Source organism: Microchirus variegatus (genome assembly GCF_963457635.1).
Source record: "Microchirus variegatus genome assembly, chromosome: 21".
NCBI classification, from domain to species: Eukaryota; Metazoa; Chordata; class Actinopteri; order Pleuronectiformes; family Soleidae; genus Microchirus; species Microchirus variegatus.
In genome coordinates this window covers 9,909,587-9,981,675 of record NC_139822.1, presented here as the reverse complement: position 1 = coordinate 9,981,675, position 72,089 = coordinate 9,909,587, and the positions used below count along the sequence as shown (strand labels likewise).

General features: G+C 41.1%; 1 protein-coding gene across 1 annotated transcript; it reads right to left on the bottom strand.

Annotated features, from left to right (window-relative positions):
- Positions 1 to 25,990: 25,990 nt before the first annotated feature.
- efr3a (EFR3 homolog A) lies at positions 25,991 to 63,627 on the bottom strand. Its single transcript, XM_083908244.1, has 23 exons — positions 63,411 to 63,627; positions 50,002 to 50,078; positions 48,530 to 48,657; positions 47,560 to 47,710; positions 45,375 to 45,496; positions 44,903 to 45,052; positions 44,463 to 44,603; positions 40,319 to 40,397; positions 40,099 to 40,234; positions 38,452 to 38,619; positions 38,101 to 38,215; positions 36,656 to 36,707; positions 35,000 to 35,172; positions 34,786 to 34,861; positions 33,068 to 33,229; positions 31,939 to 32,070; positions 31,794 to 31,861; positions 30,912 to 31,039; positions 29,217 to 29,302; positions 29,082 to 29,130; positions 28,242 to 28,345; positions 28,075 to 28,124; positions 25,991 to 27,862 (listed from the first exon to the last, which is right to left on the bottom strand). The coding sequence occupies exons 1-23, from the start codon at positions 63,418 to 63,420 to the stop codon at positions 27,757 to 27,759; spliced, it is 2,463 nt and encodes an 820-aa protein (XP_083764370.1). The 5' UTR covers positions 63,421 to 63,627; the 3' UTR covers positions 25,991 to 27,756.
- Between the last annotated feature and the right edge of the window lie 8,462 nt (positions 63,628 to 72,089).

Sequence of the window (72,089 nt, the reverse complement as noted above, 5' to 3'; positions counted from 1 at the left end):
AAACCTGGGCTAAAGTCAGACTTAAACCTCAAGTTAGCTGCATAACTAGAGTTTAAACTGTTACCATGGTGATGAAACCTGGTAAACCTGGGCTAAAGTCAGACTTAAACCTCAAGTTAGCTGCATTACTAGAGTTTAAACTGTTACCATGGTGATGAAACCTGGTAAACCTGGGCTAAAGTCAGACTTAAACCTCAGGTTAGCTGCATAACTAGAGTTTAAACTGTTACCATGGTGATGAAACCTGGTAAACCTGGGCTAAATTCAGACTTAAACCTCAAGTTAGCTGGATAATTAGAGTTCAACTTGAAGGTAGTTAAACTGAGAGTTAAACCTCAAGTTTGCTGGATAACTAGAGTTAAACTTGAAGGTAGTTAACCAGAGAGCTAAAACTGAAGTTAGCTGGATTACTAGAGTTTAACCTGAAGGTAGTTAACCAGAGAGTTAAACCTCAAGTTAGCTGGATAACTAGAGTTTATCTTGAATGTAGTTAACCAGAGAGTTAAACCTCAAGTTAGCTGGATAACTAGAGTTTAACCTGAAGGTAGTTAACCAGAGAGTGAAACCTCAAGTTAGCTGGATAACTAGAGTTTATCTTGAATGTAGTAACCAGAGAGTAAGACAAGTTAGCTGGATAACTTCCTCTGACGTTACCTCGTGAAAACAACCCTCTGCAGGTCATTTCATCCACTTCCTGTGTGTCACGTGACATAAGCATCATGTGATCACCTGACCCCTCCCCCCTCCCCCCACTGATCCACAGCAGCACCTGTTCCACACAAAAGCCCCCCCCCCCCCTCCTCCTGCAGTCTGTTATTAAACCCGTCATTGATGTGAGGACCTGGAGGATCAGGTGAGTCCAGGTGAGACCAGGTCGAGCCCCGGGTCACAGATCCAGGTCCTGGAGGACAAAGACTCTCAGTATGAGGAGGCCTCCTCCTCCTCCTCCTCCTCTTCCTCCTCCTCCTCCTCCTCCACAGCCTCGAATACCTGCACAGGAACCAGATCAGGATAATCTGCTGCTCAGGTGTCACCTGAGAAACCCAGGAAGTCCACTTCCCCTTCCTCCTCCTCCTCCTTCATCCTCCTCCTCCTCCTCTTCATCTTCATCAGGGAGGAGCAACAAACGCTGAGTTTATTCTGAGACATCAACAGAAGACGATGACACGTGTTTGAGTCTGAAGAAGAAACATCTTCTTCTTCACACAGAAGGTAAAACGTTGTGTTTTTAATTCTAACGTACGTCATGTTTTCACTGTTTGACCGTGTCGTTTTGACAGTTGTTGTTATTTAAAATGTGCAGATTATTTCAGTTTAAGCTGCCATATGCACTAAATATTCTCAACTAAAATACTTAATTCAGCCTCAAACTGGGACATTTATACTACATTTGCATGTTTTATTTGACTCATTCGTGTATTCAAGGTTTAATTTGAGCATCATTTGCATTAAAATACATGAAATAAATTGTCCAGAAGTTTAGATAAACACACTTTATTTGTTTAAATGTGTATATTTGTGTTTAATGTTTATTTAAAATTTAGTTATATAGTACATTTATAAAACTATATTTTATATAGTTATGTATCTTTATGTAAAAGAATAAAACACAATATTGACTATATGTTATAGTAGAAGTTTAAAGGCACAGAAATAGAATTAAACTCATGTTTAAAGTTTGAAAAGTACGGATTATTATACGAGGACACGTGTTTTAATCTGATTAAGATGACGCACACTCACTGGTTTCTTCTCTGAACTCAGGTACGAGTCATGTTTCTCACCTGGATTTTCATCCTCTCTGCTGCCCCCACTGGTGAGTTGCATGTGTGGAAATGAAATCCTCTTTTTATGTAGTTCACCAATCAGAAATAAGAAATGAAACGATTACATGGATGTTACAGGTGAGGTTTTTTTGAAGTGTGGTTGTCTGAGGTGCTGTTAGCGCCATCAGGGAAAATGGATCATTTCCTGATTTTCAAAAATTCATTTAAATTATTCCTTAGAGATTTGCAAATATTTTCAACAGATCCTTTTTCAGGGCGATGCCGACTATTATGATGCTAAATTTCAAGTCATTCTGAGATACTTTATTAAATGCTTTTTTCCCCCCCTGATGATTGTTTTGTGTTTCATGTTAAATTCTCAGCTCTTTGTGGAAGCTCCTCCCTCTTCTGCCCGAACCCAGACGCCGGCGACCAGAACACAGATTTCCTGACGGGTGAGAAACATAATGATGTAATAATAACTAAATTAAATCAACATCAGTTTAAGTCGATGATATCTTAAGAACACATTTCACTGTTACACAGATTTTTCCAACTGGAAACTGAAGTTTGTAAACCACTCACTCTCCCACACCTAAGTCCATAGAGTAAACCAGTGATTTTAACATCACAGCACACAGGAGTTCACAGGAGTTGTTGATCCACTGCTGCCTCCATCACTGAGTTCAAACGTAAAATTTTGTAAAATTCGGCTTTCAAAATTCTTCATTTTCATTTGGTGTAGTGACACAAAGTGACCACACGAGGCAGCAGAGGACCAGCAGCTCCTGTGTCCCCGTGAGCTAAAATCACTGATTTTCTCTATGGACTTTGGTTTGGGAGAGTGAGTGATTTACAAACGTCTGTGTCGCAGTGAAGATGATGTTCTTAAAGACGTCGTAGCCTTAAAGTGATGTAGCATTAGCATCTTCAGCAGCATTAGCATCCTCAGCAGCATTAGCATCTTTAGCGTCTGTGTGTGTTTTCCTGTGTCCGTCCTCCACCTGCTCTTTCTCTCCCTGACACTTTCTTCTTGTTGACATGATGCTGATGCTGTTGCTGATGCTGATGCTGTGATGTTCTGGGACACGGTGCCTCTGCTGGTTATCAGCGCGGCGGGATCGCGTGGCCTGTGGCGAGCTGCGGCCCGAGTCATTTTCCACACCGCACGCTTCGCTGGCCTCGGCCGACAGGATTATCTGTGATTTAATCTGTGATTGAATCAGTCTGCTCTAGTGTATGTTTGTGTGTGTGTGCGTGTGTGTGTGTGTGTGTGTGTGTGTGTTTCCACAGACTGCCTGGGCCTTCGCTTCACCTGGCTCCACGCTCTCTTCGATAACTTCCCGTCGTTGCTGAGCTTCGCGCTGAGGCTTCACTGTGAGACGGGTCTTTGTCCGAGAGACCTGGACGATCACGGCTGCTCCTGCAGATTTGTGGCTGCTGGACGTCCTGTGGATCCTCTGGACGTGTGAGTTCAGAGCATAGAAACACAAGTCTACGACGTCTACGTCACATGTTCACGTTCTACCCATAGAGAAAACCAGTGATTTTAGCTCACAGGGACACAGGAGCTGCTGGTCCTCTGCTGCCTCGTGTGGTCACTTTGTGTCACTGATTTAAGTCTAAATTAATTATTTTAAAAGCCGAATGTGACAAAATCAGTCATTGTAAGTTAGTGATGGAGGCAGCAGTGGATCAACAACTGTGAACTCCTGTGTGCTGTGATGTTAAAATCACTGGTTTACTCTATGGACTTTGGTGTGAGTTTACAAATGAGACTTTGACCAGTCACAGAGCAGTTTAGAGAGAAAGTTTGCCCTCTAGTGGTTGTTCTACCAAGTCTATGATATCGTAAGAACGCGTTCACGTCTTTATCTTCACTGTCAGACGGACTTTTCCTTGTGTAAACTGACGTTTGCAAACCCCTCACTCTCCCACACCAAAGTCCATAGAGAAAACCAGTGATTTTAACATCACAGCACACAGGAGTTCACAGGAGTTGTTGATCCACTGCTGCCTCCATCACTAACTTACAATGACTGATTTGGTAAAATTCGGCTTTTAAAATAATGTATTTAGACTTAACTCAGTGACACAAAGTGACCACACCAGGCAGCAGTAGATATGGTGTAGATTTTACACCATTTTCACACCATTTTCACTCAATTTCACACCATTTTCACAATTTTTACTCAATTTTACATAATTTTCACTCAATTTTACACCATTTTCAATCAATTTCACACAATTTTCACTCAATTTTACACCAGTTCACTCAATTTCACACTATTTTCACAATTTTCACTCAATTTTATACCATTTTCACTCAATTTCACACCATTTTCACAATTTTTACTCAATTTTACACCATTTTCACTCAATTTCACACCATTTTCAAAATTTTTACTTAATTTTACACAATTTTCACTCAATTTTACACCATTTTCAATCAATTTCACACAATTTTCACTCAATTTTACACCATTTCACTAAATTTTACACCATTTCACTCAATTTCACACTATTTTCACAATTTTCACTCAATTTTATACCATTTTCACACCATATTTATGTCTGATTTTAATCAATTCGGCTTTCAAAATATTTAATTTAGACTTATTTAAGTGACACAAAGTGACCACACGAGGCAGCAGAGGACCAGCAGCTCCTGTGTCCCTGTGAGCTAAAATCACTGGTTTTCTCTATGGACTTTGGTGTGGGAGAGTGAGTGGTTTACAAAGCAGCACTTGATCAAACGTGTCGACTGAAGCTGAACACAAAGACTCACAAAACTCAACGGAGCACAAAGATTGTTGATGATCACAGAGAGAAGATTGAAAACAAACCATCGTCTCCACTGAGATACTTTTCATTATTGGTTAATAAGATAAGAGAGAGACGTGTGTGTGTGTGTGTGTGTGTGTGTGTGTGTGTGTGTGTGTGTGAGCGCAATAACACATCATTTTATCGTCATCATCATAACTTTATTTACAGAGTGAACAGATTAATTAGAAACAAAACAGTAATAAAAGTACAATCATCTCAGTAATAAAAGTAAATTAAAATCAACACAGCAACTGAAAAAGATTTAGACGTGAGAAATGATGTCTGAGCTTTCATTTTAGACGTTATTCCTACAAAATAAAATACACATGTTTACGTTATCTTTCATTTTAGACGTTATTCCTACAAAATAAAATACACGTTTTTATGTTATCTTTCATTTTAGTCTTTATTCCTACAAAATAAAATACACGTTTACGTTATCTTTAATTTTCGTCGTTATTCCTACAAAATAAAATACACATTTTTACGTTATCTTTAATTTTCGTCGTTATTCCTACAAAATAAAACACGTTTACTGACATGGACAGCCTCAGTGTTGACATTTGACCTGACATCCGTCTCTGGTTTCCTGTCCACTTCAGCTGCTGCGACGCTCACAGACTGTGTTACCAGAACGCTGCCCCCTGCAGGCAGACGCTGACACTTCTCCCAGAGAACTTCACCTGTTCATCGACAAACAGCAGCTGTGGTGAGAGCAGCTGTTCTTCTGTGTGTGTGTGTCTGTCTGTGTGTGTGTCTGTGTGATTTGAATAAGACGTTACAAACAGTTGAGATATTTGTGTTTTTATTGTGTTGTCGTTTTGTTATTGTGTTGTTGTGTCATTGTTGTTGTGTCATTGTTGTCGTTGTTGTGTTATTGTGGTGTTGTTGTTATTGTCATTGTTATTGTTGTTCTGCTGTTGTCATTGTTGTGTTGTTGTTTTATTGTGTTGTTGTGTTATTGTTGTCGTTGTGTTGTTGTTTTATTGTATTGTTGTGTTGTTTTTGTTGTGTGTCTCTGGCAGATGTTGTAGAGCCGTGTCAGCAGTCGTCGTGTTGTGTTGTTGTTGTTGTTGTTGTGTGTCTCTGGCAGATGTTGTCCAGCTGTGTCAGCAGTGGTTGTGTTAGTGTGTTGTTGTTGTTGTGTTATTGTGTTGTTGTTGTGTGTCTCTGGCAGATGTTGTCGAGCCGTGTCAGCAGTGGTTGTGTGAGTGTGTTGTTGTTGTGTTGTTGTTGTGTGTCTCTGGCAGATGTTGTCGAACCGTGTCAGCAGTGGTTGTGTGAGTGTGTTGTTGTTGTGTTATTGTGTTGTTGTTGTGTGTCTGGCAGATGTTGTCGAGCCGTGTCAGCAGTCGTTGTGTTATTGTGTTGTTGTTGTGTGTCTCTGGCAGATGTTGTCGAGCCGTGTCAGCAGTCGTTGTGTGAGTGCGATCGAGCGGCCGTCGACTGCTTCAGCCTCAGCTCGCTGCATCACAACTCAACACTGAGGGGCGCCACTGAGTCGCTCTGCTCTGCCGCCAATCAAACAGGTAACTGTGGAGGAGGGGGGGAGGAGGGGGAGGACCGTAATGAACCAAACCTTTATTTTCACTGTTGTTTTTTTCTCAGATTTGCTCAACGTCACCGTGGAGACAGAGGAAGCTTTTAGAGAAACAGGTGAGTGAGTGACTTCATCACCTGTACACACACACACACACACACCTAACGAAGTCAGTGGTGTTTCTCTTTTCCAGATTTTCTCTGGGCCCTGAACGCCTCTGTGAACTTAAGCTCCACCCTCTTGACGACAGGTAAACACTTCAAAGTGATCACGGTCAAGTGGGAGGGATGTTTAAAGGGTTTCACATTTATATTCTTTCAAAATAAAATACACGTTTTTAAAGCGTAACTAGACCGGAAGTTCCTATTATCGCTGTTTTTTTTGGTGTGTATCTGTGTCATTACCTTGTTTATGAAGCCTGACGGTTCGAAACAAACAGTTCAGCCATTGCTGAGAACGTTGTGTTTTATTGTAATCTCGGGGCTCAACGAGATCACTGAAAATCCCGTACTAGTTACGTAAACAGTGGTTCTCCAGAACAACCGATCGTCCTGCTCCGGGCACTAGTCCGGGCACATCCGGTTGCGTACATTGAACCGCAGAAGAAGAATAACGTCCGTTGTGGAGGTGTTTCACGAGCAACAGTGTCTTCTGACTCTGGGTCTGACTCCGGTTTAAAGTCATAAAGGGACGTCGTGACGAAGCTTTTTTTAAACACTGTTAAAACAATGTTTTGATAATGAGTAGCAATGCATCCACCGCTCCAGAGAGGGAGCTGCGCTTCTGAGAGCTGACGTGATAGATTACGTCACTTCCAGATACCTGGCCAATCACAACACGGGTGTGAAGGCTCTACGCTGGCTGGTCAATCACAACACACTCTGTCTTCTCGGGCGAGATTTATGGCTGAAATAGCGCGACTGACAAGCGCTTCGAAAAGGACAGATTTCAATCGGCTCGTTTACATCAACTAGGAGGATTTTGACCATAAAAACAACTTAATATATGTAAGTAGACCTCCATAACTCACATATATGTGCAACAGGACCACTCTATGTGACCTTTAAGTTATTTTTCATTTTAGTAGTTATTCTTTCAAAAATAAAATACACCTTTTTTTTATCTTTCATTTTAGTAGTTATTCCTTCAAAATAAAATACACACTTTTATGTTATCTTTCATTTTAGCAGTTATTCCTACAAAATAAAATAGACATTTTTAAGTTATTTTTAATTTTAGTAGTTACTCCTACAAAATAAAATACACATTTTTAAGTTATCTTTCATTTTAGTAGTTATTCCTACAAAATAAAATACATGTTTTTATGTTATCTTTCATATGAGTAGTTATTCCTACAAGATAAAATAGACAATTTTTTTTATGTTTTTCGGATATCGTAGACTTAGGGATAAGTATATTAGCTGGTGCCAGCAGGGGGCGCTACCTGATTGGTCTGAGCTGTAACTGTGTGTCTGCTCTGCAGAAATGAACCTGTCAGTGAGCAGCAGAGTGGATAATCAGACTGACACCACAGGGATGGACCACAACCTCTACACTCCGACACCGGGCCGACCCCCCCTGCTGGCACCTGCTGGTACTCTCCTCTAATTGGCTCACAGGTCACAGATTTAACACAGGAACCAGCAGAGGGCGACACCTGGGGAGGGGGGGGGGGTGAAAGGTCACACACACACTCATAAATCTTCACCTGGACATGATCCACACTGTAAAAAGTGTGGGTCATGTCCAATAAGAGAAGGATAACTGATGATCTCTGTAAACCATTCACTCACTCACTCACTCACTCACTCACTCACTCACTCACTCACTCACTCACTCACTCACTCACTCACTCACTCACTCACACCAAACCTCCACACAATTTTCACTCAATTTCACACCATTTTCACTCAATTTTACACAATTTTTAACCAATTTTACACAATTTCTACTAAATTTCACACAATTTTCACTAAATTTCACACTATTTTCAATCAATTTCACACAATTTTCACTCAATTTTACACCATTTATACTAAATTTCACACAATTTTCACTCAATTTCACACCATTTTCACTCAATTTTACACCATTTCTACTCAATTTCACACCATTTTCACTCAATTTCACACTATTTTCAATCAATTTCAGACTATTTTCACTTAATTTTACACCATTTCACACAGTTTTCACTCAAATTTACACCATTTAACTAAATTTTATACCATTTTCACACCATTTTCATGTCTGATTTTATCAATTCGGCTTTCAAAATATTTAATTTAGTCACTCCTGTTTCCCTGTGAGATAAAATCACTGATTTTCTCTCTGGACTTTGGTGCGGGAGAGTGAGCAGTTTACAAACGTCAATTTCCTGTTGTTAAAGTCTGTCTAACAGTGGAGATAAAGACGTAGACATAGACGTAGATACAGAAAAACATTTAGAGATAATAATAAACACATATTGTGACATAATAATGATGAATATTTACATCATTTAATGATTGAATGATTTTTTTAAACCTTAATCTCAGTCGCTATCAATAAAAAAACAACACTTTTCTTTTTTTTTTTAACTTATTTTTTATTTAGAGTTTAGTCAACAACAGTGCAGCACATACACTTTCTTCCTGCTCAATCCAGCTGTAAGCCACATTTATAAACATTACAACCGAGTTATAAGTTATAAACAGTTAAGACAAACAAAAACAGAGTAATATCCTTTCCGGATTGCCTATAAGAATAAAAACAACACTTCTGTCGTGTGATTTCAGAATTTGAGTTAGAAGACGGTGAAGGAGCTGCAGAGGAGGAGGAGGAGGAGGAGCAGGAGGAGACGACGACACACAGGAGTTTCCTCTTTGGAGGTAGAAACGATGACATGAACCTGCTGATGTAGCTGCTGCTGCAGCGTTCAGTCCATAATGACAGTGAAAACACAGTTTATTTTTAATATTTCAATGATGCGCTCGCGTTTACATTTGACGTCATCATGGCGTCAGAAGAAGGTGAAGAAATGGACGTTTGAAGATTAGAATGAAAACAAACGCTGACGTCAGAGTTTTAAAGTCACAGTTCAGGTGTTTTGTCTCTCACCATCAGTGATGTCACAAGACAAGCCAGCAGCTCCGCCCCCAGCTCCGCCCCCAGAGTCATCAGAGGAAGAGGATGATGAAGATGAAGAAGAAGATGATGATGATGAAGCTTCAGATGAGCTCGGTGAGTTTAAACTAACAAACACGTCACCAAATAATTTCAGTTTTTAATGTAGTGCTGTAGATTTCCCTGAATTTCACACAAATTTCACTCAATTTTACACCATTTTCACTCAATTTCACACATTTCACTCAATTTTACACAAATTTCACTCAATTTTACACAATTTGTATAAATTTTTCACCATTTTCACTCAATTTTACACCATTTTCACAGAATTTTACAGAAATTGCACTCAATTTTACACAAATTTCACTCAATTTTACACAAATTTCACTCAATTTTACACAAATTCACTAAATTTTTTACCATTTTCACTCAATTTTAAATAAATTTCACTCACATTCATCAAATTTCATTCACATTCACATTATTCTGACGTTTCTTTAACGTTAAAGGTTCAGTTCACACGACGACATCAGCGTCGTCCAACCAGGAGACAGGAAGCTCTCTAGCTCCGCCCACAGGTGAGTGAGTGACACAGTTATAGAGAGTGTTGTATTTGTCTCTCCTCTCACTCTGTCATCTGTGAACCAGTGACGACAACAACGACGACAACGGCGGCGAGAACAAGCTCCGCCTCTGCTCCTGAAGGTTCACGGGAGGAGGACGCGACGCCGCCACCTGCTGTTCCTCTGGTGTTGTTGAATCCGGGTAAATAAAAGCACAAGTGAATGAACGTCCCATCATCACGTCTGAGTGACATTAATTAAAGGTTTGAAAATTAGCATTTGATGCAGAAAACATCAGAAACACTTGAATCTGCAGGAACTTTTATTTTGAAATCTGTTCACGTCTCTTTAACCACAGACTAACGGAAGCTGAGACTTTTATTTTGAAATCTGTTCACGTCTCTTTAACTACAGACTAACAGAAGCTGATACTTTTATTTTCAAATCTGTTCACATCTCTTTAACCACACTCCAACAGAAGCTGAGAATTTTATTTTGAAATCTGTTCACGTCTCTTTAACCACAGATCAACGGAAGCTGAGACTTTTATTTTGAAAGTGTTCAATGTTGTGTTTTAGTGTGAACAGACGCTGAGACTTTTATTTTGAAATCTGTTCATGTCTCTTTAACCACATACCAACAGAAGCTGAGACTTTTATTTTGAAATCTGTTCACGTCTCTTTAACCACATTCCAACAGAAGCTGGGACTTTTATTTTGAAATCTGTTCACGTCTCTTTATCCACACACCAACGGAAGCGGAGACTTTTATTTTGAAATCTGTTTACGTCTCTTTAACCACAGATCAACGGAAGCTGAGACTTTTATTTTGAAAGTGTTCAATGTTGTGTTTTAGTGTGAACAGACGCTGAGACTTTTATTTTGAAATATGTTTACTTCTCTTTAACCACACACAAACAGGAGCTGAGACTTTTATTTTGAAATCTGTTTACTTCTCTTTAACCACACACAAACAGGAGCTGAGACTTTTATTTTGAAATCTGTTCACGTCTCTTTAACCACACACCAACAGAAGCGGAGACTTTTATTTTGAAATCTGTTTACGTCTCTTTAACCACAGATCAACGGAAGCTGAGACTTTTTTTTTGAAATCTGTTTACTTCTCTTTAACCACACACAAACAGGAGCTGAGAATTTTATTTTGAAAGCTTTCAATGTTGTGTTTTAATGTGAACACAGAAGCTAAGACTTTTATTTTGAAAATGTTATTTTCCGATAATGGGTCGTAATCTTTTATTTTCGGTTTTGCACGTTACCTACGTAGTTTCTCTAACGGCGGCGACGCTCACGACGTCGTCGTCTCTGGCGAGGCCCGTCGCCGTGACGACTCGAGGACGACCTCTGACCTCGGCCAAACCTCACTCTGACGTCATCGCGACCTCCAGAACCACAACAACGCGGGAACTCGTCAGAACTCCCGCGTTAACCGTGAAGGAGGAGGAGTCTGAGGAGGGGGAGGAGTCTCAGGAGAAGACGGACAAACCTCCGCGTGTGGGCGGAGCTACGACTGACAGCTCGCAGGAAAAAGACGGTAAATTAAAAATCTGAAAAACTCGTAATAAATCAACAGAATTAAACATGCAGCGCCCTCTGGTGGCACTTTTTCGCAGGTGAACATTGACAACAATGACTTTAACTTTTCTTTGTTTGTTTGTTTGTCGGCAGAAAGGGGCGTGGCTCAGAAAAGAACCGCCCCCTTCTTCGCTCTCTCTCTTCTAGAATCCGTCGGTTTGACGGATTTTCCGCTTCAGCCCGACGCCAAAGGTTTGACTCCGCCTCTCTTTATATTTACCACGTTAACGTTGTTTTTAACGTGCGTTTTTAACTCGTGGCTCTGCCCCCCTCTCCCCTCGTCAGAGTGCAGTCACTCGTTCACCGTGTACGGCAGTGATGGGCGAGCGAGGCGGGAGCTAGCGGCGCTAGGCGAGATGCTACACTGTGCGACGGGACGATGTCCGCACGAGTACGAGATGTACGGCTGCTACTGCGGTCAAGAGGGCAAAGGTCAACCTGTGGATCAGCTGGACAGGTTAGCGTCGAGAGTCACGGAACACGAACAAACGAGACTTTAACAGAAATTTACGTTTGGTTTAAAGTTACAGTACGTAAGACTGTTATACTGTGAAAACTGTTTTCACATAATTTTACATCAATTTAACACCAATTTCACTCATTTTTACACCGATTTCAATCAATTTTACACTAATTTCACTCAATTTTACACTCATTTCACTCAATTTTACACCGATTTCACAAATTTTTTCACTAAATTCACTCAATTTAACACTTTGAACTCAATTTAAAAAAAAATTTCAGTCAATTTCACTCAATTTTAACATTTCACTCAATTTCACAAAAATTTACACCGTCTTCACTCAATTTTACACCGATTTCACTCAATTTTACACCGATTTCACTCAATTTTTCACCAAATTCACTCAATTTTACACCATTTTCACTCAATTTTACAGCTTTTTCACAAAATTTCACACCAATTTCAGTCAATTTCACACCATTTTAACATTTCACACCAGTTTCACTCAATTTTACACATATTTCACTCAATTTTACACTAAATTCCCTCAATTTAACATTGTTTTAACTTCATTTTACAAAATTTTTCACCCATTTCACTAAATTGTTCACCAAATTCACTCAATTTCACTCCGTTTTAACTGAATTTCACACCCATTTCACTCAATTTTACACTAATTTCACTCAATTTCACAACATTTTACACCGTCTTCACTCAATTTTACACCGATTTCACTCAATTTTACACCGATTTCACTAAATTTTTCACCAAATTCACTCAATTTTACACCATTTTCACTCAATTTTACAGCTTTTTCACAAAATGTCACACCAATTTCAGTCAATTTTACACCATTTTAACATTTCACACCAGTTTCACTCAATTTTACACTAATTTCACTCAATTTCACAACATTTTACACCGTCTTCACTCAATTTTACACCGATTTCACTCAATTTTACACCGATTTCACTAAATTTTTCACCAAATTCACTCAATTTTACACCATTTTCACTCAATTTTACAGCTTTTTCACAAAATGTCACACCAATTTCAGTCAATTTTACACCATTTTAACATTTCACACCAGTTTCACTCAATTTTACACATATTTCACTCAATTTTACACTAAATTCCCTCAATTTAACATTGTTTTAACTTCATTTCACTAAATTGTTCACCCATTTCACTAAATTGTTCACCAAATTCACTCAATTTCACTCCGTTTTAACTGAATTTCACACCCATTTCACTCAATTTTACACCAATTTAACACTGTTTTCACACCAATTCCACTCATTTTGACTAAATTTCACACACTTTTTACTCCACTCAACACCGTTTTCACACCGCGTGACTGATTCTCAGTGTGAACCGTGCGAAAACAGCGTGAATGTGTGTGTTTCCAGGTGTTGTTTCTTCCATCACTGCTGTCTGAAGCAGATCACGTCTCTGGGCTGCAGATCGGACAGGAAGCTCAACGCTCACGTTTCCTGCGACAACGGAAAACCTCGATGTGAGTCACGCTAACGTTAGCGACACAACAACCACAACAGAGACGCTACATTCACGTTTTAGATACGTTGTTAGTAACTGTTTGTTAACCTGTGGTTAGGTTAGTAACTGTTAGTTAGTTAAGTTAGTAACCGGTGGTCTTGTCGTCCTCAGGCCGCGGCGTGACTTTGTGCGACAAACTTCAGTGCGTGTGCGACAGAAGCACGGCCGAGTGTTTGTCATCGTCTCACTTCAACCACAGCGTGACGTCGCATCGGTGCAGCGGCGCCGCGCCCAGCTGTCGCCACGGCAACAAACCAACAAACCCAGGGCTCTCACAGACGTCGAGCGAGGAGAGCGAGGAGACGCCGGGAGGAAGATCTGATGACCACAGGTGAGCGCCCCCTGCTGCTGAGCGAAGGAGTCTACAACATCTACGTCACACGACCGCGTCTTTATCTTCACTGTTAGACGGACTTTAACAACAGGAAACTGAAGTTTGTAAACCACTCACTCTCCCACACCAAAGCCCATAGAGAAAACCAGTGATTTGAGCTCACAGGGACACAGGAGCTGTGAGTGACTTTTTTGTCAAATTTTGGACCAAACATTTTTTTTTGCAAATATTTTGAAATTTTGGACAACCTAGTATTGTATGACTTTTTGTCAAATTTTGGACCTAAACATTTTTTTCAGAAAAATTGTCACATTTTGGATGACAAAGTATAATTTGATGTTTTTGTCAAATTTTGAACCAATTTTTTTTTTTGACATTTTGGACGACACAGTATAGCATGATGTTTCTGTCAAATTTTGAACCCAATTTTTTTTCAATTTTTTTTTCACATTTTGGACGACATCGTATAGTTTGACATTTTTGTCAAATTTTGGACCAAAACATTTTTTTCACAAAAATGTTAAAATTTTGGACGACATAGTATAGTATGACAATATCTTTTGGTGTGGGAGAGTGAGTGGTTTACAAACTTCAGTTTACACAAGGAAAAGTGATGTAGATATCGTAATAGTAGTAGTAGATATCGTAAAAAGTGTTTTTTTTAACTCTTATAATAACCTTATATATAACCTTGAATTATGTGTGTGTGTGTGTGTGTGTGCAGTGATGAAAACTCTGAGGTCAAACATGATGAGGAGTCGACTCCTCCTCCTCCTCCTCCTCCTCCTGTTGCCGTCGACTCGACTCCTCCTCCTCCTCCTGATTCTGGCTCCAGTGAGGAGAACACAGAGCCACTGACACTCAGCGGGAATCCAACCCTCAACCCCAGGCCCGGTCCACCTCAGAGCCAAGGACTCCAACCACCAGGGGGCGTGGAGGAGAAGGAAGAGGAAGTAGAAGAGGAAGAAGAAGAGGAGGAAGAAGAAGAGGGAGAGGGAGAAGGAAACTAGGAGGAAACTCATCATGACAAATACTTTGGAATTCTGTAAAATCTGTGTTTGACAGAAGTTTAAAACATTTAAAAAAATGTGATGTTTACAGATTTGAGAGTTGGTCACGTGATTATAACTGTTTATGTGTGTAACGTTTTTTTGGTCCAAAACTTGACAAAAACGTCATACTATACTATGTAGTACTTCATACTATACTATGTCTCCAAAATGTGACCATTTTTGGAGAAAAAAAATTTGGTCCAAAATTTGACAAAAACGTCATACTATACTATGTAGTACTTCATACTATACTATGTCGTCCATAATGTGACCATTTTTGGAGAAAAAAAATTGGTCCAAAATTCATATCACATAGTAGTTGGAGGCCATTTCAACGTAACCCCTGATGAATGGCTGGATAGGTGGCCTTCAAAATTCTCTAGGGAATATAGAAACTCAATTATGGAAAATGTTGCTAATAATAACAAATGAATAGATATCTGGAGAACCTTGCACAAAGATGTTCAACAATTTACCTGCACAAACCTAATGGTCAAAGTAAATCTCGTATTGATTATTGGTTGGTGTCACATTCTATTTCTCAATATGTTACAGAAACAACAATCTCTAATGGTCCTTTAAGTGATCACTGTACTATTAATGTGAGACTAAAACATAGAGACTAGAATAATACATTTAAAGATTATTGGAAATTTAATTCCCAGTTGCTAAGAAATGTGGAAAACTGTAACTCTATTAAAACATTCATTTTGGATATCAAAAATGATGGAGCTATTAGCACATCAATATCCAAGTGGGAATTTCTAAAATGTAGCATTAGAAAATCTTCAATTGCATTTGCTAAAAAACTAAACAAGCAAAAGAGAGAAGAAGAAACAAATGTGGTTAAAGAACTTATGATGTTTGTTCATACTCTGCTCGTTTTACACCTCCAAAAAAAGTTGTGTCAATCAATAAATAAGCACTAGCTCATTTTTTATGTTGCGAGTACAATGAAATGTATTTTTCCTGATTCTGGTTTATTTATTTAAATAAACACTGTGTGGAAAAATCCAGAAATAGACAATAAGAGTATAAACTGAGCACATATTTCTTTGTAATGTATGATCAATTCTTTAAATAGGTCTCTTTAAAGTATTTAAATGAGATGAATATGAACAATAATAACATGAATCTCAAATGCTCTCCTGTTTTTTTTACTTTTACACAACTGTCTTTCTGTGGAGCCTAAATTCCATCTTTTTTTATGTCAAATTTCTCCATAAAAAGTGATCAAAGTCCAGCAGAGACAGCGTTAATGTGGGTTTTGCAGTGTTGAATTAAAACCATTTGTAATCGATGTTTAAATGTGACTTTGTGTTTGTTTATTTCTCATTTCTCAGATGAACATCACTGTAAACTGACCACATACATTTCAAAAGCTGTATTTTGGAAGCAGCGGAATAAAAAGTCTTATACTTTCTACACAGTGAATGAACTATTTAAACAATAACATATACATTTTAAATATAGTGATAGGAGGTAGAGTTTATATTGTTGTTTACAAGTAGTTTTAGTATGAAAGACAAAAACGACTGTTTTAAAAAGAGAAGCACGCGAGGTCACGTGGAGCAGAGACCACGCCCCCCAGCGGCCAGGTATCACAGGTGACGTAAATGAGCAGGTGATTAGGCCAACCACTGACACCTGTGTGTGTGTGTGTGTGTGTGTGTGTGTGTGTGTGTGTGTGTGTGTGTGTGTGTGTGTGTGTGTGTGTGTGTATATAAGTCAACTCCTTCAAATGCTTCATTCTCCGCTGAACCTCAGTGAATCATCACTTGAGCAGCTGAGCCTGAACTGAAGGTGAAGTAAAAACGCTCAGTTGATCCTTTTGTCTTTAATCTTGTTCACGTTTGAACGCGTTGTTTCTTTCTAACGTGTCTTTGTTTTTTTTTAACAGACTCTGCGGCTGAAATACTGCTCATCCACCCGCCGTGATGTCTGTTCGGTGAGTGCCACAAACCAAACCCCGTTCAACTTTCTGCCATTTTTGTGAACTAACGCTTTAATAAGTGACTCTCTTTCCAAAACCCTTGTATCTAGGACTTGTTCCGGCTCCGTTGGATCAAGCTGAACAATTCGTCTCATTGACATTTGCGAAAGATTCCCACCTTTCACTAAACTTTTGTTTTCATCCATTTGTAGGTTCCAGCGGTAACACCGAGACACACGAAGGAGGTGTGTAGATAATGACTTTTGATAGAAAACTAGTGGAATTCCTTTTTTTCCCCGTTAACTTGCATCATTATTAATCACCAGGTGAAAGAAGACGCCATGACTCACGGCCTGCAGACCGGCCGCTTCTTACAAAGTACATCCATTGAAGTCCATGCAGCCAGAGGTACGAGCTGCAAGACTGATTTTTTTATTTTTATTTTTAAATGTTATATTCCCCCTTGCTCGCGTTTTTGTTTTTACGTGCATTTCTTTTTCAGGATTCTGGCCTGTGTGCGACTTCCTGCAGCAGTGGAAGCTTTTGTCCACAATCTGCCAGAGAAGCAGGTTAATCCCCATCCACTATCTGTTCTGTTTCGCCACAAGATGGCGCCAGAGGGTGGACTTTAATCTTGTGATTTCCTTTTATTGGACTTTTCCAAATGTGCTTGACCCTTTCGTCTTTATTTCAGACTCTGGGGATGATGTCTGAAGGAGTCATGCAGGAAGTCAACCCCTTCAAGTAATCTGCACAGGTACATTTCATGGAAACTGTTTGCAGTTGTGTTGAATAAACATATGCTCAAAGGCATTTAAACAAAGTTACTTGTTTGATTTGAGGTGAAGCATTTTGCTTTTATTTAATCTGGACTCTATTTTTTCCACTCACTACCATAGTGCTTCCTGTTGGCCACATTCATGCAACAAGCTGCTAATTTGTAAGATGTTGAGCTTTGAATACTTCTCATGTTGGTGACATCTGGAGATGTTTTTTAAATTTCTTCCATCCTCTCCTGCTTAATTTGGAGTAAATTCTCTCACGCTGTAGTCTTCTCTTCACTACTATAGTCCTTGTGTCCTTCCTGTTAGCCACATTCCAAAAAAGCTATCGGACTCATTATGAAAACTTGTTCTAATGTTGTAGGCTAATGTCATTTTTAAATGTCTTCCATTGTCCCCTTGCTTAAACCTAGAGTAACTGACTAAAAGTTTGGTTTAAATTGCCTTGATGTGTATCAAGCTTTAGTTTTGCATCTCCTTGATGCCCATGTCTAACTTTCAGTGCTTTAGATATTGTCCTCAAGTAGGAGTGACTTGTGTCCTTCCTGTTACCCACAATCCAAAAAGGCTTTAGGATTCATGCAACAAGCTGCTAATTTGGAAGACCTTGATCTTTAAATACTTGTGCTAATGTCAAATTTGTTTGAATGCAGATGAATTGGGTTTAAATGACCCTAATATTTCTTGGTGTACTGCTAAGCAAGGGTCCATTTGTCATTTATGTCCAACTTGGTGTCTTGTCTTCTGCAGGATATCTATTGTCTTCAGTAGATAATTAGAAAACTAGTGGAATTCCATTAACTTGCATCATTATTCATCACCAGGTGAAGTAAAAAGCCATCACACACGACCTGAATCAGCCTCTTCACTTCCTGTTCTTCTTATTCCGCTTCTGCCCAGAGTCGGCATCACTTCCTGTTCAGAGTCACTTGGACAAGGAACAGAAGCTCCATCCTGAGTCTCTGCAGCAGACTTGCATCAGGTCATTTTTTTTTTTGTAACCACATCCTCAAATGTGCTCACTTGCTCACAGCAATTGTAGCAAATGGGGATAATGGCATCTTAAACTTAGTCCCTGCACCATTTTCTATAGAGAAATGTTGTTTTTTAACATCATGGCACACATGCATTAAGCCAGTGCTGCCTTGACTAGTGACTTAAATGTTTGTGATTCCATTAACCATTTAATGTTCTTTAAATTTCACATTCTCCTCTTGCTCTTTATTCTTATAAACTTGTATTTTTTTTTTTCAGGATTCCTGACTTCCTGCAGCAGTGGAAGCTTGGACAATCTGCTAGAGAAGCAGGTAAATCTCCAGCGTCACTGTTTGACCACAAGATGGCGCCAGAGGACAGATTATAATCTGCAGTTTTCCTTTATTGACCTCTTCCAAATGTGCTTGACCCTTTTTTCTTGTCTTTACTTCAGACTCTGGGAATGTTTGAAGGTGTAATGCAGGATGTGAACCACCTCAGGTACACTTCACAGAAACTGTTTGCAGTTGTGTTTAATAAACATTTGCTCAAAGGCATTTAAACAAAGTTACTTGTTGCATTTTGCTTTTATTCAATCTGGCATTGGTTTTTTCACTCTCATAGTCCTTCCTGTTGGCCACAAATGCAATTCATACAAGCTGCTAATTTGGAAGATGCTAACATCTGAAGATGTCATTTATAAACTTCCTTCTTTGTCCCCTTGCTTAATTTGGAGTAAGTGACTAAAAGTTGGGTTTACATTGCTTTAGTGTCACAGCTCCTTGACTCATGTCTAACTTTAACTGATTTAGAAATTGCCCATGTCCCCAAGTTAGAGTGACTTATGTTGCGTCTTTTAACCACTATAGTCGTGTCCTTCCTGTTACCCACAATCCAAAAGGGCTGTTAGATTTGAGTCATTCATGCAACAAGCTGCAAGACCTTGATCTTTAAATGCTAACACCAACACCTGAAGATGTCATTTTTAAAGGTCTTCCATTGTGCCCTTACTAAATTGGGAGTATCTGACTAAAAGTTTGGTTTAAATGACCTAGATGTGTTTTGTAGTGTTAGTGACTTATGTTGCGTCTTCACTGCTATAGTCCACGTGTCCTTCCTGTTAGCCACAATCCAAATGATTGTGAATACCCAGCCTTATGTTGACTGTCATTGTGTCTCACATGGACAATCTTTATTAGTGTTCTGCTAAACAAGGGTCCATTTGTCTATGTGTAACTTGGTGTCTTGTGTTCTGCAGGATGCTGTTGAGATGATGCTCCACTTGGCTGAGAAACCAGAAGCTCCTTGAAGAGACAACTGCACCATCATGTGAGTATGTTGTCTTGCAGCATGTCACCACTTCTGTGGTGTTTGTGTTGAACTTGTTGTGCTTTGTCTTCCAGAATGAAGATGGACTCTTGCAAGAACTTCAGTTTTGTCTATTTGCTGCCATTTGGAAGAAGAGTGTTCAAGAATCCCTTGAGCGCTCAATGTCCAGAGAGAAACATGCGTTTAGATAGTGCAATGCAGGGATTGTTGTGTTTCAAAATAAAAACTTGAACTACACTTTGTTTCAAATTGTTTTTTCAAAAATATTCCAAGCATACTTTTTTTTTCATGTGTATCTTTATTATAAGGAACAGAAGAAGTAAAACAAATTTACTAAGTACATTCAATGAACCAGTTAACACTGGAGCTAAGGACAAAACATAACAAAGTACAACCAGAGAAGCTGCTGAATGAAGTAAAGTTAAACACATTAAAACATGGAGAAAAATTACTAAGTATAAAAAAAAAAATGTATTAGGTATAAATGTAGAAAAAATGACTAAGTATAAAAAAAAAATGTATTAAGTATAAATGTAGAAAAAATGACTAAGTATAAAAAAAAATGTATTAAGTATAAATGTAGAAAAAATGACTAAGTATAAAAAAAATGTATTAAGTATAAATGTAGAGTGACACAAGCTGCACAGAGAATAATTATAACAAACAAGACTATCAGAGGAGCTGCTGAACTAAGTTAGACATTAACAAGATTAAATCTAGAGTTAAAGTCAAATAATCTGACAAAGTATAAACAAAATAAAATGCTAAGTTAACAGCTAACAATTGTCACAGAAACATGTTCAGCAGCTCTGTCAGTAATCAGTGACACAACTGCAGAGACAGTGGAGACTTGCACTTATCATTAAAGAAGTTCTCTTCAGTGATAAGTTTAAGACTCAAACACTGTCTCTGCAGTTGTGTCACTGATCACTGACAGAGCTGCTGAACATGTCTCTGTGAAAATGTACAAGTGTTAGTTTGCAGTTAACTTTGAGTATTTTCTTTGGCTGAGAGAGAGAGAGGTGGTCTTCACCTGCTGAGACACACTGACATTATGGTTTAGACTGGATGGGCAATGTAATTGTGTGGTTATTTTGAATTAATCTGAGTTGGAAAAATAAATTGGTCTAAAAATAGATCCTAAAGGGACTTGATTAGATCGTTTAATAAATAGACAGTACACTTTATTTAATGCTGTAACTTTACATTTACAGTTTACTGTTAAATTACTCAATGATTATTGATTGAAATCTTAACATAAGTCACTGAAGAAATGATAATATTTAGTTTTGGTCTAATAATCAGTTAAAGTAAATCTATTTTTATGGTGAGCATGGGATTAAAGTAGCTTTTTTTTTTAAACGAATTTTTGATTATTTTTCTATGCAAGATTGTATAATTACATAATTATTTTATGCATTTCCAAAATTGTACTCCTTTAACAACCCAATATTATATTCGTTTTACATTTATTTTGTGAACACTGGGTTTATTTATATTGTAGAAACTGCACGAAAAAAGCAGCACGGTTTTCAAAAGACGACATTATTATGTTTGATTGTTGTAAAATTATATATAAAAAAACGTGATGGAAACATAGTACAATTAAGATTTTTTTTATTTGGACACATTGTACAAAGTGACAATTCAGTTATTTAAAATATAAAGATACTATACAGAAAGATTAGTTTAATCATTTTATTTGGCAGGTTGAGCAGGAGAATTCAAAGTCTCTAGTGACAAAGACGATCAATTAGTTTGAGCTATTAATAAAAACAGGAATTTAAAGTTTATTTGAGGAGATTGTGAGAGTAATATCTTTAATGCAGTTTAAGACTTAATAATTCTAGTCATTCTATTGACAGGTCACTGATAAAATTAGAGCAAGTAAATATTAAAAGACATTTGTTGGTTTTTTTCCCCACAGAAGGTTTATTTTAAAAGTGGACAATATTAGCTGTTATTTAGACAAATCAGGATTCATATGAGAAGACACTGATCTGTTATCTTACTAAAATGGATTAAAATGATCATCACGTTATATTTAAGAGCTTAAATTACATTTTAATCAAGTGAGAAGTAGCTAATTTTCTCATAGACTTACATTACATTTGAATCGAGTTAATTTTCAGAATTATCAGAATATGTCTACGTAATACAGTCTGTTTTTTGTTTGTTTTTAAATAGAATTAATCAATATAAATGGGTAGAAACTACATTGATATGATGTCTCAGCGTGGTAGAAGAAGCCGCTCACCGAGTCTTCATGGCGGCTCGTCTTCTTCATCCAGCGTGGCTTCTCCAGCAGAACATCCGGGAACTCTTGGCTTTGGCCGACACGAAACGACAGCTTCCTAAACAAAACGGTCACGGTCAGCGTCATAGTATAAAGTATGTCTTCAACATTAAAAACAATCATTTTTCAGCAGCAGTTACCACCACATGTTTGTCACCGCTGCTCCTCGTCCTTCCGGGTGTCTCCTCCTGCACCTGCGTGCGCGGAAGTTCTGAATGACAAACAGGAAGTGGAAGATTCCAAAAATAGTTGTATCTAAACTGCCATCCGGTGGACAAATGTGATAGTATTGCTACTCAAAAGTTGACACTGCCCTCCGGTGGACAAACGTCATATTACTGCTGCTCAACTCTTCAATCTTACATACACAAGTAGATTGATTCCAAGTCGAGGGATAATTAATTCACAGTTGCTCAACTTAAAACTGCCCTCCGGTGGACACACGTGATATTACGTGTAGATGAATTGATTCACGGCTGCTCAGATGTTAAAGCTGCCCCCCGGTGGACACACGTGATATTACGTGTAGATTAATTAATTCACGGCTGTTCAACTGTTAAACCTGCCCCCCGGTGGACACACGTGATATTACGTGTAGATGAATTGATTCACGGCTGCTCAGATGTTAAAGCTGCCCTCCGGTGGACAAACGTGATATTACGTGTAGATGAATTAATTCACGGCTGTTCAACTGTTAAACCTGCCCCCCGGTGGACACACGTGATATTACGTGTAGATGAATTAATTCACGGCTGTTCAACTGTTAAACCTGCCCCCCGGTGGACATACGTGATATTACGTGTAGATGAATTGATTCACGGCTGTTCAACTGTTAAACCTGCCCCCCGGTGGACACACGTGATATTACGTGTAGATGAATTGATTCACGGCTGCTCAGATGTTAAAGCTGCCCTCCGGTGGACAAACGTGATATTACGTGTAGATGAATTAATTCACGGCTGTTCAACTGTTAAACCTGCCCCCCGGTGGACACACGTGATATTACATATAGATCAGGGGTCTCAAACTCAATTTGCCTGGAGGCTGCATGAGTTAGAGTCTGGGTGAGGCTGGGCCGCATCACAGGTTTCCTGTTTTTGACTCTTTTATTGCAACAATTGCTGACTTTGCACTGCCACCTAATGGCCAAATAAGGTTTCCCGTTGAATGTTTCACCTGATTCACATACTACAGCTTCTCAACTTTCCAGTGATGCTCCATATAGCCACATTTACTGTGGAATTTTGGAGAAAATCTACTTCAAAAATCATCATTTTGATACTTTTTTTGCTACAGTTGCTGACTTTGCTCTGCCACCTAATGGACAAATAAGGTTTCCCGTTGAATGTCTCACCTGATTCACATACTACAGCTTCTCAACTTTCCAGTGATGCTGACTTTGCACAGTTGTCACTCTCCAACTGTCTTGCCCAGCATGGGCCGACTGCGCAAGGGTCAAAAAGAGTTTACCTTTTGTTGCATTGTCTAATAAAGAGTTGCTGACCTTTGACCTCTTGTCTCTCCTCCACACCTCCTCTCTTGCCACTCTCCTCCTCTCAACTTTCCTTTCCACTCTCTCCTCCTCTCCTCTCCTCCTCTCCTCTCCTCCTCTCTTGCCACGCCTCCTCTCTTTTCCACCGCTCCTCTCTTGCAACCTGCAAGGGCCTGGAATCGAACCCATCACCTTGTGGACTCATTCCTATGGCTGTGAATAAAACCACCGCGCCACCATTTCTGACACCAATCATGACTTTTGGTCTCTTTTCAATCTTCACTTTGGATGATGACCTTTAAAAGGTCCTGGTCCTGACAAGAACTGAACCCACAACCTCAGCAACTCCACAGCAGCGTTCTTGTCCACTGAGCTACCTGAGCTTCTCATCGTCAGGTTCTCTTAGAGATTTTGACTGTTGACATTGAACATTGCAAACAACAGTTGACCATAAGGTTTGAACTCACAACCTCAGAGATGCTTGTGAACTTCAAGTCAGCTGCTGTACCCACTGAGCTAGCTGGTCCCCAAGGTCTTCACGTTCTCTTAGTGCTTTTGACTGTTAACTTTGAACATTGCATTCACACAACAGTTGACCATAAGGTTTGAACTCACAACTTCAGACATACAAGTCTTTCTCTTCCAACACAAGAATTGTGAATCTTTGAAAACAAGATTTTAGTCCAAAATTGGACAAAAACGTCATACTATACTATGTCGTCCAAAATCTGACCATTTTTTTGAATAACATTTTTTTCGTCCAAAACTTGACGAAAACGTCATACTATACTATGTTGAATGTCTGTCAAATTTTATGACTAGAAGTATGTCAAATTTTGAATGACATACTACACTATGACTTTTTGTGTCAAATTTTGTTCAGTAAAAACTTTGTGTAAATTGTTTTCGAAAGAAAATTGTTATACTTTATTAAAAACTGAAAACATTGTAAAAAAAAATCATTTTGTAAAAAAAATGTGTCATCGTGTACTGTAAAAAAACAAGTGACAAGAAGAAGAAGAAGATATTGAATAGAAATATTTTATTATACTTTTTTTCAACATTCATCTTGAAGCACAATTTACGATAAAATCACTAAAGTGCTGAGGCTCCGCCCACAATGTGGTTCCAGAAATTTTTTTTTTCCGCAGTTTAACATCGAAATAATTTTCCGAATGAATGAAAACGGAATACTTTTTATTATTATTGTTTACGATGTTAAAATGTGAAATGTTGAATATTTTTAATGTTGTATATACGAATCAACGCAACCTAAAAAGAGTTTATGTACGAAACTAAAAATAAAGAAGCGGCGACAAACGAGAAAAAAACTGTGAACACATCGTCTGAAACTGTGGGTGGAGCCGAGCCTCGGCACCACCTAGTGGTTAAAATCATCCGTGCGTTGAAACATGAGAATTTTGTCACTGTGCGAAAACCGACGCTGAAACACAAACAATCGTCAGCATAAAAAAACAGTTTTTTGTTTTTAAGTAAAAAAAAAAGTTCATCGTGAAAAGTGAAGAAAAATCTGATTTTATTTTTTGTTTGAAAATCAACGATTATTTTAATATTGAAAAGATTTTTTTCTTCAATCACTGATCGAGACGAACTTTTTTTTTCTCTCTTTTTTTTTTTTTACAGTTTCACAAAATTATTATTTGACGCAAAAACATTTCACAAAACTCTTAAAGACGGAAACATTTTTGCTTTCGTACCAGGACGCAGAGATCAAAGTGCAAACGCGTGGTATTTTATTGTGAAGGAACTTCTCGGCGTTTGATTGTAACACCTTTAGCGCTAACTTATACGATTTATCGCGTTAAACCTACAAATATAAACTTGATCGTTTTTTACTTTAATATAAACGCGAGACAGAAGTTGCAGCTAAGATTCAGCGCTAAGTCGCAAACTAACGTAACATTTGCGTGAAACTTTTCAATTCTTGAAAGGTTCCAATACGTAAGATGCGAGAAACGCGTTTATTTACGTGAATATAGCTAGTTACTGTCGGAAACGCTGCATATGAATGACTTGATTCACGATCAGTTAGCTTAATTTTCCTGAAAGTGGAAGTCAGGACGTACTGCGCGTGAATGTTTCCGAATTCCGACTGAACGCAACAATAAACGGATTTAGCAACGAGCTGCGCAAAAACACGCAGGTTGAGTCGCGACGGTGACCGTACGTTGAAAACTGAAGGTGACTTTTTACGAATTTATTTGACGATTGTGTCATTTTGTCGCATATTTACATATCGATTTGTAATAAAACACGGACTCAAATGCGACACTAGTGTCGCCTCAGTGTATTACACATTTAAATACTTTAGCAGCTGATTTTATCAGACTTTTGCGTAACCCCGCCCCCCCCCCCCACGGATAACGACTTTTGCTGTGATGAAAAGTGGGAGGAGCTTTTATGCTGGTGAAAAGTCGCGTTTCGGTCCGAACCAAAGCTGCAACTTCAAACATCTACAAACTAAATTATCGCGTTTTTTTAATTCACATAATCCGACAAAAGATTTGACATTCATTACGCTTATAATGCATTTTATATATATCTATGTATATATATCTATAAAAAAAATCAAGTAAATATTTTTCCCAATGCGACAAACGCGCTGCACATCTGCGCTAAAACCCTGAACCGTCGACTTTATGGTAAATAAACGAAACAACGTTTCTTCTTCTCCCGGCGTCTAAAAATCTCTACCAGGCAACAATTTAACGACACGTGTACAAAAATATACGATATAATAAACTGCGCTAACGACACATTCATGTTTCGAGGAAGTGATCGTGTGAATTCAGCCACGGTTAAATCAGATTTGATCTCTTTAAAAAAAAAAAGAAAATGCGACATTTGTTCACCGATTTATTTGAAAGAAAGAGTCGCGTGGATGAAACGTTCCCAGCATTCATTGAGGCAACGACAGCTCGCGGTTAAACGTCATGCAGCGTCAAAGAAAAACACAACGTCGACACCGATTTCACGTCAACAGTTTGTGTTCAAAGCAGACGACGACGACGACGACGGCAACGCGCGGCGGAAGATATTTCGTACGTTGAAGATAAATAACGTAGCAAAGACTCCACACGTCTACAAACTACATTGGCAAAAGTCGTAACTACGGCATTTTATTGCAAAACGTAATCAAAGACGTTTTCAGGCTCCGCCCACATTGACACGTTTTTTTTTTTATTGCGTTCTTTTTGTCCGTCTCTTTTTTTTTTTTAGGTTTCTTTCTTTGTTAGCGATGCTGTAACAGCGATGCTTTCACTGTAGGGGGCGTTAAGAAGAACCACCAGTAGGGGGCGGCCTCCCTTTCTGAACTACGCTGCGATTGGATATCCGATAATGAAACTTTAAATGATTGTTACCCGGTTTCTTTCAAACACTCGGCTGAAGCTAACGGCTAAGCTAACAGGCGAGTTGGCCGATTTGTTTGTAACGTTCCCCCCGCAGCGCTCTGGTGTCGTGACTTTTCCCTAAGGAGAAAATTTTCACGTAAAGAAAACTTTACATACATTTTTTAATGGATTCACGTCGCCGCTCGCGACGCCCTCTGCTGGACGATGGGGGGAATATTTTTTTTTTTAAACTTGACGCAGATTTGACCTCGAGTGAAAAGTTCGCAGAGAGTTCGCAAAACACGAAAAACCAGGCGTTTTCTTCACGACTTTAAGAACAAAAACAAAACATTTATTCCTCGTCAAGAGAAAAGTTAACGATGACAAACGTTACAAACAAGCTTCTTCGTAAACTGTTTCTGCTTACGATTTTTTTTTTTTTTTAAACGTGAGAACTCATTCTTCTGCTTCCGCGTCTAAAACCTGGATCTGGTTTCCACTCGAGTGAAATGTACGAAGTTTCGATTCGACCGCGAGAAGTCAGAGAAAACCGGCCGGTTTGTGTTTCAGGGAAACGAGTCGGGACAAAAGGTTCAGTCGATGGTTTGACGTCCAGACGGTTAGTCTGGTTTACGCTAAGGGTTTTTTCAGGTTTGACTTATGGACAATTTCTGAGGATCTGGGACAATTCTGGACAGTTTTGGACGTCTTCTCTGAACTGGATATTTAGGTTTCAGCTGTTTTCACTGTGTTTGTGTTGTTGTTGTTGTTTGTGTTGTTGTTGTGTGTTGTTGTTGTTCAGTAGACGCACAGGTCTGGAAACTTCATCTCGTAGATGGGGACAGACTGGTGCTGGGTGTGTCCCGCTGAGATGGAGACGACTCCGGAGGGACTGGGCGGCGGCCTGTGGAGGGGGCGGAGTCAAAGTCAGAGAAGAAAATCGGGAAAAGAGTTCCGATGTTTTGTTTTGTTTTGTCACGAGAAACATTTCTAAGCAGTTTGAGTTAGACGAGGACAGACAAGGACAGTTAGAAGGTTCTGGGACATTTGTGGACAGTTTTGAACATTTGTGGACAGAACATTTGTGGACAGCAGTGATGTCGATGTCAAACTCACCGTATTGTGAGCTCAAAGATCTGAGCGAGGCGGTCGTGCAACATGTTCGCCTGAGAAAACAACAACAACAACAAACACAGTGTGAGAAAGACATGGACGTCCTCTGTGTGACGAGGACAGACGTCCTCTCTGTGACGAGGACATGTTTAGATTCTTCTTCTTCTGACCTTGGACTCGCAGTGAGCTGCGATCTCTTCAAACGGAGCTTTCTGGAACTTCTCCATCACCTGACGTCTCTTCTCTCGCTCCTGCTCCTCCAGACCGGTCGTATCTGAGGACAGACATGAGGACAGACATGAGGACAGACATGAGGACATGAGGACAGACATGAGGACATGAGGACAGACATGAGGACATGAGGACAGACATGAGGACATGAGGCACGACACCTGTGGGATGTTGAAATCCAAGCACTTTCAATGACCCATGTATTTTTAGGTTGATTTTCAAAAACTTTCCAGGGCCTTGAATTTTTTTTTTTTTAATTCACAAACTTTCAAGGAGGCTTTTTAAATTTGACAAAAAAAAAAAAAAAAAAAAGATTCCAAGCCCTTGAAAGTTTTTTCCGATGGGTAGTGAAAAAATCCTTGAAAGTTTTTGAAAATGGACATAAATAATCTGATGATTTTCAAAACCTCTCAAGGGCCTTGACTTTTTTTCAAATTCACAAACTTTCAAGGATTTTAAGGAGACTTATCTGTCCTTAAAATCCTTGAAAGTTTGAATTGAATAGAGGAGGGTCATTGAAAGTGCTTGAATTTAGTGGAAGTGGCTCTGACGAGGTGTCCTCCCGTCTTAAGCTGTTTCAGCACATTCAGGTCCTTGAATTTGAGGAAATTGGTCCTGGAAAGTCCTTGAATTTGATGTCAAACCTGGACATTCAGTGTTTAGCGTCAACAGCAGAGGACGACTGGACGACTGTCGTCACGACGACCGCGTTGAGTTTTCAGCCGTCTTCACGTTTAGCTTAGCTTGATCTAAATGTGTGCGTGTTTGCGTGATCTCACCGATGGCCTTCTTCAGCGTCTCAAACGTGATTTCCTCAGCGAGCTGCGTCTGAAAACGTGACAAGAACGAGCGACAGTAAATATGCAAATCTATGCAAATGCACGCTGATGTATTTGCATAGCATGTGGACTGACCTTGTCTGGAAGGTTGTTGGACATGATGTCCACCTGCAGGGAGATGGTGTCCACGTAGCTCTTCCTCCGGGTCAAACGGTCTTCATCTGCAGGTGTGGACACAAGGACGTGAGACACTTTTGTCCTCCAGCAGGGGGCGGCAGCACAAAAAGTCCTGTCCTCACAGGTTTTGTCACAGAGAAGGACATTTGTGGACCGTTTTGGTCAGAAGAGGACAGTTCTGACTGAGGTCTGGACAGTTTGGGACAAATCAGGGACAGTTTGAGTGACTTTGGTGTGTGAGAGTGAGTGACTTTGGTGCAGGGAGAGTGAGTGACTTTGGTGTGGGAGAGTGAGTGACTTTGGTGCAGGGAGAGTGAGTGAATTTGGTGCAGGGAGAGTGAGTGACTTTGGTGTGGGAGAGTGAGTGAATTTGGTGCAGGGAGAGTGAGTGACTTTGGTGTGGGAGAGTGAGTGAATTTGGTGTGGGAGAGTGAGTGACTTTGGTGCTGGGAGAGTGAGTGACTTTGGTGCTGGGAGAGTGAGTGACTTTGGTGTGGGAGAGTGAGTGACTTTGGTGTGGGAAGGTGAGTGACTTTGGTGTGGGAAGGTGAGTGAATTTGGTGCGGGAGAGTGAGTGACTTTGGTGTGGGAGAGTGAGTGACTTTGGTGCAGGGAGAGTGAGTGACTTTGGTGTGGGAGAGTGAGTGACTTTGGTGTGGGAGAGTGAGTGAATTTGGTGCAGGGAGAGTGAGTGACTTTGGTGTGGGAGAGTGAGTGAATTTGGTGCAGGGAGAGTGAGTGACTTTGGTGTGGGAGAGTGAGTGAATTTGGTGTGGGAGAATGAGTGAATTTGGTGTGGGAGAGTGAGTGACTTTGGTGTGGGAGAGTGAGTGACTTTGGTGCTGGGAGAGTGAGTGACTTTGGTGCTGGGAGAGTGAGTGACTTTGGTGTGGGAGAGTGAGTGACTTTGGTGTGGGAAGGTGAGTGACTTTGGTGTGGGAAGGTGAGTGACTTTGGTGTGGGAAGGTGAGTGACTTTGGTGCGGGAGAGTGAGTGACTTTGGTGTGGGAGAGTGAGTGACTTTGGTGCAGGGAGAGTGAGTGAATTTGGTGTGGGAGAGTGAGTGAATTTGGTGTGGGAGAGTGAGTGACTTTGGTGCAGGGAGAGTGAGTGACTTTGGTGTGGGAGAGTGAGCTGAACCACGCGACACCAAACCACCATGTTTTTTTTTCACCTAAACATGAACATAAAAAACATGACGACACAAAACTACTACAATATTCATGGTGGGCGTGGTCAAACACTTGGTGTACTCACCGTCACGCGTCCCAAAGCAAAGCAAATAAAACAGTTAAAGACACGATTAAACCACGATTTACACTGGAATAATCCTGGAATAATCCTGGAATAATCCTGGAATAATCCTGGAATAATCCTGGAATAATCCTGGAATAATCTAGCACAGATCACGGACTACAGCTGGACTAAAGGAGAGGACACTTTGGACAAAGGCTAACGTGTTTCCATGGCTACGAGCTACGCTAACACGTGTTACCTCTGGACTTCTGTTTGCACCTGTGCAGGATTTTTCCTACGGTGTAAAGAACTGAAGAGAAAACACCAAGACCACGAGTCAGCGGAAAACCCACTCACGACAAAACATGACACTAAGTTGACCTCGGGTCAGGGTCACGTGACCTCAGGGCGTCGTACCTGTGACCTGAGGGACGTACGGGACAGAAAGTCTCTCTGAGTTATATCCTGGTCCTGAGAGACACTCGGACATGTCCAACGTCTGGAAGTAAAGAAGACGATCGTCTTTGTCCAGAGACTCTGGAAGACTGAGGAGAGAGGAGGAGAGGAGAGCAGAGAGAAGAGGAGGAGAGGAGAGGTGAGGAGAGGAGAGAGAAGAGGAGGAGAGAGGAGGAATATAGGAAGCGAGGAGAGGAAGAGAGGAGGAGAAGAGGAGAGGGGAGGAGAGGAGGAGGAGGAGAGGAGGAGAGGAGGAGAGGAGAGGAGGAATATAGGAAGAGAGGAGGAGAAGAGAGGTGAGTAGGAAGAGAGGAGAGGAGGAGAAGAGAGGAGGAAAATAGAAAGAGAGGAGGAGAAGAGAGGAGGAGTGGAGGAGAGGAGGAATATAGGAAGAGAGGAGGAGAGGAGGGAGTGGGGAGGAGAGGAGGAAGAGGAGGAGAGGAGGAATATAGGAAGATCGGAGGAGGAAGGAAGAGAGGAGGAGAAAGAACAGATAAATGTTGATTTATTTTCTCTGAACACAAATGAGATGAAATCAAAATCAAATCAACTTGATTTTAACTTTAATGTGAAGTGAATTCTGCAGAGATTTTAAAATATTTTCAATCATTTTACTTTGAAAATCATGACGATATTTTGTTTTACGACAAACTCAAAAACTACAAAAAAAATCGTTAAAACAAAGCACATCGTCCAGCAGATTCAGTCGGGAAAGATTTCTTTCAGTCATCGTCCGATGGAGCGATGCTATCATTTTACGATGTTTTTAACGATGTTTTTAACGATGTTTTTAACGATGTTTTTAACGATGTTTTTAGAGATGTTTTAAACGATGTCACTCACGGACACTTGTCTCTGAAGACGTGTTCTGGCAGCAGATACGGAGCGTCCATGTTCCTCAGCTCGATCACCTGGACACAAAAACCAGTGGGTGTGACTGCAGTGGTGGGTGTGGCCTAAGTGGGAGGGCGACGTGGGCGGGGCTAACCTTGCTGACGTGTTGACAGAACGGCGGGTTCGCGATCATCTGACTCAGGAAGTTAAGATACGCCGCCACCAGCGCCATGACGCCACAACGGATAAACATCGGCATGTTCTCATCGTTAGCTAGAGCCATGTCCTGAAAGACACACAAACAGACACACACACAGACATGCAAACAGACACACAATCACACAAACAAAAACACACAACAGACACACAATCACACACACAAACAGACACGCAAACAGACACACAAACAAACAGACACGCAAACAAACACACAATCAAACAATCAAACACACAAATAAACATAATCAAACACACAGACACACAATCATACACACCAACACAGACACACAATCAAACACACAATCGCCCACAAAAACACAATCAAACACAAACAAACAAAGAAACACACACACACACAGACACACACAAACAAAGGAACAAACACACAATCAAACACACACACAAACACAGACACAATCAAACAAACACACAAACAAACGGACACAAACACACAATAGAACAAAGAAACAAACACACAATAAAACAAAGAAATAAACACACAAACAAACAAACAAACAAACCCACAAACAAAGAAATAAACACACAAACAAACACACAAACAAACACACAATCAAACACACAAATGAATGAACAAACACAAACAAACAAAAAATCAAACACAAACAATCAAACAAACACACAAACAAAGAAACACACACACACACACACAAAAACAAAGAAACAAACAAACACACAATCAAAGACACACACAAACAGACACAATCAAACAAACACACAAACAGACACAAAAACACAATAGAACAAAGAAACAAACACAATAAAACAAACAAACAAAGACACACAAACAAAGAAATAAACACAAACAAACACACAATCAAACACAAATAAATGAACAAACACAAACAAAAAATCAATCACACAAACAAACAAACAAAGACATTAAAGAAACTGTGAAGTGTACGAGAAAATATCTTGACTGTTTAAACATTTGATCAACACTGACTGGAAATCACATATATATCTGTGTGTGTCCGTGTGTGTGTCTGTCCGTGTGTGTGTGTGTGTGTGTGTGTGTGTGTGTGTGTGTGTGTGTGCGCTCAGACCTGCAGGGCGATGGACAGTCTGATGAGGTCTATCACCACCTCCTCATTAGCCAGCTCTATAGTGAGAACAGCTAGAGTGGTGAAGAGCAGCTCAAAGTTCTTATGGACGTTATCTTCTTCTTTACAGCCCAGGTAGATGTGACGGTACAGCTGCTGACCGTGCTGAACACAGGAGGACACAGGAAACAGGAAACAGGAAGTCATTCACTGAAGGAACTCAAGTTTGTAAACCACTCACTCTCCCACACCAAAGCCCATAGAGAAAACCAGTGATTTTAGCTCACAGGGACACAGGAGCTGCTGGTCCTCTGCTGCCTCGTGTGGTCACTTTGTGTCACTGAGGTCAATCTGAACAAAGTCATTTTTATCTTCATATACGACAAAGCAAACCTTTTTACAGCGTTTATAGATTTAAAATAAGACGCAGGCTGACTTTAAGATGTCAAAGAACGCAGAAAAATCATAAATACAGGAATTAAAATGCAAATTTTGATTAGAAAATGAAAAGAAAAGTTTTTGAATTTGGGGGAAAAATATTCAAGGCCCTTGAAAGTTTTTGTAAAATCACCCTAAAAAGACGTTAATGGGTTTTTTGCAAATTCAAAAACTTTCAAGGATTTCAAGGACCCTCCATAAGCTACTTTTAAGGGCTTTTTTCCCCAAATGTACACACTTTCAAAGATTTTGATGACCCAAGGGAAGCTTCCTTAAAATCCTTGAAAGTGTTTGAATTTGGGGAAAAAAATTCAAGGACCTTGAAAGTTTTTAAAAATCACCCTAAAAAGACATGGGTCAATGAAAGTGCTCGAATTTTGTGAAAGAAAGTACCGACGTTAATGGGTTTTTGCAAATTCAAAAACTTTCAAGGATTTCAAGGACCCTCTGGGGGCTACTTTTAAGAACTTTATTTTTCTCAAATTAACACACTTTCAAAGATTTTGATGACCATGAGAAGCCTCCTTCAAGTCATTGAATGTTTTTGAATTTGGGGAAAAACATTGAAGAACCTTGGAGATTTTGAAAATCACCCTAAAAAAGCAAAGGTCATTGAAAGTGCTTGAAATTTGTGAAAGAAAGAAGTAATGTTGATTAAAAAAAATTGCAAATTCCAAAACTTTCAAGGATTTCAAGGACCCTCAGGGAGCTACTTTTAAAGGCTTTTTTCCCCCCAAATATACACACGTTAAAAGATTTTGAAGATCCAAGGGAAACCTCCTTAAAATCCTTGAAAGTTTTTGAATGTGGGGAAAGAAATTCAAGGCCCTTGAAAGTTTTTGAAAATCACCCTAAAATAGCATGGGTCATTGAAAGTTCTTGAATTTTGTGCAAGAAAGAAGTAATGTTGATTAAAAAAAATTGCAAATTCCAAAACTTTAAAAAGGATTTCAAGGACATTTTTTTTTTCAAATGTACACACTTTCAAAGATTTTGACGACCCATGTGAAGCCTCCTTAAAGTCCTTGAAAGTCTTGGAATTTGGGAAAAAATATTCAAGGCCCTGAATTGTGTGAAGTAACGTTGATAAAATTTGCAAATTCAAAAACTTCCTAGGATTTCAGAAAATGTTAAAAGAGGAAGTTTATGGGTGGAGTCCTAGATAAATTATATGTTGCATTCAATGACCACCGATACAGTGTGAATATATATAGACTTGAATCACTTAATACTCTTTGAAATGTGCCTTTAAGTTGAAGAGTGAAGTGGATTTCTTTTTCTACCTTCTTCATGAACGCCACGTCCTGTTTGGAAATCTTCTCTCGTTTAATCTTCAACGCGGCAACATTTGGAATAATCCTGGAAAAAACAAACAAAACAATCAATTTATGTCAATAAACCTTCCTGTCTAAATAACAAGTTTTGGTTTTTTTTGGGCTGGTTCTCAGCAGCAGGGGGCGCTCACGGCACAGTCAGCTCTGTCTGAACGAGTCGTACCTGATGCCTCGCAGCTTGGCACGGTTGTCGTGGCGATCGATGATGTTGTGCAGCATCTCCAGCACCAGCTGCCTCAGCTCGCCGTCCTCCATCAGAGAGATGGAGAAGAGCGGGTCCAGGAAGGGAGGAGGCAACGCCGCCGCCATGGACTTGGACTTGAAGCCGGAGGTCACCTGAGGTAAGAGGAGGGGGAGGGGGTGAGGGGGTGAGAGGGTGAGAGGGAGGGTGATGGTCGCGCTGATGTGATTAATCCACAGATGTGAGAAACACAGCATCAGGACGGTGTAAAGGTCACGTTCACACTCCGCTGAAACTGTCCAAACATCGACCTTTTCTCCCCGACCAGGTGTTAATGATAGGTGTGAACAGCTGGGGGCGCTGTGGACTGGACCAGTCACTCATGCTGCTGCATTCACAGGACAGCGGAACTCAGGACATCGCCGTGTCCCCGGGGAAAAGCCGGACACACAAATGTATCTCAGGCGTGAAGACATGGGTCATTGAAAGTGCTTGAATTTTTTTGCAAGAAAGAAGTAATGTAAAGTACGTAAGTAAACAAAAAATAGCAAATTCAAAAACTTTCAAGGATTTCAAGGACACACGGGGAGCTACTTTTAAGGTTTTTTTTTTTGAGATTTTGAGGACCATAACAAGCCTCCTTAAAATCCCTTGAAAGTTTTTGAATTTGTAAAAAAAAGAAAATTCAAGGACCTTGAAAGTTTTTTAAAATCAGCCTAAAATGACATGGGTCATTGAAAGTGCTTGAATTCTGTGCAATAAAGTACTGATGTAAATGTTTTTTTTGCAAATTCAAAAACTTTCAAGGATTTCAAGGACCCTCAGGGAGCTACTTACTACTACTAGGTTGTTGTTGTTTTTTGTTTGTCAAATTTACAAACTTTCAAAGATTTCGCCAACCCATGGGAAGGTTTCTTAAAATCCTTGAAAGTTTTTGAAATTGGAAAAAAAGTATTCAAGGACCTTGAACGTTTTTGAAAAGAACCCTAAAAAGTCAAGGGTTGAAGTGGTTGAATTTTGTGCAAAAAAAGAAATAATAATGATTTTAAAAAATTGTAAATTCAAAAACTATCAAGGATTTCAAGGATTTCAAGGACCCTCTGGCAACTACTTTCAATGGCTTCCCCCCATTCAAAGATTTTGACTAACCGAGGGAAGCTCCTTAAAATCCTTGAAAGCTTTGGAATTTAGGTAAAAAAAAAATTCAAGGACCTTGAAAGTTTTTGAAAACCACCATAAAAAGACATGGGTCAAAAATGTGCAAATTCAAAAACTTTGAAGGATTTCAAGGACCCTCTGGGAACTGTTTATAAGGACGTTTTTTTTTCAAATTGGGGACCTGAACCCGTACAGACTGAGGACATTTTGTCTCGTCCTCACATCTTTAAAGGTCTTTTTCACGTGTGTGTGTGTGTGTGTGTGTGTGCGTGCCATCACTGCCGGAGGTGCGGCGCCACCTGTGTCTCCTCGCCTCAGTGACATTTCTCAGTGGAGCAGATAATTACGGCGGCGTCGCCATGGCGACTTCAAATGTTCAAAGTCAAACTTATATATTTCTTCACAAATCAGAGAAGAAAGATGTTGTTGTTTTTCTTCAGAGTTTGAGTTTGTCGTGGTTGCCGTGGATACGAGACTCACCATGATGAGCGAGCTGAGCAGCATGGTCTGGACCCTCTTGGTGCCCTGATGTCTGAGGAACAAACAAACAAACAAAATATGCCTTAACGACACAAACGTCACTCACTCTCCCACACCAAAGTCCACAGAGAACAGAAAGGATTTCAAAGGCCACATTTGACAGAATAAGACATTTGAAGTTAGTGATGGAGGCAGCAGTGGATCAACAACTCCTAAAATCACTGATTGTCTCTGGAGTCAAAGGAAAATAGAGCGAGTAAGAAGAAGACTGTGGTGTGTGTTTGTTTGATTTGGGATTATCTGATCCTGAATCCCTGAGCTCTGAGGGATTAACTTGTTTTTCTTTTCTTCTCACTTTTTTTCATGAAGACGACCTGGAGTCACTGCAGGACGTCCAGGAGGTGAAGTTAGGACAGATGAGTGTGTGTGTGTGTGTGTTACGACATGAAGAAGAAAACGCTACAACATGAAGAAAACACTACAACATAAAAAAGAAAAACGCTACAACATAAAGAAGAAAACACTACACCATAAAGAAGAAAACGCTACAACATAAAGAAGTAAACGCTACACCATAAAGAAGAAAACGCTACACCATAAAACGCTACACCATAAAGAAGAAAACGCTACAACACAAAGAAAAGGCTACGACATAAAGAAGAGAACGCTACGACATGAAGAAGAAAACGCTACAACACAAAGAAGAAAACGCTACGACATAAAGACGAAAACGCTACGACATGAAGAAACCGCTACAATACAAAGAAGAAAACGCTACAACACAAAGAAGAAAACGCTACAACATAAAGAAAACGCTACGACATGAAGAAGAAAACGCTACGACATGAAGAAAAAAACGCTACGACATGAAGAAGAAAACGCTACAACATGAAGAAAACGCTACGACATGAAAAAGAAAACACTACGACAAAGAAGAAAAAGCTACAACATAAAGAAGTAAACGCTACAACATAAAGAAGAGAACGCTACAACATAAACAAGAAAACGCTACAACATAAAGAAGTAAACTCTACAACATAAAGAAGAAAACGCTACAACACTAAGACATAAAGAAGAAAACTTTACAACATAAAGAAGAAAACACTACAACACAAAGAAGAAAACGCTACGACAAAGAAAACGCTACGACATGAAGAAGAAAACGATACGACATAAAGAAGTAAACGCTACAACATAAAGAAGAGAACGCTACAACATAAAAAAGTAAACACTACGACATAAAGAAGAAAATGCTACAACATAAAGAAGAAAACGTTACAACATGAAGAAGGAAACGTTACGACATAAAGAAGAGAACGCTACAACATAAAAAAGTAAACACTACAACATAAAGAAGAAAACACGACAACATAAAGAAAACGCTACGACACAAAGAAGAAAACGCTACAACATAAGTAAAATAAAAAAAAAATAACGGGACTCACCCGATCTTGACATTGTCCAGAGTGTGACAGGGCGTCCCGTACACAGGAACTTTACCCATGATGAACATCATGACCTCAGCTCGCTGGTAATCAGGTAGGTTCCCTCCAAAGAATCCTGAGGAGGCAGGAGGCAGGAGGCAGGAGGCAGGAGGCAGGAGGCAGGAGGCAGGAGGCAGGAGGCAGGAGGCAGGAGGCAGGAGGCAGGAGGCAGGAGGCAGGAGGCAGGAGGCAGGAGGCAGGAGGCAGGAGAGGAGCGAGGAAACGACAGAAGAGACCAAACGTCTTACCTAACATGTACAAGTATTTGTCTGATGTGTTGATGATGACACAGGAAGTGAGCGTGCGCGGTACCGATGGTCTGGATGATGGCGTTCTGGACGATCCGCTCCTCGCTCTCTTTGCCGCGGGTGGACGAGGCGCTGGTGCTGGAGTTTCTCCTGGAGCCGTCGCCGAGCTCAAAGTCCACGCTCATCCTGAGGTGTTTGAGCAGAGTGTTGAAGACCTCCAGCACGGTGGGTCCTACACACACACACACACCGTCAACATGCTGCCTATCCTTAGCTATCCTAAGCTAAGCTACACCAAACAGTTCCAGATGAAATTGATTTTCATCTGCTGTTCGGTGACAAAACATCACGCTATTGTTGCAACGTGTCAACATTGCTAACGCTCAGCTACAACATCGCTAACGCTCAGCTACAACATCGCTAACGCTCAGCTACATTGCTAACATTCAGTTTACGTCACCAACACTCAGCCACAAAGTTGCTAACACTGAATAACCTCATTAACCTACAAAGCTACAAAGTCCTTAATAAATTGTGATGCTAGCACCAAGCTATAACTTAAATTACGATCAATTACTATTCAATTACATAACTAAAAGTTAGGCTACAACTTTGCTAACATTAAATTAAGTCATTCAGCTACAATGTCACTGGAATTCTGTTACTTCAGGAACACTGAGCTTTAACAATGCTAACAATCATTTTCACTGCTAACATTTCAGCTACTACACCGCCAACATCAGCAGTGTCGCTAACGCTCAGCTACATCTTTGCTAACATTCCATTACATCACCAGCACTTAGCATCAAAGTTGCTAAAGATACTCTGTGTTGCTAACAGTTAGCGACAACACTGCTAACATTTAGTTTAAACTAATAGTGGGCTAAAACAATGCTAAAGACCAAATGTGACTAACGCTCAGGTATTGAGAAACACAAACACCTGTTCATCGTACACTTGTTTACTCTCTGTTTACACTTCGTAAACCAGGTGACGTAAACATGTTTCGTCGCTCAGGTGTTTTTGTTTTTTCTGCTCACTCCGGGTTTGTTTACGTTCAAACGGGTTTTCACGCTTGATTGCCGGACGTCAACGTGCGTCTAAAACATCGACCCCTAAACGTCGAGATCACATTTAATCCCATTATTTACGTCAATGTTCTGCAGTTTGAGCAGGAAAACTGTTTTCTTTTTAAATGTTTTACGTTGTTTTTTTACATAAACATTTATACGTTTATTTAACTCGTGGTCAGCACGTTGAAGTCGAGCGTCTCAGCAAGTCACAAACACTGAGCTTCAGGGGAAACGTGACCACGATGATGATGATGATGATGATGATGATACTGTACCGAGCCACAGGTTAGCAGGGGTCGGGCTTTCACTTTCAAACGTGAACGTGTCACTTTTTTTACACTCGTGTGTCATTCCTTTATTTCCCCAGACGGAGGCGATAAAACACACAAAATCATAAAAGAAATTTACGAAAGAAAATGAAACAATTTTTCTACAACAGATAAACACATCACATCATATCAAGAGTAGAAGCTAACACTCATGTTTACGTGTTGCTACTGTTAGCTTCACTCTGAAGTCCCGCCCAATGGTTCTTTGGACAGGTGACTGACTGAGGACATGTGTCAGAACTTTCTCCAGACGACACAGAAGTGATTGTTTGTTCTTCGTTGTTGTTGTTGTTGTTTTTAAAAACTCACCCACGGAGCCTTTGGCGGCGATGGCCACCGTCTCCAGCAGAACCTGGACGATGCCGGCTCTGACCCGCGGCGTGGTCTTTTTGTGGTTGTCCAGGTGATTGAGGACCTGCTGGATGACGTGGTGGGAGTGCTGGGCCTACAGGAAGGGGAGGAGTCACACGAATAATTCATTCATTCAGAGAGACAGAGGCTAAAGGGGCGGGGCTAACAGTCAGTTTACCTGTATGGAGTACATGATGATCCTGAAGCAGGAAACTGCAAACTCGTTTGGGTCCCACAGGTGATGATTATCCAGGTGACTGGAGACAGAAAACAAACATGAACGTCGTGTGTCGTCACACTTTTTAAACTATCCTGAAATTCACCACACCAAACCTCATAGAGAAAACCAGGGATTGTAACGTCACAGCACACAGGAGCTCACAGGAGTCGTTGATCCACTGCTGCCTCCATCACCAAGTTCAAATGTCTTATTTTGTAAAATTTGGCTTTCAAAATTCTTCATTTCAAATTATATTTAGTAACACAAAGTGATCACACGAGGCAGCAGAGGATCAGCAGTTCCTGTGTCCCCGTGAGATAAAATCACTGATTTTCTCTATGGGGTTTGGTTGATTTTTTGCCCTATTTTTGCCCACATCATTAGCTTTTTCCCCCCCATAATTATTCTGTGCTGTTGGTCTACGGTTGGTCTCTGACAGACAGACTGACGAGAAACCGCTGAGTCAGAGTCTGACTGAAAACTTCCCCGTGATGAAGCAGTGCGACAAAACAAACTCAAATCCAGCGTTGAGAGATAGAAGAAGGAGAGAGTGGAAGAGAAGCAGATAATGAGGGTAAGAGGGCAGAGAGAAGGGAGGAAGCAGAGGACGAAGAGGAGGAGGATTTGAGCTGGCTGTGTGGGAACACTTCGCCAAAATGACGTCAAACCAAACCCCCAAAACCCTCCTCCCTCACCGTTAACCCCAATCCCTGCTATTTATAGTCTGAAGACGCTACGGTGTCCTCTTCCTCCTCCTCCTCCTCCTCCTCCTCCTCCTCCTCCTGCAGGGGCTTTGCAGGAGAAGATACTCCATCTTATAACAGAGAGAAGAGACTGCGCTCCTCTGCTGCACGTCCACAAACCACACATGAACTCAAGTAAACTGAAGCTACGAGGAAAACAAATAAACAAAAATAATCTGAGAGTATGAGAATGTACAGAAAAACATCAAAGCATCTTCGTCCTTTTGAAAATTGTGTCTCATGTTTACGTGTGCAGCTACTGTTAGCTTCACTGTGAAGAAGCTAACACTCATGTTTGTGTGTAGCTACTGTTAGCTTCAATCAGAAGAAGCTAACACTTATGTTTATGCATGTAGCCACTGTTAGCTTCACTATGAAGAAGCTAACACTCATGTTTACGTGTGCAGCTACTGTTAGCTTCACTCTGAAGAAGCTAACACTCTTGTTTGTGTGTAGCTACAATAACTTCACTCTGAAGAAGCTAACAATCATGTTTACGCATGTTGCTACTGTTAGCTTCACCCTGAAAAAGCCGACACTCATGTTTACGTGTGTAGCTATTGTTAGCTTCACTCTGAAGAAGCTGACACTCATGTTTACGTGTGTAGCTATTGTTAGCTTCACTCTGAAGAAGCTGACACTCATGTTTATGTGTGTAGCTACTGTTAGCTTCACTCTGAAGTAGCCAACACTCATGTTTATGCGTGTAGCTACTGTTAGCTTCACTCTGAAGTAGCCAACACTCGTGTTTAGGCGTGTAGCTACTGTTAGCTTCACTCTGAAGAAGACAACACTCGTGTTCACGTGTGTAGCTACTGTTAGCTTCACTCTGAAGTAGCTAACACTCATGTTTAAGCGTGTAGCTTCTGTTAGCTTCACTCTGAATAAGCTAACACTTGTGTTTACATGTGTTGCTACTGTTAACTTAATTCTGAAAAAGCTGACACTCATGCTTACGAGTGTAGCTACTGTTAGCTTCGCTCTGAAGAAGCCAACACTCATGTTTACGTGTGAAGCTAACACTCATGTTGATGTGTGTAGGTACTGTTAGCTTCACTCTGAAGAAGCTAAGACTCATGTTTATGTGTGTTGCTATTGTTAGCTTCACTCTGAAGAAGCTAGCACTCATGTTTACGTGTGTAGCTACTGTTAACTTCACTCTGAAGAAGCTGACACTCGTGTTTACGTGCATAGCTACAGTTAGCTTCATTCTGAAGAAGCTAACACTCATGTTTACGTGTGTAGCTATTGTTAGCGTCACTCTGAGGAAGTCTAAATATGGTCACTTCTGGTTCCAGAAAAACAGGATGGTGCTGCATCACTGCTTCAAAATGGTGGCTTGGAGAAACCTGAGCTCAAAGCACACGAGTTTACGCCACTTCGTCAACAAACGATTATTTTAGATCAAACCAAAGTCATCTGTAATTGTTAATCAGCTTCAGAAGAGCGTGTAACACTGGTGTGATGTTTATTATCAGAGCTGATAAAAGCAGAACATTAAGTTAATAAAGACACGCTGTTAATTAGCTGATGTGACCTTGAGTTTTCTCTGTGTTTGTACAGTTTTTACACTCAAAGAAAGAAGAAGTGATTATTCTGTGAGAGGGTTAGACAGAGACAGACAGAGACAGACAGAGACAGACAGTGACAGACGGTGACTCACACAGACCGACACTTTAATAAAGTCTGAGCAGAGAAGAGAGACAAGAGAGACAAGAGGAGACAGAGACGGACGGACATGAAGTGACAGCAGCTTTAATAAACAACAGATCGGACAATAATACCAGGGAAATATTCAGTGTCATCATCACACATCACTGTCAGACAGACTTCTCCTTGTGTTAAACTGAAGTTTGTAAACCACTCACTCTCCCACACCAAAGTCCATAGATTAAACCAGTGATTTTAACATCACAGCACACAGGAGTTCACAGGAGTTGTTGATCCACTGCTGCCTCCATCACTAACTTACTATGACTGATTTTGCGAAATTCGGCTTTCAACATTTTTAATTTCAATGTATTTCAGTGACACAAAGTGACCACACGAGGCAGCAGTAGACCAGCAGCTCCTGTGTCCCTGTGAGGTAAAATCACTGATTTTCTCTTTGTGCTTTGGTGTGGGAGAGTGAGTGTTTTTTTTTTTTTTTCAAATGTACACACTTCTAAAGATTTTGACGACTCATGGGAAGCCTTTTTAAAAATCCTTGAAAGTTTTTGAATTTGTCGATAAAAATTCAAGGACCGTGAAAGTTTTTGAAAATCACCCTAAAAAGACATGGGCTATTGAAAGTTCGGATTTTGTGCAAGAAAATACTGACGGGTTTTTTGCAAATTCAAAAACTTTCAAGGATTTCAAGGACCCTACTTTTAATGGCTTTTTTTCAAATTTACGCACTTTCAAAGATTTTGACAACCCAAGGGAAGCCTCCTTAAAATCCTTGAAAGTTTTTGAAAATCACCCTAAAAAGACATGGTTCACGATAACGATGACAAACTTGAGTTTCCAGTTGGAAAAGTGAGTCTCACAGTGATGTGTGATGACATCAAACGTTCCCATGGTATTACAGCAGCAGGGGGTGCTCACAACACAGTGAGCACTGACCACGTCAGTACATTTAAAAAAAACCAAAAAAAAAACCTGGACGATTCCTGTAGAAAAAGCCCAGAATAACAACAAGCACAGTAAAGAGAGAACGGCGCCGACAACACTAAGAGATTAAATCAATCTCGAGTGGCGAGTTTTAAATCACATTTGTAGCTTTCTTTCAAAATAAAAGCCCTGTAAATGCATCACACTGGACTGAGTAAACAAGATTCACATCGAGTGAAAACAGGACGACGGGCGTCAGCTGCTCCATCACTGAAACGATCAATAACCACCACCACGCCTGAAGGTCTGAGACTAAGATTCAGTCCACGTCCATCATGACGACAGAGAGTTCACGGAACTTCAGTCACGTCAAACTCCTCAATTTACACTCAACCACGTTCACATCTGAAATGTGAATATTTTAATGTTTCTGTCATTTTCAGCTTCTTAAATGTGAATATTTTCACGTTTCTGTCAATTTTCAGCTTCTTAAATGTGAATATTTTCATGTTTCTGTCAATTTTCAGCTTCTTAAATGTGAATATTTTCATGTTTCTGTAATTTTTCAGCTTCTTAAATGTGAATATTTTCATGTTTCTGTCATTTTCAGCTTCTTAAATGTGAATATTTTCACGTTTCTGTCAAATTTCAGCTTCTTAAATGTGAATATTTTCATGTTTCTGTCATTTTTCAGCTTCTTAAATGTTCTCCTTTATTTAATTTAAAGTGATGATGAAGTTAACGGTGGTGAACTCTCGTGTACTCACACTAACACCGGCCTCACGGCGTTGTTCATGTTTCCGTACGCCGCTCTGCCCAGCAGTTCTCTAAAGCAGCTCTCGGCCAGCGCCGCCGGGTTCTCCTCGCCGTCCTCGCCCACCCCCGATGGCGTGCTGGGATGCCCCGCCCTGTGGGAGGAGACGCAGACAGTTCAGAGACAAAGACGACGACAGGACTGAGCATCAACCGCTGCAACTGTTACTGATATTTTTATACATTTATCATTTTGAGTAAAAATGTACATCAGTTTAAGTCTACGATCTACTTTCTGTCTCCTGTAGCTTCCTCTTTTCTCTCCGTTTTGTTTCCATGTGAACAAAGAGCTATTTTTGGACCCTGCTTCTTCTTCATATATATATATTTATATATATATTTAGATCTCTATATCTCAGCGTCTGTAAAGGTAACAAAGTGTTGACGTTGTCACCTGTCCAGGTCGTCCATGTCCTGCATGTTGAAGAGCATGGACGGGATGAGCTTGTCCATGTGCTGAGGCTCCCAGATTATGGCCTGAAGCTCGTCGTTCACTGTCTTCCTGACCACACCCTGAAGACCTTTGATCCCCGCGACACGGATCCTGACACACACACACACACACACGCACACGCACACGCACACGCACACGCACACGCACACGCACACACACACGCACACACACACACACACACACACACACACACACACACACACACACACACACACACACACACACACACAGGATTACGGATTAAAATATCCAGGATTATGATTTTACAGTTGACTTTAAACCCAGGATTATGGATTTTTAAGTTGAATTTAAACCCAGCATTATGGATTTTAAAATTTTATGGATTTAAATATCCAGGATTATGGACATTAAAAAGTGACTCCTGTCCTGGGTGTGAAGGACGTGGTCTCACCTGGTTCTGGTCTCAGGATCCTCGTGGGTGGAGTGACACATGGCGCTGAACTGAGACACGAAGAAGTCGTATCGTCGGTGGTAAGAGGGCGTGTCCTCCTCGATGTTCGCAAACTTCACGAACTGGAGAGAGAGAGAGAGAGAGGAGAGGAGGTAAAAAATCTTCTAAATATTCACATTTAAGAAGCTGAAAAATCAAATAATCTTGGTTATAAAGTTGACGATTCATCGAGTAATTGATGAATAATTGGTTGTGTGACTATGGGCCGAGGACTTTGTGGAGGACACACACACAGACACAGCTGTTGTTCACTGGTGAACTGGAGGTGATGGAGATAATGCTCACGAAGCGGGAGAGAGCAAACCCTCTGTTGTCCTGGCGATCATTTCCTCCTCTCAAACGAGCTCAGAGTGTCCTCCACGTCCACACCTCCTCACCCTCTCTGTGTCTGTGTCCACTTCAGCATCTGTGACAAAAACACTCCTCATTTTGTACCTGACCTTTGACCTCTGCCCGTCTGTGTGTGTGTGTGTGGGGGGTTAATGGAGGACAGGAGCATCAGAGTGTTCCTGTCCTCCTCCTCCTCTTCCTGTATCATGACTGTGTGAGTGCAGCTCAGGTGTGAGAGTGTGTGATGACTCACAACGAGCAGAAGACGTGATTTACACGTAACCAAAGTCCATAGAGTAAACCAGTGATTTTAACATCACAGCACACAGGAGTTCACAGGAGTTGTTGATCCACTGCTGCCTCCATCACTAACTTACAATGTCTAATTTTAGTGAATTCAGCTTTTAAAATATTTAATTTAGACTTAACTCAGTGACACAAAGTGACCACACGAAGCAGCAGAGGACCAGCAGCTCCTGTGTCCCTGTGAGCTAAAATCACTGGTTTTCTCTATGGGCTTTGGTGTGGGAGAGTGAAAATAAACAAATGTAATTTTCAAATGTACGAACTTTCAAAGATTTTGACGACCCAAGGGAAGCCTCCTTAAAATCCTTGAAAGTTTTTGAATTTGGGAAAAAAAATTCAAGGACCTTGAAAGTTTTTGAAAATCACCCTAAAAAGACAATGACAAACTTGAGCAGTTCACTGCTGCCTCCGTCACTAACTTACAACGACTGATTTTAGTGAATTCAACTTTTGAAATATTTCATTTAGACTTAACTCAGTGACACAAAGTGACCACACGAGGCAGCAGAGGACCAGCAGCTCCTGTGTCCCTGTGAGCTAAAATCACTGGTGTTCTCTACGGGCTTTGGTGTGGGAGAGTGGGAGTCTGTATTTACAGTGAAGACAAAGACGTGAAATTGTTCTTATACATGTTCACACAGATATCGTGGCTTCACTGAGACTGTGTCTGCCGCAGCAGGGGGCGCTCACAGCTAAACCAGTAGCTCACACACACAATAAAACAGCTCGATATAACTAGTGATGCGGAGACATTAGCGTCAACATGAAAAGCTGGTTTAACTTCCACGCCGATCATCATTATTAGACTCAATGAGCCTCCAGCGAATGTTATTATGGTCTGTCCTTCAACACAAGCTGAAGGTGAAACCAAAGTTTCTCGTCTTTCCATCGTCTCATGTGAGCAGGAAACAAAGCTGAAGGTTTCCACTCTGCATTATTTATGTCTGCTATTTAGACTCTGACAGAGGACACACACACACACACACACACACACAACAACAACAGAAAGATAAACCCCTAACCAACAGGAAACTGGTTTGTAAACCACTCACTCTCCCACACCAAAGTCCATAGAGAAAATCAGTGATTTTAGCTCACAGGGACACAGGAGCTGCTGGTCCTCTACTGCCTCGTGTGGTCACTTTGTGTCACCGATTTAAGTCTAAATGAAATATTTCAAAAGCCGAATTCACCAGAATCAGTCATTATAACTTAGTGATGGAGGCAGCAGTGGATCAACAACTCCTGTGAACTCCTGTGTGCTGTGATGTTAAAATCACTGGTTTTCTCTATGGGCTTTGGTGTGGGAGAGTGAAAATAAACAAATGCGGAAACAGACAGAGAGAAGATGTGTTGATAATGATATTGAGATTCTCCCAGCATGATTTCATACATCAGTATAATGTATAGACAACAGAAAAAGTAATAATTCTATCTCTGATTAAACATGTAAACGTGGTCATGGTGTCAGGAGACACCGTCGTCTTACCGAGTTGGTGCCGAGGACCTGCAGGTCCGGTTCTCTGGACTCCAGCAGCTTGGCCACCATGTGCAGGAAGCTCTCCACGAAGGGTTTGATGCTCTGAGAGTGACAGGCCATCAGCAGCTGGTCCAGAGCCTCCATGGCGATGACCACGTACCTGACGACCGACACAAGACGCCATCGTCAGTGTCTGCGTTTACACACAGAGAACCTTAACCTTTAAACCTGTCACAGCCAATTAACCACCACGTCCTCAGCGCTACGTGTCTAACTAGCTTCTAGGGCTAACTCGTGATTAGCTTTTAGCTCATAACTACCTTCTAGCTTGTGACTAGCTTCTAGCTCATAGCTAGCTTCTGCCTCATAACTAGCTTCTAGCTCTAACTTGTGACTAGCCTTTAGCTCATGAGTAGCTTCTAGCTCAAAACACTAGCTTTTAGCTCTAGCTTGTGATTATCTTATAGCTTTTGCGTGTGACTAGCTTCTGGCGCAGATCTAGCTTCTAGCTCTAACTTGTGACTAGTTTTTAGCTCATAACTAGCTTCTCGCTCATAACTATCTTCTAGCTCTAGCTTGTGACTAGCTTCTCGCTCATAACTAGCTTCTGCCTCATAACTAGCTTCTAGCTCTAACTTGTGACTAGCCTTTAGCTCATGAGTAGCTTCTAGCTCATAACTAGCTTTTAGCTTTAGCTTGTGACTATCTTCTGCTTGTGACTAGCTTCTGGCGCAGATCTAGCTTCTACCTTTTTTTAATGTCTCTCTGCGTATTTTAATTGAATTCCAGGAGCTGAAGAAACCAAACATTTCAGGGAAACTAAAACATTTCTAAATGTCACAGATTAATCACTGTGTGTCTGTTCACAGATCTGTTCACTTTCTGCTTCTGCAGTTTAGACTGAACCCTGGAACACCCTGATCCACTGCGCGGTCACCTGACAGGCGTGCAGCTCTTCACCCTGCAGAGCGTCACTCACCCATATCGATGTCGTACGACGTCTCTGCTCAGTCTCTCGGCGAGATAAGCTCCGATCCTGTCCAGTTTCTCTGGGGCCGACACGGCGTAGAAGGTCAGCTTCTCCATGTCCGATTTACTAAGGCCATCCTGCAGAGAAACACACGCCAATGAGCTCATGAACCGGGTCGTCGGACGTGTTTCACCAAATTAAATCTACGATGTTTTTAAGAACACGTTCACGTCTTTATCTTCACTGACTTTTCCAATAAGAAACTGAAGTTTGTAAACCACTCACTCTCCCACACCAAAGCCCATAGAGAAAACCAGTGATTTGAAATAAACCTGGCGCTGGCCCTTTAACGTCAGTGTGAATCAGAAGTGCTTGAACGGTGCAGACCTCGTCTAATTAATGTGACGAGGTCTGCAGCGTTAGAGCGTGTGTTCACGCTGCAGCGCCACGAGACAAATGAAGGACAAAGCTGTTTTAATTAACTCATCCAGTCTCACGGCTGATAACAGGTTGTTGTGGCGTCGCGTTAAACAACCGGATTTATGAGAGGTTGGAGGGAAACTGTGAGGAGGGGGAGGAGCCTCGTTTATTCCTCTTAAAACATGTCAGCGTTTGCTCAGAATTCAGAAACTGCAGAGTCACCGTTACCTCCTCCTACATGTTTACACTTCATGTTTCCCTGCTCTTTATAGCTTTTTCAATTCATTACATTTTTCTGCCATTGAAAATGAACGGAACCCTGATCTGCACTTAGCGCTGTACTGTGCGAGGCTCGGGACTAGCTTCTAGCTCATAACTAGCTTCTAGCCCATAACTAGCTTCTAGCTCATAACTAGCTTCTAGCTCTAGCTCATAACTAGCATCTAGCTCGCTTGTGACTAACTTCTATCTCATAACTAGCTCTAACTCGTAACTACCTTCTAGCTCTAACTCATAACTAGCTTCTAGCTCGGGATTAGCTTCTAGCTCTAGCTTGTGACTATCTTCTAGCTCATAACTATCTTCTAGTTCATAACTAGCTTCTAGCTCATAACTAGCTTCTAGCTCTAGCTCATAACTGGCTTCTTGCTCATAACTAGCTTCTAGCTCTAGCTTGTGACTAACTTCTATCTCATAACTAGCTCTAACTCGTAACTACCTTCTAGCTCTAACTCATAACTAGCTTCTAGCTCGGGATTAGCTTCTAGCTCTAGCTTGTGACTATCTTCTAGCTCTAACTTGTGACTAGCTTCTATCTCATAACTAGCTTCTAGCTCTAAATAACTTCTAGCTCTAGCTAGTGACTATCTTCTAGCTCTAGCTCATAACTAGCTTCTGGCTTATAACTAGCTTCTAGCTCATAAATAGCTTCTAGCTCTCGCTCATAACTAGCTTCTCGCTCTAGCTCATAACGAGCCTCTAGCTCTAGCTCATAACTAGCTTCCAGCTCTAGCTCATAACTAGCTCCTAGCTCTAGGTGGTAACCAACTTCTTCTTCTTACTTTTGGGTCTTCAGGGAAGATGTTGTCCACCAGGCGTTTGTACCTGGGCCTCAGTGGACCACAGCAGCCACAGACTCCTGTCAAACACAAACACATCAGACTGTTAGAAAACACTTCAGACACAACAACAACAACAACAACAACAACAACAACAACAACAGAACCACTGTTAGAAACAACGTGAAGCTCAGATCAGGTGCAAAGTCTATGACGAACCAAGAGAAAACTGCGATCTCCAGACTGACACTGTATATGCGTGTGTGTGTGTGGGGGTGTGTGTGTATGTGTGTGTGTGTGTGAGCTGAGCTCGGGGGCAAAGCTGGGTCACTTTAACACGGTTGAGTTTGACGGCCGCCATCACCCCCACCCCCCCGAGAGTCTGGACATTAATCAACTTCACTGAAGCTGGAGTTAACGGCTCGTCGCCACGGCAACGTGCTTCCCACAGCCGCCACCGCTTTACAGCGTTCATTATCGATTCGGCAATTACGTGCTACAACTGTGTGTGTATGTGTGTGTGTGTGTGTGTGTGAGGTCCAGTCGTCTGATCTTCCCATTCAGATATACATTCCATTTAACCTGAACGGTCACACACACACACACTCTCCCACACCAAACCCCATAGAGAAAACCAGTGATTTTAGCTCGCGGGGAAACAGGAGCTGTTGGTCTACTGCTGCCTCGTGTGGTCACTTTGTGTCACTGATTTAAATAATAACGAAGATTTTTCAAAAGCCGAATCGACAAAATCAGACATTGTAAGTAAGTGATGGAGGCAGCAGTGGATCAACAACTCCTGTGAACTCCTGTGTGCTGTGATGTTAAAATCACTGGTTTTCTCTTTGGGCTTTGGTTAAAGAGAAACAAACATGAATGAATGAATGAATGAATGAATGACGGTGGCTCTTGATTGCATTAAAGCCCTCTGTGGCTCAGCGCAGTAATAGAGGCGATGCATCACTGTGAGCGTCCGGCTGTAGATCTGCAGCGACGGCTGCATAATCGCCACCTCAGATGGAGAGATTGTGCCGGTGCTGGTGTGGTCACATGGCTCTGATGAATTACAGCGTCCACCCGCCGGCCGAGAGGAGGCCATTACCACGGATCAAATCCATCATCGACGCAACGGCGGCGGCAACGACGACAGAGCACCAGAAATTAATAACAACGCCATCGCTGTTACGCAAACACCTGCTGCTCCTCCTCCTCCTGTACGTCACGACAGTCAGACTTCAACTGCTCTCGTCTTCATGACGAAGCCTCGACCCAAGCCTGAGGTCCACAGTACTGAAAAGTGGCTAGTTAGCATAGCATTATCAACATTTTTTAGCCCTTAGACTAGATCCTCAAGTACTACTGTCTTCTCGTATCCGCAACTGAAGTACAATTTTACAACTGCTTTGTTGCTAGTTAGCATTGGCATTGTTAGCATAGAATTTTTTTTAGCCCTTACACTGGATCCTCACGTACGCTCATCTTCCCACGGCCTCGACTGAAACACTGAAATTTCCTTAAAGTAGTACTGAAAAGTAGCTAGTTAGCATTAGCATATTAGCATTTTTTTTAGCCCTTAGACTGGATCCTCACATACTAGGCCTTCAGGTGGCCTCACCCCAAGCACAGATTTCTGCAAAAACTGTAAAGCAGCTAGTTAGCATTAGCACTGTTAGCATCACAGGTTGTAGCCCTTGCACCGGATCCTCACGTACGCTCGTCTTCCCACGGCCTCAACTGAAACACAGATTTCCTAAGTACTAAAAAGTTGATAGTTAGCATTAGCATTATTAGCATAGCATATATATTTTTTGCCCTTCGACTGGATCCTCACATACTACTGTCTTCATGCAGCCTCAACCCAAGCAGAGAACTAAAAAGCAGTTAGTTAGCATTAGCACTGTTAGCCTAAGTGTTGCTGAAGCTGAAAAATCACAAGCGACCTGAAGGAGTGTTCCAGTTAAAAGCTCCAACTAGGAACTTGAAAATTCCGACTTCCGCCTGCTACTGGAACGCAGCATTAGTGCCCATTGAGTGGACGTCAGTTTGTGTTTACTAATAAACTCAGAAGAGACAGAAGAGCTGCAGGTTCACACTGACCCACCAGAGTTCACCAGTCCTGGTCTGGAGGCGGCTCGGCTGTAGTTAAACGCTCCGTCGGCCTCGGTGTGAGGAACCTGTCGGTATCTCCTCAGGATCCCACGTCTCATGTCCACACACAGAGACGGCATGACTCAAATATGTCTCCCAAACGTCTCCACCGCGGACAACCTGAGCAGGTGAGAGCGTCACAGACCAGCGTAACCTCATCCCTTCCTGCTGCCGCAAACATAACGGACAGGGACGCTCGGCCAATGAGACGACGACGTCCCCGAGAGAGAGAAAACGAGACGCGGCGTCTCGGGTTACCGTCCTCTGTGTCAGGGACAGGAGAATGTGATCCGGGACAACAACAACAACAACAAAACCCCCCGGAGACAAACCCGGCCTCAGAGTCTCTGTGACCTCATGTGTTTTTAGGTGTACATTGTTTCAGTAACTTAAACCTGGTTACATGTTACAAATATCATGTTCACAATGAAAAGTGAAAGGACAATACCGACAATATGCAAATAGACTCAGAGTTGGGTTGAGGCTGCATGAAGACGGTAGTATGTGAGGATCCAGTCGAAGGGCAAAAAAAAAAATGTTATGCTAATAATGCTAATGCTAACTATCCACTTTTCAGTACTAAGGAAATCTGTGTTTCAGTCGAGGCCGTGGGAAGACGAGCAGTACGTGGGGATCCTGTGTAAGGGCGACATCCTGTGATGCCAACAGTGCTAATGCTAACTAGCTGCTTTACAGTTCTTGCAGAAATCTGTGCTTGGGTTGAGGCTGCCTGAAGGCGATAGTATGTGAAGATCTAGTCAAAGGGCAAAAAAAATATGCTATGCTAATAATGCTAATGCTAAATATCCACTTTCAGTACTTAGGAAATCTGTGTTTCAATCGAGGCCATGGGAAGAGAAGATGAGCGTACGTGAGGATTCAGTGTAAGGGCAAAAAAAGAAATGCTATGCTAGCAATACCAATGCTAACTAGCGACAAAGCAGTTAGGTGTAAAATTGTACTTCAGTTGCGGATGCGAAAAGACAGTAGTACTTGAGGATCCAGTCTAATGGCTAAAAAAATGCTATGTTAATAATGCTATGCTAACTAGCCACTTTTAACCTCACATGACCTGAACTATCCACACACACGCGTCTAAGACCCAGGAAACTTTGTTGTGATCGACGGCCAGTAAAGATGTCGTGAGGTCACAGAGCGACGCCACTGTCACAGCTTTCATCTGCCCGTCAAAGGCCGGGGGATTAATCAGGAAGAGCTGGCTTTAATCTCATAGATTACTCTCCTCACAGACGATTCAGGTGCAGATTGATGTGCACAGGTGTGCGTGTGTGTGTATACTTGAAGAGATATGGAGGTCGTTTTTGAAGACATAAAAATAAAGTCATCAGCATCCTGTCTTGCTGCTGTAACACTGGAAATTTCCCCACTGCGGGACGAATAAAGGACTTCTTATCCAAGAAGAAGAAACCACTCACTCTCCCACACCAAAGTCCATAGAGAGGACCAGCAGCTCCTGTGTCCCTGTGAGCTAAAATCACTGGTTTTCTCTCTGGGCTTTGGTGTGGGAGAGCGAGTGGACCGTTAAGCTAACGTAGTCTTCGTCCTTTTATCGTATATTTATATGAAAATGTAAATGTGAAACAAAAAAAAAATCACCTTTTCTTTTTTTAATTTATTCATAAAGCCACTGTTGTCAGGTTTTTAAAAAACCTTCTTTATTGTTAGCGCCTGCTGCGTCTCGTGCTTAATGTTTCTTTAAATGGTTTATGCAAAGCACATTAAATTGCCTCCATTTATCAAATATTATTCAACATATAAATAGAACTGCCTCGTCTTTTCTAATTGGCTTTTTCCACCCACGGCTCCGGCTGCACAGCTGCTCAGGCATTCTGGAAAATCTCTCTCTTTAAATTCCTATATGACATTGTATAGAAAAAAATAATCCAGGTCCAATGACCTTGAATTTATGACTGTTTTTATCAAACACTGATTTAAAATCTGGAAATGTGAGATTAAATTATTGCATCAAAATTTTACACAACACACACACACAAAAAAATGACAGAAACGTGAAAATATTCACATTTAAGAAGCTGAAAAATGACAGAAACGTGAAAATATTCACATTTAAGAAGCTGAAAAATGACAGAAACGTGAAAATATTCACATTTAAGAAGCTGAAAAATGACAAAAACGTGAAAATATTCACATTTAAGAAGCTGAAAAATGACAAAAACGTGAAAATATTCACATTTAAGAAGCTGAAAAATGACAGAAACGTGAAAATATTCACATTTAAGAAGCTGAAAAATGACAAAAACATGAAAATATTCACATTTAAGAAGCTGAGAAATGACAGAAACGTGAAAATATTCACATTTAAGAAGCTGAAAAATGACAAAAACATGAAAATATTCACATTTAAGAAGCTGAGAAATGACAGAAACGTGAAAATATTCACATTTAAGAAGCTGAAAAATGACAAAAACATGAAAATATTCACATTTAAGAAGCTGAAAAATGACAGAAAAGTGGTTTAAATGATTTAAAATCAAAAACAGTTGATGATGAATGAAGCTGATGACGTTTATGTGAGCTGTGGAATGACAGTGGTTTAAGTTCTTCACCATTATTCCGTGTTTCTGGGCTTGTTTATTGTTTTTTTGTGTTAACGGTGACTCTGACATGAACATGTGATGATTATTCATGACGATGGATCAGAGGGCGTCTCCCTGTGTCACAGCCACAAAAACACTCTGCTCCTCCTGATAAATGTGTCGCTTCCAATTGAATTATGATCCCAGAGCAGATAGAGGATTTGTGGCGGCGGCGTTTGTCTGATTTAAATATTCATGTGGTGGTTTTAGACCGAGGCAGGAAATGGAAACTGAACCAGATGAAATCCCACGGTTTCACATTTCCCACGGAGGAGAAGGAGGAGAAACTCAGGTGAGACATCAATGACTCACTCAGGACAATAGAGGGCGAGAGAGAGCACCGCCCAACCACTCCCTACATGAGAAACACCATCACACAGTCTTTAAATAAACAGGACTATAATTAAACGATGAAAATAAAGTATGCAAATGAGCCAATAAAATATAAAATACTATATATGAAACAACAGTCTGCAACAAAACAAGTGAGAAGTGAGTGTTTAAGTGAGGACATCATGCAAAGTGAGGACATCTATGTCAAAGTGAGGACATCTATGTCAAAGTGAGGACATCTTTGTCAAAGTGAGGACATCTTTGTTTAAGTGAGGACATCTTGTCAAAGTGAGGACATCTTTGTTTAAGTGAGGACATCTTTGTTTAAGTGAGGACATCTTTGTTTAAGTGAGGACATCTTTGTTTAAGTGAGGACATCTTTGTTTAAGTGAGGACATCTTTGTTTAAGTGAGGACATCTTTGTTTAAGTGAGGACATCTTTGTTAAAGTGAGGACATCTTTGTTAAAGTGAGGACATCTTTGTCAAAGTGAGGACATCTTTGTTTAAGTGAGGACATCTTTGTTTAAGTGAGGACATCACGTCAAAGTGAGGACATCTTTGTTTAAGTGAGGACATCACGTCAAAGTGAGGACATCTTTGTTTAAGTGAGGACATCTTTAAGTGAGGACATCCTGTCAAAGTGAGGACATCCTGTCAAAGTGAGGACATCACGTCAAAGTGAGGACATCCTGTCAAAGTGAGGACATCACGTCAAAGTGAGGACATCCCGTCAAAGTGAGGACATCCCGTCAAAGTGAGGACATCTCGTCAAAGTGAGGACATCCCTTCAAAGTGAGGACATCCCGTCAAAGTGAGGACATCCCGTCAAAGTGAGGACATCTTTGTTTAAGTGAGGACATCTCGTCAAAGTGAGGACATTATGCAAAGTGAGGACATCTCGTCAAAGTGAGGACATCTCGTCAAAGTGAGGACATTCTGTCAAAGTGAGGACATCTCGTCAAAGTGAGGACATCCTGTCAAAGTGAGGACATCTTTAAGTGAGGACATCTCGTCAAAGTGAGGACATCTTTGTTTAAGTGAGGACATCTTTGTTTAAGTGAGGACATCTTTATCAAAGTGAGGACATCTTTGTCAAGGTGAGGACATCCTGTCAAAGTGAGGACATCTTGTCAAAGTGAGGACATCTTTGTTTAAGTGAGGACATCTTTGTTTAAGTGAGGACATCTTTGTTTAAGTGAGGACATCACGTCAAAGTGAGGACATCTTTGTTTAAGTGAGGACATCTCGTCAAAGTGAGGACATCCTGTCAAAGTGAGGACATCTTTAAGTGAGGACATCACGTCAAAGTGAGGACATCTTTGTCAAGGTGAGGACATCTTTAAGTGAGGACATCACGTCAAAGTGAGGACATCACGTCAAAGTGAGGACATCTTTAAGTGAGGACATCACGTCAAAGTGAGGACATCTTTGTTTAAGTGAGGACATCTCGTCAAAGTGAGGACATCTTTAAGTGAGGACATCACGTCAAAGTGAGGACATCTTTGTCAAGGTGAGGACATCTTTAAGTGAGGACATCACGTCAAAGTGAGGACATCACGTCAAAGTGAGGACATCTTTAAGTGAGGACATCTCGTCAAAGTGAGGACATCTTTGTTTAAGTGAGGACATCACGTCAAAGTGAGGACATCTCGTCAAAGTGAGGACATCTTTGTTTAAGTGAGGACAATTCGTACTCGAACCAGACTGATCTGAACCAGACTGATCTGAACCACACTGAACCAGAACCAGACTGATCTGAACCAGACTGAACCAGAACCACTGAACCAGATCCACGACCCAACAGAACTCCATGTAAAAACGGTAAAAAGCACATTTCAGCCTCAACAACTGCAGGAAACCAAACGTTTCAAGCCTGTGCTCATCAAAGAGTCCAGCAGGGGGCCTCGCTCGGGTCCTGCTCATAAACCAGAACCTCAGGAGTCCACACGGGGACACAGAGGGGTTTTATCAGTCTGTCACTGAGCAGATCAGAGACGAAGATCCATCATCATCATCAGGGAGGAGGAGGAGGAGGAGGAGAAATCCATCAATCAATCAATCAACCCCAGAGAGAGGAGGACGAGGATGGAATGAAGAGAAGACTCACGCTAAGTCATGAGGCGGAGGTCAGGGATGAAGATGTGAGGAAGAAGGAAGGAAGGAAGGAAGGAAGGAAGGAAGGAAGGAGTGTCCACGCTGTGACAAATGAGACCAATAGAAGGTCTTCTTCTTCTCTCCGTGGTGTTAGACGAGTGTATAACGATGATAAATGTGAAGACAGAGCCAGACTCTGCAGACAGAAACCACCGCTCTGTAAAAACAACACTTCCTGATTTACTGCCGACAATATTTGTTTGAATCAGTTTCAGGAGAATCATGAAAGAGTCAACAGGACATTTGTCTGACTGTCCTCAGGGGGCGGAGCTAAGAGACCAAATAAGAAGAAGAAGATGCTGGTTCAAATCCACAGTCACTGCTGAGTCTGAGGCTTTATCGACAGGAGGTTCTGTCTTCATTAAGTCGTCTGATGGATCATCAGAGGTTTAACGTTTAATGAAGACACAGACTTTGTCTTTATTAAACTCCACAAAAATGACACAAACTAGAGAATATTCACGTTTAAGAAGCTGAAAAATGACAGAAACGTGAAAATATTCACATTTAAGAAGCTGAAAAATGACAGAAACGTGAAAATATTCACATTTAAGAAGCTGAAAAATGACAGAAACATGAAAATATTCACATTTAAGAAGCTGAAAAATGACAGAAACATGAAAATATTCACATTTAAGAAGCTGAAAAATGACAGAAACGTGAAAATATTCACATTTAAGAAGCTGAAAAATGACAGAAACGTGAAAATATTCACATTTAAGAAGCTGAAAAATGACAGAAACATGAAAATATTCACATTTAAGAAGCTGAAAAATGACAGAAACATGAAAATATTCACATTTAAGAAGCTGAAAAATGACAGAAACATGAAAATATTCACATTTAAGAAGCTGAAAAATGACAGAAACGTGAAAATATTCACATTTAAGAAGCTGAAAAATGACAGAAACATGAAAATATTCACATTTAAGAAGCTGAAAAATGACAGAAACATGAAAATATTCACATTAAAGAGGCTGAAAAACGACTTTAAAAACACTCCAACACAAATGTAAAAGCAGCATCGTCTTCAGCGCTCGGTCATTAATGACTCTGCTGGATCTCTGCTCTCTGGATCAATAAGTGATCGATAGCTGATTGAGTTTAATCAGCTGAGGTTGAAGGTCATTAGCAGAGGAACATGTTTGTGATCCAATAAGAGACTTGGTGGTCGTTAATGACCCGTTAACAAGTTTCTTCATTAGGTTCAACTTAAGGATTCAGATTTCACTGTTTTATGTGAGTTTAAAAATCCTGAGGAATGTGTGTGTGTAAAAAGACTTAATTGTGCATGAAAGACAGCAGATGACCTCTGGTGCTTCAATCAAACATCTGCCAGCCTGAGGCTGAAGGGCAAATCAACCACACACACACACACACACACACACACACACACCCCCACACACACACACACCCCCACACACACACACACCCCCACACACACACACACACACACCCCCACACACACACACACCCCCACACACACACACACACACACACACACACACACACACACACACACACACACACACACACACACACACACACACACACACACACACACACACACACACACACACACACACACACACACACACACACACACTCACTCACTCACTCACTCACTCACAGCAGTGAGTCCTTCATGCTCACGTTCACCTGAGAACATCATCATCAGTGCACAGACGTGTTGACCGGGACATGACCGTGTACGGAGGAAGAAAATCACTGATTTTCTCTATGAGGTTTGGTGTGTGATGGAGTTGAATCACAGCATCATCACCTGAGGACCTGTCCCTCACGTCTTCTTATGACAACATGAATCGTGCTCCGTCACGGCTCTGATTGGTCCTGAAGATGCACCATGGAAGCAGGCATCTGATTGGACGACCCGGGGCTCCGCGTTAAAAAAAGATCAATGGCCGCTGCCGCGACACACACACACACACACAAGAATTAGTCCCTCACAGGCTCATTGTTCTCTGAATCCATTTTGTTGGAGGTGAAGCAGAGGACGGCCTGTCAGGTGTGTGTGTGTGTTTGTGTGTGTGTGTATAACTGATTTTAATTATAAAAATTAAAAAAAACACTTGATTAATGGAATGAAAATTACAGTAATAATCAGTCAGAAAATTGAAATTGTTGGTGAAAAGAAGTCATGAAACTTCATGAAAGTATACTATGTTATGATGTAAATACAAAATATTCACATTTCAGATGGTTTAAAAAAAAAAAACGGACGTCGTTATGATTTACACTTCCTGCTTCTTCGTCACTTTATGACAGAAAAAGCAGTGAAAATGTTCAATTGTCCACACGACAACACAGGAAGTCGACGTGGTTATTTCCCAGCAGGCCTTGCTCCATCCATCACTACATGTCTGACCGTGTGTCTGTGTGTGTGTGTGTGTGTGTGTGTGAGAGTGTGTGTCCTACATAATGACTTAATTGAGGTGGTTAACACTTTGAGGATAATGAGAGCCTCTAGACCACAACAGACCCAGGAGTGAGAGCTCTGAAGTGTGAAAACACACACACACACACACACACACACACACACACACACACACACACACACACACACACACACACACACACACACACACACACACACACACACACACACACACACACACACACACACACACACACACACACACACACACACACACACACACACACACACACACACACACACACACACACACACACACACACACACACACACACAGATTTAAAACCACCACAGTCTACTGCTGCTGTCAGACTCACCGCATAAAATCTATGTCAGTTTAAGTCTACGATGTCTTTAAATTAACGAAATTTCAAAAATTCATTAAAATTATTCGCTAATATTTTCAACTGATTCTTGTTCAGGGCGATGTCGACTATTATGATGGTAAATTTCGAGTCATTCCGAGATACTTCTTTTTTGCTGATGAGCCACTGCCTGCCAGGGCAATCTGACTAATGGTAAACAACAAGACATTATAAGGCTTTCTGGACCAAACAAAGAATTTATAATCGAGGAAATTATCGTCAAATTTATGATGAAAATAATGAGTTAGTTAGTTGTGGCACTAATGTAGGTTTGTCCACACACACACACACACAGTGTCACACTGGTCCATCAGGGATCGATGTTGAAGGCGTCACATTAACTGCTAATGTAATCAGCACTTTACAACTGGGAGTAATTACAGAACAGACGTGAATTCTGTAGGGAGAGTCCTTCAAGCTGCGCACGCACACACACACACACACACACACACACACACACACACACACACACACACACACACACACACACACACACACACACACACACACACACACACACACACACACACACACACACACACACACACACACACACACACACACACACACACACACACACACACACACACACACACACACACACACACACACACACACCACCTCCTTCTCCACCGTCTCAACCTTTTTCTAGAGAGAGCTCCCCCTGGTGTTCACTGTAAGGCTGCAACGATTATTCGTCGACGAAATGAATCGTCAACCGTTTTTATCCTCGTTAATTAAGTTTTAAAAAAAATAAATAAATAAACTAGTTGAACCACATTTTTCAGGTTCTTAAATGTGAATATTTTCATGTTTGTCATTTTTCAGGTTCTTAAATGTGAATATTTTCATGTTTCTGTCATTTTTCAGCTTCTTAAATGTGAATATTTTCACGTTTCTGTCATTTTTCAGCTTCTTAAATGTGAATATTTTCACGTTTCTGTCATTTTTCAGCTTCTTAAATGTGAATATTTTCACGTTTCTGTCATTTTTCAGCTTCTTAAATGTGAATATTTTCACGTTTCTGTCATTTTTCAGCTTCTTAAATGTGAATATTTTCATGTTTCTGTCATTTTTCAGCTTCTTAAATGTGAATATTTTCACGTTTCTGTCATTTTTCAGCTTCTTAAATGTGAATATTTTCACGTTTCTGTCATTTTTCAGCTTCTTAAATGTGAATATTTTCATGTTTCTGTCATTTTTCACTTCTTAAATGTGAATTTTTTCATGTTTCTGTCATTTTTCAGCTTCTTAAATGTGAATATTTTCACGTTTCTGTCATTTTTCAGCTTCTCAAATGTGAATATTTTCACGTTTCTGTAATTTTTCAGCTTCTTAAATGTGAATATTCTCTTTCTCAAACAAAGAAATCATTGACAAATCATCAACAGTCACATTCACAAGAGCGATATTTGCTTCCTGACGTCTTCAGAGACAGACACAGCAGTGGATTTTGGGAAGAGTTGTCCGCACACGGAGGAGCAGGACAATCCCAGAGGAATACAGGGAAAAGTGCCAGATATTCTGCTTTTAATAGAATTATTCATTCCACTAAGTGCTCCTGACTGAAGTGGGCTTTGAAGAAGCCTGACGTATTCCGCTAAACCGACCGACTTAAGAGAATTCCTCTGAGACGTAACACAAATCCACACAGATTCTAGGACATTCCAGGAGTTTCATTACACACACACACACTCACTCACTCACACACACACACACACACACACACACACACAGGATCAAATAAAGGTCAGCCACGCTGCAGAACACAACACAACATCAGTCCCTGGACACCTGGATTGTTTACAGTGGGGTCTGCAGACATGATGAACACACCTGAACTCTGACCTCATCAAGAGCAGGTCACCTGAGGTCAACACCGGAGACGCACAGTATACACACACACACACACACACACACACTGTATATATAGACCTTCACTTCACTATCTCCATGTGTGGGATGAAAATAATGATTTTAATCCTAACTTCATAACTTATAACCTCACATTTATATGCATCAGACTTTTCCAACAGGAAACTTAAGTTTGTAAACCGCTCACTCTCCCACACCAAAGCCCATAGAGAAAATCAGTGATTTTATCTCACAGGGACACAGGAGCTGCTGGTCTACTGCTGCCTCGTGTGGTCACTTTGTGTCACTAAGTCTAAAGTAAATATTTTAAAAGCTGAATTCACTAAAATCAGTCATTGGAAGTTAGTGATGGAGGCAGCAGTGGATCAACAACTCCTGTGAACTCCTGTGTGTCTGATGTTAAAATCACTGGTTTACTCTATGGGCTTTGGTGTGGGAGAGTGAGTGAGTTTACAAACTTAAGTTTCAAGGGGAAATAATTTTCTTTAACGTTCACGTCTTTATATCACTGTTAAACAGACTTTTCCTTGTGTAAAACTGAAGTTTATAAACCACTCACTCTCCCACACCAAAGTCCATAGAGTAAACCAGTGATTTTAACTTCACAGCACACAGGAGTTCACAGGAGTTGTTGATCCACTGCTGCCTCCATCACTAACTTACAATGACTGATTTTAGTGAATTCGGCTTTTAAAATATTTCATTTAGACTTAACTCGGTGACACAAAGTGACCACACGAGGCAGCAGATGAACACCAGCTGCTCCTGTGTCCCTGTGAGCTAAAATCACTGATTTTCTCTATGGGCTTTGGTGTGGGAGAGTGAGTGGGAGAGACTTTAGTGTTTTAGTCACTATATAAAAGACCTGGCTGATAAAATGTACATGTCTTTATCTCAGCGTAAGAGGAAGTTTGTGAGGCACTCACTCTGCCACACCAAAGTCCACTTTTAAAGACCCGACCTCTTAAGAACAGTCCACCGTGGACATTTGACCTGTTTTACTGTCTCATGATGTCACTGTTTAACTTACTGTGTCTTTAACTGTGTCAAAGTCGGGTTGTTTTTGAACAGTATTGTAAACACAGGTGAGACAGGTGACAGGTGTGTGTTTGTACCACACTCCTGCACTCATTTGTGTTGTTTTTAATATTTTCTACAGTATTTTTATTGTTGTTGTTTTGGGTCTGTTAGGTCACACGTTTGTATGATTTATTTATTCATCTCTGACGTACAGAACCTTGTTTCAGCTGTTGTTGTTTTTAAAGTGCTTTATCAATAAAGTTGGATTGGATTGGAATGCACTGTCAGTGAACGCATCACTGCACTTCTTTTTCTTTCTTTTTTTAACCCACCCCAAAAAATCTTTACCCTCAATTCTGGTGACGTTCATATAATTATTAGCATTAGCTAAAACTGTGACATGTAACACACACACACACACACACACACGGGGAGTGACGTACCGGCTGGCATCCTGGTGCTGCCCGGCTGAACCGCAGTGTGTGTGGGTCACTTCAGTCAGTTAGCCTCCATGTAGCTTCTCCTTCCTCCGGTCCTCACCTTCACATGACATCAGACTCGACTCTGTGACGACAACAGCACGCGTTTAAAACACAAACAACACACAAACACACACACACACAGTGAACGTCTAACCCGGTATCAGGCTAACACCGCCCGCCCGCCGCCACACACACTAATGACGAACAGCCGCGGTACACGCACGTAAACACGGCGGGAGCTGTTAGCTAACAACGGCTCAGCGGGAGGAGGAGGCGGAGGCGGAGGAGGGGGCGACACTGCGGCGGAGACGGCGCCGACATGAGTGACACATTCCTGGGCACAGGAGTGAGAACACAGCGACATACCTGTGGAGGAAGCGCCGCAGCACACGGAACAGCACACACACACACACACACACACACACACACTTTGACGCGTTACTACACTTGTGACTGCTTTACGGTCACACACACACACACACACACGCAACACAACACGGAAGTGTCAGTCCGTGTGCGCGTGCGGCTGTGCTTCGGACAGCTAACAGCTAATTATGTGCTAACGGTGCTAATGTTGTCAAACACGCGTACATTATGTGTTTTATATGTGTACAAATATAAACTTTTGTTTGTGTGTGTGTATTTAAAGTGTCCTGTACTTATATATCATATATATATACATAAATATATTTTTCATAATACACTGTATATATACACATTTTACTGATAGATAAGCTAACTTTTAGCTAACTTAAACGAAATGATAGCTAGAAACCTATTTGACCCACAATATGAAGATAATAACACGTATAAAGGTTTTTATATATATAAATATATGTATATATATATTTATATATATATATATATACTGTATATACATATATATACATATATATAAATATATATACACGCTCCAAAAAGAAAACTGTTGACATTTCATTGCTCTTTATACACAACCTCTGATAAACGGTAAATTAAAAAAATGATGTCGTCCATTGTTTGTTTGTTTTAAGTTAAAATTAACCCACTTTTAAATAAATGACCCAATATTTGTATTGTACGTTCATAGATTGATGCTTTGAGAAAAACCTGCCTGACATAAATAAATAGTTATAATAAAAAGTGAGGATATAACGTCGTATATTGAGCTTTTTTAATATTGTGTTTGAGACGTAGAGACGCTAAAATATTAAAACACTTGTATTTATTGTCGCCTTGAAATAATATAGTTTTACTACTTTACTACTGCTATAGTATATATATATATAATATGACAAGATACAAACATATAGTAAAAACAATGTTCAACAATCCACACACAAAGCAGTTTATGAATAAAACAGGAAGTTAAAAAAAAACAGGAAGTGAGAAAATCTTGTCATGAAGTTACAGAGGAAACAATATATGTGTGTGTGTGTTTATCACTTTACACCAGAACATGTTCTAATAAGACACATTTGTTTAAAACCAAACACATGTTAATTAACCAGGACCTCTGTGTGTGTGTGTGTGTGTGTGTGTGTGTGCTTTTTAAGCTCTTAAGGACTTTTGCTGACAGAATTAGAGATGATTAAAGGCTTTGGCCCTGACAGACGGCATGTCAACACGGGGGCGGAGTCACATGACTGACAGCTGACAGCCCGGGGCGGAATAGGTAAATAAATAAATATATAAATAATTAAAAAATAGATAAATTAAAAAATAAATAGATGAATAAATAATAATAAAAAAAGATAAATAAATACATAGATGAATAAGTAAATAAATAAATATATACATAAAAAAATAGATATATAAATAAAAAAATAAATAGATAAATTTAACAATACATAGATAAATAAATAATTAAAAAAAGATAAATAAATTAATACATAGATAAATAAGTTAATAAATAAATATATAAATTAAAAAATAAATATATAAATTAAACAATACATAGATAAATAAATTAATAGATACATAAATAAAATAAATTATAAAAATAAAAAGAAAGATCCTGTATGTGTAATGACTGTAAAATCGTATTATCGCATTAATCCGACTAAACACAGACTTTTATAATCCACGACTCAGCTGAATTACTGTTACATGTTTACATTCAACTGGACTCAAAGTGACTCAAACACTCTCCACACACACACACACACACTTCCCAGCCCCGTGACCTTTGACCCAACAATAAAAGAAGTAGCAGGTACGAGTCAGTTCCGCAGTTCCCCACAGCGCCCCCTATCAAAGAGTCCTTTCATGACTCACAAGTATGTTCGTTAATGCTTTGTTTCTCCTCGTCTAATCTCACACACAATCAGCATTTATATGTACTTTAGGTAAGGGCGGCCACGTGTATATATATATATAAACATATATTTATATATATATATATATATATGTACATATGTGATTAGAGTTGCGTGGCGCTGACACTTCGTCATGTGACGACGGTTTGAGCGTAAACAAGCCTTTAAGCCGTTGTTTGCATGTAAAGGTTACGTAGTGCAGCTTTAGCTGTGGCAGCAGAAGCACACACTCTCTCCTCTCTGTCCTTAGACGGCGCCTCGTGTGGATTTCTCAGGCGTTTCTTTGATTTTTGTTTCCACAGACGCGCTCGCTGTGTTTGAGTGGACGCTGAGATCGATCCCCCCCCACCCCCCCCCGCTCTTCTGTCTTTTCTTATCCGCGTGTTATCGGCGCAGATTCGTGGTTTGATTTCCTATTGCTGAGCTTGGTTGACATTTACTTCACAAACCCTTGACATTTGGGAAAAGGAGCTCCCTGTGTGAGCGCTGTGGGGGGGGCACTCATCTCACACACACACACATTAGCAGCCTTTGTGCCGAGCAGCTGGACGTTCAGACCGTCTGCTGCTGTTTCTGCTGCTGCTGCTCGTCACAAAACTCACTCTGACTGAAGACACAAACTGTCTGAAATCTGCCAATAAATCCACAGATGTAGATCAGAGGTCTGAGAGCCACAATCTCGACTCCTTTTCAATCACAAACGCATTTATTTATCAATCCGTATCAAAACAGACACTTTTACTTTGAAATTCCACGAAATATTGTAACAAATAACCATCATCGCCGGCTCATTTTCCCCAAAAACGTTTGACTTCCTCTTACTTCATCGCCCCCTCCTGACCAGACGAGGCACTGCATCGCCCCTCGAAGGTTATTTGAGGAAATACAACAAAGACACAGCGGATAAAATATATACTTCACGTTCACGTCTTTATCTTCACTGTTAGACGGCCTTTCCTCAAGTAAACTGAACTTTATAAACCACTCACTCTCTCACACCAAAGTCACTCACTCTCCCACACCAAAGTCACTCACTCTCCCACACCAAAGTCACTCACTCTCACACACCAAAGTCACTCACTCTCCCACACCAAAGTCACTCACTCTCCCACACCAAAGTCACTCACTCTGCCACACCAAAGTCACTCACTCTCCCACACCAAAGTCACTCACTCTGCCACACCAAAGTCACTCACTCTCTCACACCAAAGTCACTCACTCTCCCACACCAAAGTCACTCACTCTCCCACACCAAAGTCACTCACTCTCTCACACCAAAGTCACTCACTCTCCCACACCAAAGTCACTCACTCTCTCACATCAAAGTCACTCACTCTCTCACACCAAAGTCACTCACTCTCTCACACCAAAGTCACTCACTCTCTCTTTTTGTCAATTCGATTTTGATTTTGTCAATTCGGCTTTTGAAAATCGAGTTTCAGATTTACTTCTGTGACACAAAGTGACCACACGAGGCAGCAGAGGACCAGCAGCTCCTGTGTCCCTGTGAGCTAACATCACTGGTTTTCTCAATGGGCTTTGGTGTGGGAGAGTGAGTGGTTTACAAACTTCAGTTTCCTGTTGTTAAAGTCTGTCTCACAGTGAAGATAAAGACGTGAGGACGTCGTAGACTTAAACTGACAGAGACTTTGTGTAATGAGTCTTTTGTTAAGTGTCTAAAATCTTAGTTTTTCTTCCTCGTGTCTGCAGCTGGCAGCCATTTTGTTTTTTCACACACCTGTGACACCTGGGTTAAGGTCACATGACGTCCTGATGCTTCTGCATCAGATTCCTTCACTCAGAGTTCTTCATCTGCTCCTCTTGTTGTTGCACCTGATGAACAGATGATTGTCTGGTGTCGTCGTCTGTTCTCTGGCAGCACACACACACACACACGCACACACGCACGCACGCACACACACACACACACCATCTGCTCCCATCCACAGACTGTGATTGATGCAGCGCTCGTATATAAAAGCTCCAGCGATGACTCATCGACTCCCTGCTGCGGCGTCTGCTGCAGTGACAGTGTGTGTGTGTGTGTGTGTGTGTGTGTGCGTGTGTGTGTGAGCGTCTGTTGTTTAAGAAAATACTTTTCTCCTTCTCCTACAGTTCTCACACACACACATTTCTGATCACTAATCAATCACTTTTGTTTACGATCAGAACCTTGAATTAACGTCCGTCCATGAATACACACACAAACACACACCTGACACCAGGTCACACAGGTTATTGATCGCTGATCGATGAGGAGGCGATTGATCCTGAGAGGTTTGTACAGGTGTGACATCACCATCTAAACGTTCACTGAGATTATTCTGAGATTATTCTGTGGAGAAACAAAAGGTCAAAGGTCAGAAACACAATGAACTTCAGGAGAAACAATCAACAACAGACATCTACTAAACGGTCTCTGTCTGTCCATTATGACTCAGTTTGTCCTCTACTGTGTCCTCCAATCTGTCCTCCAGGTTGTCCTCCAGGTTGTCCTAAATGTGTCCTCCAATGTGTCCTCCAGTGTGTCCTTCAGTGTGTCCTCCAGGTTGTCCTAAGTGTGTCCTCCAGTGTGTCCTCCAGGTTGTCCTAAGTGTGTCCTCCAATTTGTCTTCCAGGTTGTCCTCCAGTCTGTCCTCCAGGTTGTCCTAAGTGTGTCCTCCAATGTGTCCTCCAGTGTGTCCTTCAGTGTGTCCTCCAGTGTGTCCTCCAGGTTGTCCTAAGTGTGTACTCCAATTTGTCTTCCAGGTTGTCCTCCAGTCTGTCCTCCAGGTTGTCCTAAGTGTGTCCTCCAGTGTGTCCTTCAGTGTGTCCTCCAGGTTGTCCTAAGTGTGTCCTCCAGTGTGTCCTCCAGGTTGTCCTAAGTGTGTCCTCCAGTCTGTCCTCCAGGTTGTCCTAAGTGTGTCCTCCAGTGTCCTAAGTGTGTCCTCCAATTTGTCCTCCAGGTTGTCCTAAGTGTGTCCTCCAATTTGTCCTAAGTGTGTCCTCCAATTTGTCCTCCAGGTTGTCCTCCAGTCTGTCCTCCAGGTTGTCCTAAGTGTGTCCTCCAATGTGTCCTCCAGTGTGTCCTTCAGTGTGTCCTTCAGTGTGTCCTCCAGGTTGTCCTAAGTGTGTCCTCCAGTTTGTCTTCCAGGTTGTCCTCCAGTCTGTCCTCCAGTCTGTCCTCCAGGTTGTCCTAAGTGTGTCCTCCAGTGTCCTAAGTGTGTCCTTCAATTTGTCCTCCAGGTTGTCCTAAGTGTGTCCTCCAATTTGTCCTCCAGGTTGTCCTCCAGGTTGTCCTCCAATTTGTCCTCCAGGTTGTCCTCCAGGTTGTCCTAAGTGTGTCCTCCAATGTGTCCTCCAGTGTGTCCTTCAGTGTGTCCTCCAGGTTGTCCTCCAGGTTGTCCTAAGTGTGTACTCCAGTGTGTCCTCCAGGTTGTCCTAAGTGTGTCCTCCAGTTTGTCTTCCAGGTTGTCCTCCAGTCTGTCCTCCAGGTTGTCCTAAGTGTGTCCTCCAGTGTCCTAAGTGTGTCCTCCAATTTGTCCTCCAGGTTGTCCTAAGTGTGTCCTCCAATTTGTCCTCCAGGTTGTCCTCCAGTCTGTCCTCCAGGTTGTCCTAAGTGTGTCCTCAATGTGTCCTCCAATTTGTCCTCCAGGTTTGTCTTTATTTCACTTCCTGACTTTAAATAAAGACGTTTCAGCGTGGCTGTTACTCATCGTCGCTAAGCTAACTCTTGTTTTGACGCCCTGTGATTTCCCCGCACTCCCGACACGTTGGAGGAAGGCCAGCCCCGCCCACCAGCCCCCCAGCCCCATGCTTGCTGTCGCCCGCCACGGAGTCGCTAATTATAAAAAGGAAGATCAACAACAGCGTTAATAACAGACAGGAGCGTTTTACATGTTTAGATCTTCACACCTTCATTCTTCATATCCAAGAGCTAAAGATAAACGATGCCGCGCTGAAGCTAAAATTAACATTTTAGATGAATCTGTGAGGAGTTTATTTTTATAACATTACATCATCCAACACGCTAACTACTAACTGTTGTGAAAGAGGAAAAAAGTGACTAATTGTGAAAGATAACATCAGCTAACAACTACTGTAAGCGTTAGCAACTACTCTTTCAGCTAGCACTACCGTGAAGTAGCTACTGCGGCACCTGACGGCTTAGTTAGCCGTTAGCAGCTACAGTAGCCACTCGCTGTGTCATCAGTTTTTGACTTTAGAACTAGCCTTTAGCAGCTACTGTAGCCACTCGCTGTGTCATCGGTGTTTGACTTTAGCACTAGCCGTTAGCAGCTACTGTAGCCACACGCTGTGTCATCGGTGTTAGCCTTTAGCAGCTACTGTAGCCACACGCTGTGTCATCGGTGTTTGACTTTAGAACTAGCCGCTAGCAGCTACTGTAGCCACTCGCTGTGTCATCGGTGTTTGACTTTAGAACTAGCCGCTAGCAGCTACTGTAGCCACTCGCTGTGTCATCGGTGTTTGACTTTAGCACTAGCAGTTAGCAGCTACTGTAGCCACACGCTGTGTCATCGGTGTTTGACTTTAGCACTAGCCGTTAGCAGCCACTGTAGTCACGCGCTGTGTCATCGGTGTTTGACTTTAGCACTAGCCGTTAGCAGCCACTGTAGCCACTCGCTGTGTCATCGGTGTTTGACTTTAGCACTAGCCGTTAGCAGCTACTGTAGCCACTCGTTAGCAGCTACTGTAGCCACGCGCTGTGTCATCGGTGTTTGACTTTAGCACTAGCCGTTAGCAGCTACTGTAGCCACTCGTTAGCAGCTACTGTAGCCACTCGTTAGCAGCTACTGTAGCCACTCACTGATATCGTAGACTTAATCTGGTGCAGATTCTTTTGTCGTGTTGCTAAAATATCATTTTCTACGTCACACACACACACACCTGACAAACAGCAGCTTCTCTCTTTAACACAGTGTTAAATCTTCCTGAACGAGGCAGTTAATCTGTTTTTTGTGGGTCCAACAGTTTCTCAGTGACTTTAATCCCGACTGTCGTCCTCCCCTCGTTTCCTAAAGTCTCCTCTCGATATAAGCCGATGATCCGTTTGCTTAATAAAACTGCAGAGAATGATACTTCAGCTGTGCTTAAGCTTCTTAACCAGGATCTCTGTTTGAGAGCGTGACCCTAAAGCCCAGAATATGGCGTCCACAGACCTCTTCACTGTCTGAGGAAACCACTGCTTTACTGCACTTTATATCTGAGAATACTGAAAACAGAAGAAAACACAGACGTTAGGCCTTTAACTAAAGACTATGACGATAAAATCTACGTCAGTTTAAGTCTAGGATGTCTTTATCTTCACTGTGAGACAGACTTTTGTGAACCACTCACTCTCCCACACCAAAGTCCATAGAGTAAACCAGTGATTTTAACATCACAGCACACAGGAGTTCACAGGAGTTGTTGATCCACTGCTGCCTCCATCACTAACTTACAATGACTGATTTTAGTGAATTCAGCTTTTAAAATATTTACTTTAGAATTAAATCAGTGACACAAAGTGACCACACGAGGCAGCAGAAGACCAGCAGCTCCTGTGTCCCTGTGAGCTAAAATCACTGGTTTTCTCTATGAGGTTTGGTGTGGGAGAGTGAGTGGTTTACAAATTTCAGTTTACACAAGGACAAGTCTGTGTGTGTGTGTGTGTGTGTGTGTGTGTGTCTTCTCTGACATGGACACGGCAGCGTTTCGCTCAATTATTCATCACTGAAGTCTTTTGTAGCCAGTTAGCAGATCAATAGCTGCTGTAATCAGCTTTCCAATGACGGAAAGTAGCTCACACACACACACACACACACACACACACACACACACACACACACACACACACACACACACACACACACACACACACACACACACACACACACACACACACACACACACACACACACACACACACACACAGTATACGTTACACATGATGTTTCCTTGTGTTATTTCTCTGTGAATCACACGACACACATTTGTGTCGCCGTAACAAAAGTCTGTTCATTGATCCTCGACGACCTCTTGACCTTTGATCGAGTCAGTGAAAACTTCTCTGTGTGAGATCATGAGATCATGAGATCATGAGATCATGAGATCATGAGATCATGAGTCACAAACAAGTGAAGCAATTACAGCGAAACAGGGAATAAACCCAGGAACATGGATTTTTAAATTCAGGATTAAACCCTGGAACCAATTTTTGATGATGAAGATGATAAATGAATGATGAAGATGATGATGATGAATGAATGAACGAATGATGATGATGAAGATGATGATGAATGAATGAATGATGAAGATGATGATGATGAATGAAGATGATGATGATGATGATGATGATGAATGA

Bases quoted from the DNA above. Each gene is read 5' to 3' on its own strand.
- efr3a (XM_083908244.1), bottom strand. The intron at 48,658-50,001 runs GTAAGAAGAAGA...GTTTCTCTGCAG, and splicing joins TCTTCCCTGAAGACCCAAAA to GATGGCCTTAGTAAATCGGA. The intron at 44,604-44,902 runs GTGACAACGTCA...CTCCTCCCACAG, and splicing joins GACATGGACGACCTGGACAG to GGCGGGGCATCCCAGCACGC.